This window comes from Bidens hawaiensis, unplaced genomic scaffold, assembly GCF_021521415.1.
Source record: "Bidens hawaiensis isolate Kalapana, Puna unplaced genomic scaffold, B.hawaiensis_p1.1 tig00013123_1, whole genome shotgun sequence".
NCBI classification, from domain to species: Eukaryota; Viridiplantae; Streptophyta; class Magnoliopsida; order Asterales; family Asteraceae; genus Bidens; species Bidens hawaiensis.
The window spans coordinates 496,449-568,537 of record NW_027492110.1 but is presented as its reverse complement, the minus strand read 5'-3'; the positions used below and the strand labels follow the sequence as shown (position 1 = coordinate 568,537).

Here is a 72,089-nt window from a genome sequence, read left to right as displayed (position 1 = left end):
TATAAATGGTGAAATGAGGAAGTATTATACAAATCATTAAATTGCTAAAATAATAGTCATACTAAAAATAAAAAAAAACATAAAATTAGTTATAAATTATTAATTGTGACCAAAATCAGTTTTAAATCATTTAAAAGAAAATAGTTGTTATGATTATAAAAAAAACATTAATTAGTGAGGTTATTATTCTAGAAAATATTAATTAGTGAATTATGTGGTAATTCTATAGATGGAAACCGGATGACTTGGAAGTTCATGTAAACATGCTAGTTGAATGTATGTGGATATCTTGTATTACTTTAATAGTATAGTAAGATTATTTGTGATAAACTAATAATAATAATAATAATAGTATAGTAAGATTATTTGTGATAAACTAATAATAATAATAATAATAATAATAATAATAATAATAATAATAATAATAATAATGTGTTGTTTGTTAACTTATGGAGATATACATAGAATATACGGAAGAGATGTAGTAGAGGTGTGGGTCAAATGATGGTGAGGAAGCAGGAAGATTCATGGCGACTTCTTGTATATTATATACAAGTGGCATTATAATTACCCTTATAATTATTGATGGATATATAGATATAGGATAACACAACATGTGTATATGCACACATGCACATACGTACGCATAGATACGTATGTATGTATAGATATAGATATAGCAAGTGGATGTGTGAGTTCACATGAAAGGGGACCTAGTTTTAAGTGCATCCCCCTAGCTATCCTTTACTGATTGTGCTATACCGGCTAACAATAGCATGATTTCTCTCTCTCTCACACACACTGATTTGTACCGAAAGAATCAAGAAATAATAGAGAAGATTTGATGAAGCATCTATTTAGATAAGATGGCCACACCACCTTTTGTGCTACAAATACAAGTCACCGGCCTAGAGATGTGTATATATACAGGAATATTATACGTAAATTTGTCATCGATCATATATATAATTTTGTTTGGATCAAATACAAATAAAATTAAATTGATAATTGTGATAATCAAGTAAAGTAATTATATATAGTAATTACATAATTGATTTAATTAAGTATATAATTACTCTACCTGTATATATATATTTAATTATTTTACTTGATTTTTATAATTAACACATTAAATTTTTGTACGTTAACTTTTCTCTAAATAGTTTTCTGGTAATGGAACAATTGATATGTTTGTTGTGTAATTAAATAAAGCATGTAGTTATATAGTATTATATATTGTAGGAAGAGATATTTTATGTAATATTTCATGTTTATATTCAAAGTCTAGGGTTTAGTATTTGGTCCCGTGTCTGAGTAGGTGTGATATACATCAAAATTCTACATAGATCACTCTCATCTCTCTATTTATGTATATTAAAGAAACAAACTTAGCAGGGTTTTAGGTATATTTTGTATGTTCACAGCGATTGGAAATAAGATACATGAGGTCTATTAATAAGCCAAATTAAATGCTATATATAACCAAACCAAACCAACCAACCAACTAAGAAAAAGAAAACAACTAATTAGTAAACCACTTGACTAGAGTTGACCGTTTATTCTAGACTTTAAAACCACTTGGTTTTTAAAAGCATACATTTGTTTAAACATCTATTCAAATTAACTATTTCTAACACCGCCAAACTTGAACAATTATATACACACATACTTTCTTGTCCTAGGTTACAACCTCTCCTGTTTATGTTCATACGCACATAGTGATTACTACTATGTATCGTTATCTGACCTAGTGTATGTAATAGGCGCTCAATCTCTTAATTTGGAGGTTGATGGTTTATATTATGCAATACACAGGTTAAAAGTCATTTGAATTTGGAAGTAGTTTAACCGTTCAAAGAAAAATATCGCATACTTCTACTAATTGAAAATAATTACTAAATAGTACGTAATCAAGAGTTGAAAACGCTAAAAATAAATATGAAAATAAATCGAACGAGTAAACCAAGCAAACTGAACTAAACTATATTAATTTTCTCTAATTAACCATAAACGACCAAAATAAACAGTCTTTTGACGTGACGCTCTACCTTTCCTCCCAAATATTAATTAATTCGGTTTATTGTTTGTGTAAATAATTATTTAAGACACGAAGACTTTTCGAAGAAAAGAAACCTCGTGCATGCTCTCATTGATTGACCATATCTTCTTTTCTTGATACTTTTTCTGTGGAAATACTTGAAAGAAGATCAATAGTGGTTTCCTGTGATAACATCATTTGCATTCAACTTGGACCATTTCTTAACCAACTTGGATGGATCTACTTTAATAATGTGGAAATTTGAACCTTCTTAGCCATCTCTTGTTACTATTCTTTTTACCTACTTGCACACACACACTTCACTCCTAATTCTACACTTATAATTATTATACAAGCGCGCAGTTACATTCGTAGTTTGCATTCAAAGACTTGGTTACTTTTAATTATTATATCGTAGTATTCATTGGATTATGACAATGCTCACTAAGCAAGATCTCGAGATGCTCCTTACCCTACTACTTGATATTAATTTGTATATTTTTTTACGAGATCTTTTCCCTTGGAGTTTAAAGAAACAACCTCTCAGTGTTACCCGGTCAAGTACGATGGCTAAGTATCATACCTTAGCGAATGTTGCTACGAGGCTTCATTGCCTCATGTGTGTGCCTCACTACCTTAGTTAACCTACTTAATTTATGGTGTCACAAGTCTACTTCATAAACGTACGAATTACACCTTGAAGTCAATATAAACTCTATTTGAGATATATTTTAACTCAGGCCGATATTCGTCCACAACTACTAGTGATCTTCTAAAGAGGGTTATTTTTTCTCGGTTTCACACACTTTGGTTAATAAAATTTCACAATTTACGCAAGCATAGCTTACTAAGAAACTAGGATATAGCCCGTGCAACACATGGGTGGTTATAAAATATAATAAAAAAGTTAAATTTAACAATATACGTAATAACATACCTTATGGATTAATAAGATATAAATAATGATAAATAAAATTTTATAATTCATAGTTATCTAAAAAAATTAATACAACACTTAAAAGTTATATTTGTAACTTTACTATTAATTATATAAATGGTAATAATATTAGTTGCATCATATTTCGCTACTTTATTTGAATGATATGTGTAAGAATTGTTTTTCTTAGCCACATATGTAGATGTTAAAATACAATTGCCATTGATAATCCTCTTTCATATTTTAATTACATTAAAAATCACTATATCTTCTTTTTTTAATTAAATAATATTTTTTTTTATAATTTTATCATTATTTCTTTTTTCCTGCACTCACACTCACTTTCAAGATATATTAAAAAATTATAGGATATTAAGAGTAACTTTTCAAATATATAGACCACTTCCTATATTTTAAAAACTTTACTTTTATATTTTGATAGATTAAATGTGAATGCTTTAATCTCTATAAATACATATAGAGATATATAGAGATGATATGATTCATTTTTTTAATTCAAAAAGTAAAACTAAGAATAAAAACTAAAAATTCCTAGTTATCATTAATCGTAGCTGTCATTTTACCGCTTTCGTTTACAATAATTTCTGACTTTTTGTTAAGGCTGAGGGGTGTGGAGCGCGAGAAAGGGCGCGTGAGGCCAGCCGCTCGCGCCCCGGGGCGCGAGCACCACACCACCGAGGCGCGAGAGGGGCGCGAGAGGGGCGCGAGCACGAAAAACAACGCAGGCGCAAGAGGGGTAGCGGGAGGGAAGAGGCGTAAAGGGGGCTTGGGAATGCGTGAAGAGCCGTTGGGCTTGAGAATCCAGTTAAAATAATAGTTTAAGGAGGCTTTTTAAGGTGGCCAAGGTCGGATTCCGACGGCCGGAAACCCAAATCGGAAAAACGGGAATGAAGGAGATGGCTAGCATATTATAATTTAAATGTATTTTCACTTTTAGCCCTTGATCTTTGAAGCTTTATTATAATTTAGATGGCTAGCTTTATTTTCACTTTTAGCATATTATAGTTTGGATATTTAATGTTTTTTTTTATTTTGTACTTTAATTTTTTTTTTAGATATTAATGTGTTTTTTTAATTAATGTGTGTTTTTTTAAATAATTTATGAGTTTTTTTAAAAATTCGTTTTTTTAATACATTTATAAAAAAATAAAAAAAAAACCGCTCGCGCCCCCTCTCGCGCCCCTCCACACCAGGGCCAGGGGCGCGAGCACCACAACCAACACCCATCTTATCAAGTTTCTCTCTCTGCCACACGTCACAATATTATTGGCTGGCGCCCCCACTCGCGCCCCCCTCTCGCGCCCCCTCTCAAGTTTCTCTCTCTGCCACACGTCACAAAAAATTATAGGATATTAAGAGTAACTTTTCAAATATATAGACCACTTCCTATATTTTAAAAACTTTACTTTTATATTTTGATAGATTAAATGTGAATGCTTTAATCTCTATAAATACATATAGAGATATATAGAGATGATATGATTCATTTTTTTAATTCAAAAAGTAAAACTAAGAATAAAAACTAAAAATTCCTAGTTATCATTAATCGTAGCTGTCATTTTACCGCTTTCGTTTACAATAATTTCTGACTTTTTGTTAAGTAACCTATAACATTTGTCTTAGATCCTCTTGTCAATATATATGTGTGTCCACCGACTAGCCAGGAGTTCTTTTCAAACACAACTCCTCCTCCTTATTTTCACAATATATTATTATTTTTTTAACAAACAAATAGATGATATAATATTATAGCAATGGAAATTGTTAAAATAAAAATAGAAACATAGCCTAAGTAAAACGAATAATCATTTTCGTATATCCATCTTATGACATTAATATGATATATTCAGGGTTAGAACATTAAGCGAAACTTTTAACTTCTATGTAATGTATGATTACAAGACTCGATTACTGGAGATTTTGAAGCAAAACTTTTATTTATAATAAAATATTTTGATCATGAGAATTTCCATCATTTTTGTTATGATTATTTGTTTTATAAAAATGTATTCTAAAAAGACTCTTTAATTATTATTTTTAACAGTCTTTTTGTTGTATATATGTTGAAATAAATTTAAACATTACATGTGATATTAGAAAAGTCAAAAGCATGACGGTACATCATTGGCCCACTACCTTTCCATCCCTATGTGCTAAAGAAAAATAATCTGATATGAATCGGTAGCCTTAAAGACCCTTGTCCGTACAACAAGAAAAAAATATTAAATATTAAATATTAAAAATTAATGGAAATAAATTCGTTTGGATGCTATTAGTCAAAAACACCATATGATCAACACCAGCTAAGAAATTAAATAAATATTGAACAAAACATATAACTACTTTCCTGCCTTAATTAAAGATATAAATGAACCATAATGATTTAGTTATCATTTAATAATTCTTATAAACCGTTTTATAAATCTTCTAAGCAGGGCCGTCTCGTGGGTAAGCTAAATGAGGCAATGGCTTTAGGCCTCCAGATTTATAGGGACTCCATATTAAATAAGAGCTATGTATTATGAGATTTTGTAAGTAGAGTTCTTTTAGAATTAGTAATTCAATGATGAGCCACAAGCTAAGGATGATTCTTTCAGATCCATTATCATGATATATCATCCAAATTCTATAATTCTTGTGTACTCTCTAGCGCTATACGTGTAAAGAAAATAAAATAAAAAGGCCTCAACATTTTAGGCCTCCAAGGACGTTGAGACGGGCCTGCTTCTAAGCATTCTAAAGTGATAAACGCATGATTCCTCTTTAACAAACGTCTTATGTTTGAATATTGCCTTTGTTACTTTTCAACCTTAACTCATGAAAGCCACATAACTAAAACAAGTTATAATTCTCCTGACCTCCTTAATTAGCAAATTATTGACGTATCTTAGGAGTTTTTAGTAGCGGGTTGTCATAGGGATTATACAAACATTTCACATGTCCCTAACTAGGTGACATGTCAAAATAATTGCCTAAAGAAAATTAAGGGATATAGCTATATGAACTAAAAGGTCATTTTAGAACCACTTAACTTGGATAAACCTCTAAATATACAACAATCATATCACAACACCAAAAAGAATCATAATATGCATTCTGGGTCTATGAATGTGTATCGTTATTTTGTTACTCGTTGTCACAATGCATGAGAAAACTGACACTACTTCGAAACACCGGGGAAACTTAAATGAAGAATGAAAGAACATGTGAATTCATTGGACTTAGGACCACATAAAAATTAGTCCAAACATAATAACTTATTATTTTTGTTAATTGAAGCTTCCTTAATTTCATGTAAACAATCAAGTTGGACTAGTTCATGAGTGATCCAAATTGACTAAACCATTCACACACTGCAAAATTCATATTTGAAAATACTAGTACAGTTCTGGCTGGCTACTTGACTTTTGGTACCAATCTTGTCTGCTTCATCTTTTGGCATTCAAAACAACCATAATGTGTTTGGTATATCTTTTCTTCTAACTAGCCCTTAAGGCCTTAACTTTGCTTTGCTTTCCAGTTTACTTTTAACGGTTTTTATTTTAATCTACTCTTATTAACCACTTGCATACACATTCAGAATTTGAAAGAGAGAAGACAACTTACGATCATGATGTTCTGCTTCATGAGGACAAGATGCCAATTTCCGAAAGATCAAAATCTTGCCTTATAATAGGGCTATTTGTTGTCTTCCAAAATAATATTTGAAAACTTATTACAATTAACAATATACTTTACTTCAAGTTAAAGAATTTAGTAATGTAAAAAATCATTTTAGTTGCGTTTTTTTTCCTTCATTCGAACGTTTTGTATGTTTGAACCCATTTGTATCTGATATTCGTATATTTCACTTGTAGTTGAACCATGTAACTATTGTCGTTAATTAAAACGATGCAAGAGTCAATTGGTCGATCTGTTTGTTGGGTGGTGATCACATATATATATATCCGGCATCATATTTATAAATATCTATTTGCCATCATTAAACTTATGAACGAATATAACCTTTTTATCTTAATTTTACAAACATGTGTTTTTGAGTTGTAAAGCAAAAAAAAAAGGTGATGCAAGACTGTCGATCACCTTTTCTGGATCCCTAAATTCCTAATCCATTGCTAATTAATTGTAATTTTTTAATTAACCGATAAGAAAGTGCAAAATTATAATAATATATTCCACTTTACAACTCCATTCCGGCATTCCCTGGTTGGATATGATGCCACTTCGGGTTATATATATTATATTATTATGCATTTACTATTACATGGTACTGACCATAAAGCTAGCTAGAATCTTGAAGGGAATTGGATGCTTTAATAGAAAAAAGAGTTAATCATACTTATCTAAGATTAGGGTAGATTAGGTTGAGATTGTTCTTGTGGAATGTGGATAATGACGTATTAATTCGAGAAAAGGGTTTGTGATCTTGTCATCTTATATTTTAAAATTGATGTAACACATCATTTGATATTATAATATGATATCAGAACACAAATGTGTGAAAATGTGAAATCACAATAAAACCAACGAACGATTTATGATCTAAATCACAACAGTCATTAAATTAGAGAACATCATTGATCGAGTTGTATTGTTGTATGTAGAATGCTTTCAAAGTTCACGAACACTTTGATTCGCAAGCAAAATTTGCTATCGTGTCATTTCCGTTCAGTCACAACATAGTCATGAAAAATGAAAACATAAATAAAAATCACGAATATAACATCTTTTATTTTTTTTTTTACTATTTACATGCGGTCGTAAATTAAAAGGTTTAAAAAACTAGGGAATAGTAACTTATATTCGAAGTTTAAAAGAATGAAAAGTTATGGTATTGTTACCTATAATGAAATTAAATGGATGATTGTGGTTTTCCCAAGTTCAAGAGGTTACCACCAAGCTCACTGGAATGGCTCGTTATGATAATTTATTTATGTATTTTTATTTTTTTTTGAGCGACAACAATTTAATTTTTCAACAATAAAATTTGACAAGTATAACACCGACACTAAAATAGAAACTAGTATTGTTTTAAAGGTTTTCCTGTACATGTGATATATGACAAATAATAAAAACAGAAAAGTATGTCAGTATTATTATTATTATTATTATTATTATTATTATTATTATTATTATTATTATTATTATATAATGCATTAGACGTGTTGAAACTAACTCGTTTTCATAAAGATGAACATTTAACAGAACGAGTACGTTATGACAAAAAGAAAGTTGTTTTCTTAAAATTTAAAATAAATGAGTCACATTTTAATTACTTTTAAAGCTTATGGTAAGTGTGGCCATTTTGTCATCACAAATAATTTGTTATATGAATATAGGTTACGTGTAAAAGAAGACGCCTCACATTATTAATCAAGCATGTGGACTATTCTCGTACGGACATATTAATATCCACATATTAATTTTACCATAAAAGGGTTCTTGGGATATATTCATTAATGGAAATATAATCTACGTCATCTTGAGATATACACTTTGTAGTAGATCTTGAACTCAAGTATTAGAAACGATGTTATAATTAAGTGTTTATGTGAGTATAGGATCTAGGGTATAAAGTTGGTAACTATCATGATGATGTGTCAAAAGATAGGTATGATGATTACAATCATATTGGTCCGATGTCTATAAAAACGTCGATCATTATCAAAAAACGAACATCATAAATTTATCAATGCAAGAACATTTTAGTTCATTCAAATCTCTCGTCTTCTATATTTTTAATCAAATGTGGTGTGCGAAATCAATTCTGGGCAACACGTGGAACCTCCATAGATCGTACATGGCAATATTAGTGTCTACTTTTGCACTCTGGTTCTAACCATGTTTAGATCAGATGATAGAGAGGCCTTATTCTTCACATTTAAAAACGAATGAAACCAAAATAATTCCCTCTTTAAACGTGTTTCTTGGCAGCATAATTAAGTGTTCACAAAGGTACCAAATGACTCGAACGATTTTCCATAATTTTATTATTGAACAATCATCTTGAATCAAAAATATAATACGAAGTTGTGGTCTTGAAGCTTTAGAACTTACCTTCACCGACACCATTGTGTCTTCTTCTATTTCTCCTTTTCGACCTCCTAACATGTCTTCTCATGTGTAGCTTTCCTTTCCCATATTGTAAGAGAATATCCCCTGAATTCTCCTCACCATTCATGTTATCTCATCAACATCAAATAAATGGTAAATGTAGCACCTTTTATCTAGTCATTTATAAGTTACATATGCGACAGAGTATGTGGCATTCGTCATTTTCGGTTCGCAATTGTATTCGTATTTGTATTGTAAAACAAACCCGTTTTGTATTTTGTCGTATTTCGAACCTTTGGATATTAATAAAATGATGGATTTTATGTTATAATCTTGTTTCATGCTCGTCGTGTTGTTATATTACCCTCATTGGTCCTTAACTCGCTTAGTTTACGCTAAAAATTGGTTTTAAACAAGTCCGCAGGCCTAAATTGTCAAAAAATAAAGTTTTTGGAAAATACCCCTCGCCGTGTCGCGCGACGAGGGCCTTGAGGTTGATTGCATGACGCCGCCAGCTTGACGCAGCAACAAATTCTGTTTTATTGGTCGTTTCGCTCGTTTAAGGTTCCAACTTGTGTTTTAACTATTCAAACCAACCAAGACTCTCACTATAATTATTCCAGAACCCTCAAAAAATGTTTTTATCACTGGTTGTAATTTATTTAATCCAAAACCCATTTAAATAAAAGAATAAATGTGTTCCAGATTATCCACCAGACAAGTTCATGCACTATTGCCTCAAACCCTAATTCTTTCCATAAATGCCCCCTTAATCTCGGTCAATTCACCTTCTCATATTCACATTCTTCTCCCAAATTATTTGAACTTGCAAGGTGTTCTAGTTAATTTTGCTTAAGGTTGACTTTAAAATTCAACGGAATCGAATCATGCATTTAAATCCATTTCGGGTATATGTATCTGATATTTTCAGTTGTTCTAAGTTATTTTATGTTAAGAAAACCATTTTCATCTTAATTTAAAGTTTTTGGGCATTCAAACACATATTTATGCATCTTAGGCCCTTTCGGTCGTTTTTGGGAAATTTACTTGTTTAACCTTTTTATTTGAGTTTGGATATGGAAATTTTACTTTATTTTATTTCTATGCTTTTAGGCATATGGTAATCATCCCCGGTCTCATACCGAGTCAAGGACCGAACCAAAACTGAACACTCGTTAAGCAGTCTAGTTAACTTTTAAGCAACCATGTTGCACGAAACACTTTATATCTGAGTTTTTCTTTGTATTTTAGTCATTATATAATGGACATGGAAATGTTAGAACAAATCTTGGCTTGAAACCAAGTTTTGGGAGTAAAACCGAACGCTCGTCTTAACGAGTTAGTCAACGTTCAAACCACCAAAAGTTAAACCTATCTTTTTAGTTATGTTTTACTTTATATTACTCATATTACTTAGGATTTTGGAAGTGTTGGAAAAATGTTGGCTTAAATCAAGTTTCGGGTAAAAACCGAGTAAAATTCGAACTTTTCGTTTTAACGAGTTAGTCACCGTTCAAACCACTAAAAATCATCCTAACTTTTATGTTTCATTTTATATTACTTATAGTTCTTATGAATATGGTGTGATGAAATCAAACTTGATCTTACACCAAGATCAGGCCGATTACACCAAACACTTGCTTAAACCCTAGTTTGGGACTTTAATGAATAAAAATTTCTCAAACTTGTTTAAGTTAGTGATTTTATTACAGAAATTCATATATATTATATTATGTTAGGAAATGTTGGAGTTTATTTGGTACTTTATCAAGTCTCGAACCGACTAAATGGAACAAACCATTAAAAGTCGGACCTTGATGCTTACATTAGTAGGATTGTACACACTTGCACTAAACCAACTCCCCTATGTAGAACTTAACAAAGATTGAGTAAAACTAAATATCAAAGACCCGGTTTCATGTAAATCTCATTTCTTTTTATCCTTACTTTATATAACAACATTTTATAATATATAACTTAAAATCCCATAAAAAAAACCCAAGCCTTATTTTTTTATGAACTATTATACATGTTGCTACAACAAAGATAAGACCAATGATAGTGAATGGACTGGTTAGGCTAACAAGCTTCAAGGGTTCAGGTTAACCTAACGCAGGTCGTGGTGTCCCACTACGTTTGCAAAATGTAGAAGGAGGTTCACTAGTTAGTTGTTTGTTGTTATAGATCACCGAAGATCAAGAACCGTGCTGTTAGGAGTCGGTTTTAGGATGATGTTCTTGGTGAAGCTATGAAGTTATTGAAGTAAGAAAGAAATAGCTAAGAGCATATTTCTCAAGGAAGAAGAGAAGATTAGGGAGATGGTGTTATCTGCCCAAATCTGTTGTGTTTATGTTTATGGCTAAGTCTCTCTTATATAGAAGAAGAGACTTAAGCCTTTCGTCCAATTGTAACTAATCTAGTTCCCCTTCAGTTTGCATAGAGAGTTGACCTTTATGGGCGGGAAGGCTTGGACCGCTGGTCCATAGTTAAAATAATATTACTTTATCTAAGCATGTCCTTTGCTCAGAGGGGACAAGGATGTGAATAGCGATGTGACATCGTACTGTAGCACGTGGGTACTTGTTTACATAAGTTTGGGCGGGAAACGAAGCTTTTAACCTTTTAACCCTTTTAGCGTTAATGTGTTCCAGCCATTTTATTATTTCCTTGGGCTACCCCGTCATCATCCCCCCAAGTCAGAGGTGTTTGAGGAGTATGCTCAAGGGCTTCTGAATTTTGCACACATTTTGTTTATTGCTTAAAGGCTTCAAGGCTTGTAGGCTTCGAAGCTTTGTTCAGTTTTGGTTGTTTGTTGAATTATTGATGTGACAGTTGATGTGATTGTAACTGTCAGATTACGGTTTCCAATAACTGCTTTTCATTAATAGTTATCAATGGGATAACTATTCACTTTCTTCCAGATTTGTTTAACAATTTCCCCCATAAACACTTTCAAGTTTCATTCAATCCACTACCAGGTTAGTTCCGATCCTTCCTTCTTCTTCAAAATTATGGTTGCCAAAAAGGATCTTTCGATCAGTTTTTCCCGATTAACCCAGGAAGAGGTTGAATCGTTTTATATTGAGTGGGGAATAGGGTTAAAGTATAAACCGATTGCTCCGCCGGTCGATTCTTCCATCGATCGTTGTCCGGCGGATTTTATCGCTCTATATTGCCGTCATTTCAAATTTTCTAACCTCCGACACCCTTTTTCGGTTTTTGTTCTTAATGTTTTGGAGTATTATCGTATATTATTCGGCCAAATCCATCCATTAGGGCTTGCTAGGGTTTTGCATTTTGAAGTTTTGTGTAGAGCCCTAGGTTATGACCCTTAGCTGTTGAATTTTCGCCGTTTCTTTCGCATAGCGAAAAATGGTGATTGGTACACGTTCGAACATACCAAGGTTGATATATGTTTGGTTTCCTCGGCAGTTACAACCCTCGGTTCTTGGAAGGACCGGTTTTTCTTTGTTTCTGATTCTATCCTTCCGTTTAAACTCGTTTGGAGACAACCCGAAGCCGTTCTAAATGAACCAGAACCGGCTGAATCTGAGTTAAACGAAGCCTTTTTGAAATCAATTAGAACATGTCCTTCGCGTCTTCGCCCTCTCCCCGAACATCTTCTTGTTTATTTAGGAATTAGCAAACTTTAGGATAAGCCTAATCGGAATCCCGTGCTTATGAGGGATAGTAAGGGTTTGCATTTGTTTTTTCCGTTTTAGCTTTATTTTGTTGATATGTTTGCTAATGGGTTTCTTTTGGTTTTACTGATGTTGCGGCCGTTGTTGGGGAAGATTCGGTTGTTCGAGGGAAAGAGGGTCGATTTGAGGATGCTGAGTATGCTGGGGTTGCAAATGTTATAGGGTTCACCAAGACCACTGTTCCAAAATCTTTCACTCGTCGTTCCACACGACGTTTGCTAAAGTCCGTTGCTACCTCATCCTTTCATGAGACCGTTGAGGTTAGTGATGACATTCAAGTCTCTGAAGACCAAGGTCCAACTATGGAGGTTGAGAAGGAACAGGGGTTGGTGGTTTCTAAGAAGAAGAAGTCGACTGGCAAGAAGGTTGAGATGCCAGTCGTTCAAGGGTTGGATGGGAATGCAGTTTATGTGCTAGAATGGAGTGTTAGGGTTGGGGATAGTTTCAAGGATCCCGAAGTTTGTGCTGATGCTTTAGCCCATTTTGCTCCTCAGGGGGTTCGTGATACTATATCCAAGATGGAAGGTGATTTCTTGTTGTCCATGTTGATCTTGAACTCGTGCAACATTTCTGCCCTTTTGGCAGAAGGTGTTACTCGGTTTCGAAAATGGATGGAGGAGTATGAGGAGTTCATGAAGACGAAGGAGAAGATGAAGGCCTTTATGGCGGCCATGAAGAAAGAAGTTGAAGGTTATTCAGAGAAGGAGAAAGTGAATATGAAAAAGATTGAAGAGTTGTCTCGTGGCCACGCGATTGAGATGGCAGGGTTGAAGAAAGCTATGGAACCTGACAGAGCTAGGTTGGATGCTAAAAGTGAAGCCTTTGAGGTGCAGAGGAAAGCCTTCGAGATGGAGAAGGAAGGCTTGAAGTCTTCGGTTACCCAAACTTCTGATGACAACAAGTGGTTGATTGAGCATGGGTTTCAGCAGGTTGTATCTTACTTGCTTCATTCTAAAGAGTTTAACTCGGTGATGGGCGATGTTTACACGAAGCTGGTAGGCCATGGGAAGCATTTGGGTTTTATTGCAGGCTTCCATCATCACGAAACTGGTCAGCCTATGGAGCAGTCTCCCCTGTTTAACCCTGAAGCCTATAAGCTTTTCACTGGTTCAGTTCATGCGATGGAAAGGCTCACTTACCCTTATGTGGGTGTCGTTTCGTCATGCTATGGTAAGCCTCTTTCAATTTTGCAGGGCTTGAAACCAGCCGGCCTTGATTAGAAGGTTGCTAAAGAGGTTCTTGAGTCTTGGTCGAAAAAACGTTCCCGTTCCGGTGATAGTGAGGAGACTTTATCTGGGGGAAGCGGCGGATCTCATGTGGCAAGCCTCGAAGGCTCGGCTATTGCTGATGTTGTCCCACAAGTCAAGAAGTCCAATAAAGCTAAGGGTGGTAAGGCTAGTACCTCAAAGCCTGTTTCTGATGTTTAAGTACCTGATTCGTAGCTTTCTTAGCACTTTTAAAACGTTGTTATGTAATCTTAAACAATGTAGGTTTGGCATGGAACTCTTAAAGTTTCTGCCTTGTGGTTGTGTTTGGCCTTTGTAAGTCCCCCCGGGGCGTCGCTGATCGATACGAGATCCGCACGAGGTCTAGGAGTGCGGAATCCTCCTAGACTCGTTTAATGGTGTAGAAGACGAAGAACACGATTACACATAAACAAACACACGAACAAACACACGAATGGAATAAACGAATCTGCAGATCCTTTATATAATAACCATAACACGTTACATACCGAATATAAACAAAGACACGGCCGACCCGAGGTGAGCTCTACCTCGGGCCGTCCCACACGACTCTCCCTCTCTGTTTCTCTCTAGACAATTGAACTGATCACCAAAACACTCTAACTTTCTGGATACTAAACCCTAAACAAGACACATACATATATATAGATAAACCAACTTCGCGGGCTTGGGCTTGGGCCAGTAGGCGAAGTTGTTCTAACTTCTCCTATGGCGTCTCCGCTGGTCAGAATTGCATAGCGACGGTCACAAAATGCACCAACAGACTCCCCTTTGACCGTTGCTCTCAATTCTAACAAACACAAAAGATCATCTGTTACAAAGCATGCACCAACAGACTTCCTCTTAACTGATGATCTTCTGTTTGCTTCTTCTTGTAGGACTCGATTACACTGTGATCTTCAGACTTGAACTTCACATATACATGAAACATCCATCCTGTCTTCAACCAGCCGTGTCTAAAACTGTCTTGTAGCTCCACAAATCTACCAATCACCCGACGTCTTCCATATCAGATCTCCCATTCAATGTAAGCTCCTCCGACTATATCGATCGAGGTCTTTGACATGCATGCATCCCCGTGCCTAATTGGTCATCTCAACCAATCACGTGAAGTTCTTCTAACTTCACCAACACGTGAAGTTCTTCTAACTTCACCAACACGTGAAGTTGGGCTCCCTCCACAACTTCACCAACACGTCGGAATTGTATAGTAAGATAAGGTTCAATCTTCAACTACTCAACATCAAGTGATCAATTTCATCACAAAACCACCTTGACAGAATCTAACACACATGACCATTAATTAATCCGAAGCATCTTCAATCACCATGGATAACGATCAAGAACATAAACAAATTAATTCCCGATTAAATCCAACTTGTTCCAAAATCGTAACAGGGTCCAATTCTCGAACGCCTTGAAAATAACATAAATAATATGCTCTGACCGCAATCCAGTAATGACGAAAACCTTCAGTTCGATTTGACTTTCATCAGTTGGTCAAATCGAACAACAACAATTTCTTTGCCCACAAACACCCAAATATGTGTCAATATCCAGTTTCAATCAATATCCCATTCACAACCTCAACTCCATATCCAGAGTTGACCCGTATTTGTTCACACGTAAGACCAAGAGATACCAAGTTTCACTCGTTGTCGGAACAACACTTTCGGTCTCACAATAATCGTGTACACCTGGCCATACAGACGAAAACTGCAAACAAATTTTTTTTTTTCAACTTCGCCTAAAAGTCAACTTCACCCCTCATTAACTTCGCCTGGCTATAACTTCTCCTGGCTACTAACTTCGCCAAAACCCTAAAATTTAAGCGACAACTTCGCCTGAACCCAATAACTTCGCCTACGGCGGCTGTTCGGCCAAAAACACATCAGAAACGTGCCAGAAACACCAAAACGCAGATCTCGAACCATAGCATAAGAGCCTAAGGCTCTGATACCACTTGTAAGTCCCCCCCGGGGCGTCGCTGATCGATACGAGATCCGCACGAGGTCTAGGAGTGCGGAATCCTCCTAGACTCGTTTAATGGTGTAGAAGACAAAGAACACGATTACACATAAAACAAACACACGAACAAACACACGAATGGAATAAACGAATCTGCAGATCCTTTATATAATAACCATAACACGTTACATACCGAACATAAACAAAGACACGGCCGACCCGAGGTGAGCTCTACCTCGGGCCGTCCCACACGACTCTCCCTCTCTGTTTCTCTCTAGACAATTGAACTGATCACCAAAACACTCTAACTTTCTGGATGCTAAACCCTAAACAAGACACACATATATATAGATAAACCAACTTCGCGGGCTTGGGCTTGGGCCAGTAGGCGAAGTTGTTCTAACTTCGCCTATGGCGTCTCCGCTGGTCAGAATTGCATAGCGACGGTCACAAAATGCATCAACAGCCTTTACGGCCCTTAGAACATTTTCTTGGGAATCCTTGTGATTTCCTCGTTTTAGCCTTAATTGGCTTATTATGTATAAATGCTATTTAGCTATGCCTTGGAATGGCCTTGTTTATGAACTATGATGTTCTATGTATTTGTGAGTTGGTTGCTTGTCTTGTTAGTTTGATGTGATTTTAGCTAACTTTCCTTAAGAAGTTTTAGTGCTGCAGTCACTTTTAGCTTCAAGGCTTCATTAGGTAAAAAGCACATGTTGGCTATCCTTTATATCACTACTTAGTGTATGTTTTTTGTTTTCGTAAACTTTGTAAGCTTAAGGAACGAATTGGTGTAGGCTGTTCAGACCTGTCTATGAGACAAGTTTTAGTTGAAAAAATTTCCTAAGTCTCATGGAGTAGGATTGTCACACCCTCAAAATCCACTAACGGAGTTTTACCGTCAGAGGGTGTGAACTAACAGGATCGGAATCACTAGTTATAATCAAACCATAAAAACGTTTAAATGAAAATAAGTGCAGAAGCGTAAAAACCAAAAGACAAAAGTTGCGTCACGCAGGACGACTTAAAACCCAAGTAATAATAGTTAAAAACATGTTTGCATATCAGAATGTTCAAAACCATGCATCATCCTATACCGCGCGCCCGCCTCGGCTACCTGAGAATAACATACTAAAAGTGTCAACACAAGGTTGGTGAGTTCACAAGTTTATATAAAATAAAATGTTTAGCGTTTTGCGTTCAGCGTGTTGCGTTCAGCGTTTTGCGTTACCAGATAGTGTTAAATCAATTATATATCGATAGGTAGCTAGCCTATACAACAAGTATTAGTAAGTGTTCGACACCGAAGCTGACTGTTTATCAACTGCCTTGTCACCAGGTCATCCAGACCATGATACGTGTTAGCCAAAATTACACCCGCTCGACCTCCAGTCGAGTTTAGCGTTGGGTGGGGTTTGTCAAACCCAGTAGTACTACTCAACAGTGACTCGCTATTATCCAAATATTAACCGGTTCGATGTGTAGGACTTCAATTGTTTCATTTGCCACTTAGCCTTTACAAGTGATATATAATTTACTAACAAAATCTTAAATGCGTTTTCGGAGTATGTTATCTCCCCCAAGTGAAAAGCGTTTAATACAGTTTAAAGGGGTAAGTGAAACTCACTATTTGCGAAGAATTCCCAAAATAAATCACCAAGTGATGCGCGTCACAGAAAACTCTCTCTAGCGTTCTAAAACAACAAGGAGATTTTCTAAGTATCGAAACTAATATCGAGTCTCTAGACCCGGCACATAATTCCTAATCACAAGATATGTTTCGTGTTTGTTTGTGAATCGTGTGTGACTTAACGAGTACATTTGTGATATGATACGTGTGTGAGCAATTATTTACGTGTCATGTATTAATAATGTACATCACTAGCAATTACTCCCCGTAAGGGCAATTTGGTCACACATAACAATTAACTAGCAATTATTCCCCGCAAAGGCAATTTGGTCAAAACACGACAACTATTTAGCAAGTATTCCCCGCAGGGGCAAATTGGTCAAAACATAACAATTAACTAGCAATTATCATGTTTCATGCATTTTCACAAAATTCAGCAGCTAGTTTCACCGAGACAGAAATTCTACTTGAAAGATTGTACTATTCCACCAATCATAGCATCTCAATTAATTTACCAAAAATCATCACTAAAGCATGCATGTGTTAGGTTTCCAGAAAATATTTTATTTTATTTTTATTCCACATAGATTTCTCATAATGATCAAAACACTACAGCAAGCTCATAACAGTCAAATTCATGCGCAACAGAATGTTATTTGAAATTCCTGTTAAATGAAAAATCCAACAAATGCAAGACCACTTGGGTTAGGTTCCTAACTCAACAAGTCAACTTCCAGAAGTGGAACCAACCCAATTGATCTCGTAGTTCATGAGATATAACATTTACAAACAACCTAACAGCAGGTCTAACAACTCAGCTTTGCACAATGTTTTTGTAAAATCATAAAGGTTAACTTTTACACGTCCAAAAATTGAAAATTTATATTCTTTAGAAACTAGACTCAACCTAGTTTACTGTAGTATCAATAATCTCAACAAATTTTTACATTTACACCCAGATAAAGTCAATTGAACATCAACAACACAATCTGTCCAGAAACTGTTTGCAACAAAACTCAACATATTAACCATCTATAGACCATAATCCGTTCATATAACACTCTAAACACCATAATCACTATCCATGCATATCAATTACACATTACATCCATGATTAGGGTTTTACTTGAACTCAAAATCAAGAAACAAACGATTAACATGCAATAACACCAATACTAGCTATCAATTCAACCATCAATACATCTTTCAATCAAAACAAGACACATGAACATAAATACATATAAAAATCGGACCTAGGGTTTATAATTAACCCATTAAAATCGAAATTAAGCATAGAGGATGCATAGGATAGTTGTTTATACCTTCCTAGCACCTTAATCTTCAATCAAACTTGAACAATCTTGATTGTATGTGTGTGTATGAGGGCCGATCGCAAGGGAGAAGTGGGAGAGGGGCTGCCGTCGGTTTGGGAGAGAAAGGAAGAGGAGAGTTAGGGTTTTAGGTTTATATTAATAATAATAATATAATACACTTTGGTCCCTTAACTTTCAAATGTTACTTTACTAGCTTAATTAACTAATTCTTGCACCTTGAATTAACGTTTATAACAATGTTATCACATAACACATAAGTCTAACACATAATTATCCCATAATTATTGTTTTGACGTTTTTCGTTTATTCACCAATTGTTTGCATCAACTCGTTTGCGTTTCGGTGCAATTCCCGAAAGACTACACATGTAGTAAGTGTCAAGCGTCATTTAAACCCTAGTTTAAATGTAATGAGGTGTGCGTTATAGGTTCAGTGATCTAAAGTTTGAATTGACGGAGTTGAGTTAACGGAGTTAACCTGAAATTGACGATTGTCACATCATTCCCATGTTAGAGAATTTTCGTCCCGAAAATTTGAGTCAAGTCGTGATGAGTGTCTGAAAAAGTAAGAAAAATTTTCAGATTGACATAGGAACTCACCCCTTATATAGGTCCATGCAACCCTTGAACCTATTGAGCGATGTGGCCTAGGAGTTCATCTCCTTATATGGCCCTTGCCATGGAGTTTCTTGCTAGGTTCTCAACCTGATTATAGGATAGTAAAGACAAGTTATGACAAAAAGTTTATCATTCATTCAAGAGGTTGTTGTTTCACAAAAAGGAGAATTGTACATCTCTTGAAATACATTTTTACATTTTGACTAGGCATGGAACCTTTTAAGGGTTTTGCCGTTCCAGTATCTTGTAAGCTTTTTGCCTTCTGCGTCGGCCAGTTTGTAGGATCCACCCTTGTGGGCTTCGAGGATTGTGTATGGTCCTTCCCACTTTGGGCCAAGCTTTCCTTGATTTTCTTTCTTGCTGGCCTCGTTGTTTCGGAGTACAAAGTCTCCAGGCTTGAAGCGTTAATGCTTCACTCTTGCATTGTAATAAGCTTCCATTTTTTGCTTGTATTTAGCCTCTTGAATTGCGGCTTGATCACGAATTTCTTCAAGGAGTTGCAAATTCAACATGGTCTCTTTGTTGTTTGATTCGAGGTCCATGTTGAGTGTTCTTTGAGTCACAACTCCGACTTCGGCTGGGATTAAAACTTCCGATCCGAACACTAGGCTGTAAGACATTCGTTTGTGGCTTGTCTTCTCGGTTGTTCTTATTGCCCATAGAACGTTTGGGAGTTATTCAAGCCAATTGTTGTTGTGCCTTCCCAACCTTGTTTTGATTCCTTCAACAATGGTTCTGTTTGTTCTTTCAACTTGGCCGTTGGATTGTGGGTATGCGACTAAGCTGAACTCTTGAGTGATCCTGAATTCTTTGCACCATGTGCTAAAAGGCTTCTCAGCAAATTGTTTCTCATTATCCGTTACCAACACTCCTGGCAGCCCATAACGGCAAATGATGGTTTCCCATACGAAGTCGATGACTTGTTTGCCCGTTATTTTTGCATGTGGTTTGACTTCAGGCCACTTGGTAAAGTAGTCAACAGCTACTAGCAAGAATTTTACCCCACCCTTGGCTGATGGGAATGGACCAACAATATCCATCCCCCACTTGTGGAAGGGCCAAGCCGAGGAGATGGGGACTAGATCGTGTTTAGGGCTTTTGGGAACCGGTGCATGAATTTGACAAACTTTAATTTTACAACCACCGTTCTCGGCCAAAAATGAGCTCCACATATCCCCTCATGAACCTCTTTGATCAGATATTGACTTTGTTCGGGGCCCACACATCTTAGTAGTGGTGCAAGGTAGGCCTTTTTATAAAGGATCTCTCATTGCAACACATACTGTCTGGATTTGATTCGAACCCTTTCAGCCTCTGTCTGGTCCAAAGGTAACTCACCATTTTTGAGGAACTTTTCTATGGGAGTCATCCAATTGGGACCTTCTTCGGTGATTACGTCTTGAACCTCCAGTTCTTAAATTGAAGGAGTTTTCAACACTTCCACCAATACTTTCTTGGTGAGGTGTGCAAATGTGAGAGATGCTAGTTTGCTTAGGGCATCGGCTCTTTTGTTTTGTGATCTTGGGACTTGTTTGATGGTACATTCTTGAAATGTGATCATCAACCCTTTTGCCTTTTCACGGTATTTCTTCATGTTGGGCTCTTTGGCTACATAGCTGTCATTGACCTGACTTGAAACAAGCAACGAGTCTGTGAAGACTTGTAGCTTGTGGATCTTCATCTCTTTGGCAATCTTCAGACCAACGATCAATGCTTCGTATTCAGCCTCGTTGTTGGTGGTCTGAAATTCAAGTCGAAGAGAATATGTAAATTCTAACCCTTCGGGGTTGATTAAGACGAGCCCAGCTCCTGACCCTTCGATGCTGGAAGCTCCGTCGGTAAAAAGCTTCCAGGCTTCGGGGTCAGAAGGTTCAGTGGCAGTTGTATGTATTTCAGGAATGACTTGATTTGGAATTTCTACAATAAAGTTCGCCAAGACTTGGGCTTTGATAGCTTTTCTTGAGACATAGGTGATGTTATGCTCACCTAGTTCCACAGCCCATTTGGCCAATCGGCCTGAGTTCTCTGGTTTTTCAAGCACACTTTTGATGGGTTGGTTAGTGACCACTTGTATAGGGTGTGCTTGAAAGTACCTTCGAAGCCTTCTGGCCGTTTGAATTAAGGCCAGGGCAAGTTTTTTCAAAAGAGGATATTTGGCCTCTGCCAGTTTTAGTGTTTTGCTAAAGAAATAAACGGGTACCTGAACTTTGTCTCGTTCGATGGTTAGAACCGCGCTTAATGCTTCTTCAGCAACTGAGAGATAGACAGAGATCAATTCTCCCGTTTCAGGGGCTGCAATAGCTGGAAGTGAAGCCAAGTGTTGCTTCATTTGGTTGAAGGCTTCTTCCGATTCTTCCGTCCATCTGAAATCTTTCTTGTTGGTGCAACTCTTTAGTGTTTTGAAAAAGGGTAGGGACTTCTCAGCAAGCTTGGAGGTAAAACGCTTCAAGGCTGCAAGCCTTCCATTCAGGCTCTCCACTTCTTTTTTGCTTTGTGGGGATTTGGTTTCGAGAACAGCCCTGACTTTGTTGGGATTACCTTTTATGCTTTGTTTTCCCACAATGTGCCCCAAAAACTTGTCTTCTTCGAACCCGAATGAGCATTTTCCCGGGTTAAGCTTCATGTTGATCTTTCTCAAGCTTTGGAAGGTTTCTTGTATGTCTTCAAGCATTTGATGCTCGGTTTTGCTCTTGATTACTAGATCATCGAGATAAGCTTCCAAGTTTCTGCTAATTTGGCTAGAAAATGCTTTGTCGATCAAACGTTGGTAGGTTGCACCGGCGTTTCGTAGGCCAAAGGGCATCTTTTGGTAACAGAAAATACCCTTGTCCGTGTGGAAAGCGGTTTTTTCTTCATCTTCCACTTTCATGAAAATCTGATGGTAACCCTTGTAAGCGTCGAGAAAACACTTAAAGGGATGGCCGGTTAGAGAGTCACCTTGAGGTCCATCTCGGGTAAGGGATAGCAATCCTTTGGACATGCTTTGTTTAAGTCTTTGAAGTCGATGCACATCCTCCAAGACTTGTCAGGCTTTCGAACCATGACTGGATTAGCCACCCAAGATTGATACTTGACCTCACGTAGGATCCCAGCTTGTACAAGCTTTTCGACCTCTTGGCATGCTGCCAAGCTTCTTTCAGAAGCTAGGCTTCGTTTCTTTTGGACGACAGGCTTGACATCGGGAGGTATCTTGAGTTCATGCTCTGCAATGCTTCGAGGGATGCCTGTCATGTCTTCTGGGCACCAAGCAAAAACATCACTGCAGTTCATCAACAGCTTTTCAAGGTGTGAAAGTGTTTCTTTGGAGAGGCTTGTGTTTACCCGTACCTTTTGTTCAGGGCACTTGGGGTTTATGATTAAGCCTTGCTCTTCGCCTTTGCTTTTTGAGCTTTCCCCTTCAACCGTGTAAACCTCTTGGGTAGGTTGAAGGGTTGCAATTCCCATGTCGGTGGGAAACTTCACAGCACCTTGACCAACCGAGACAGCCATGTTGAATACACATTGTCCAGGCCTTCCTATGATTACATCATAGCTGGAAGGTGTGTTGATAACCACGAAAGTGAGTGGTTTGGTTTTCTTCATCTTGCCTTCACTAAAACAGACATCAAGGGTTAGTTGGCCTAAAGGCTTCAAGGGTACGTCGGCGATACCTTTTATAGATGACTCGGAGGGTTGAAGCCTTGAACGCTCTTCCTTGCTCAGCCGGTTGAAGAATCTTTCATACATGATCTTTGTGGCCGCCCCTGTGTCAATGTAGGCTTTGCTTGTTTGGAGCGTTCCCACGTTCGCTTCCACTGCTAGAGGGTTTGAGAGTAAGTTACCTTGAGGCGGTGGGAAGCAGATGCATTGAAGCTCCCAAGCCTCCAAGCGTTGTCATTTGTGGGGAACACCTTGGTCTATATTCACCATATTCACTTCTTTGCTTTTTCTTTCAGCCATCTTGTCTTTGACCCCTTTCACCAAATGAGCCAATTCTCCAGACTTGACGGCTTCCTCAATTCTTCTTTTGAGTTGAAAGCAATCGTTTGTGTGGTGACCTTTTACCTCGTGGAACTCACAGAACTAACTTTCGTTTTTCTTGCTCTTGGGCAAGGGTCGAGGAGGTCGGAAGTTGTGCTTCACTTCTTCTGTGGCAAGGATTTCCTGAGGGGTTTTGGTTAAGGCTGTGAAGTTTACAGTCTTCTCCCTGCTTGGAGGGTTCCGGCCTTCAGGCCTTCGTTGATCTGAACTCCGGGGATACTTGTCATAAGGAGTGTAGTTCCCTCTCTTTCGGTTGGGGTTATTGCCTCGCCAACTGGGAGCTCTTTTTCGCTGCTCATTGAAATCAACGGCCTCCTCGCCTCGAATATGTGCCTCAGCTCGTTCAAGAGCTTCTTCAAGGGTTTTAGGCAGGCACTTGCTAAAGTCCCTTGTGAGGTACTTGGAGGTGATGGCGTTCATGAAGCCTACCACCCTCATTTTTTTGTCAGCCCCCGCATATTTTAACCCTTCTTTCTTGTACCTTTCAATGAAGTCTCGAAGGCTCTCATCATCTTTTTGTTTTATTTGAAAAATGAAAGTGGCGTCCTTGACGTACCTTATTTGTTGTGAGAAGTGGGCCAAGAAGCCTTTGCTCAGATTATCGAAGCTTCGAACGCTTTGAGAAGGAAGGTTGTTGAACCATATTCTTGCCGATCCGACTAACGTTTGCATGAACATCAAGCAACATTCAGCATGGGACCATTTTTCAATTCTGGCTGCCCCAGTGAAAACTTGGAGGTGGTCTTCGGGATCTTCAGTCCCATCATACGTTCTTATATGGGGTGGCATCTTGATTATTGTTTGAAAGTCATAATCGGCGATTTGTTGAGAGAAACATGATAAGTTACCGGGCTTGTAAGGCTTTGCCAGATCTTCATCTAGCCTCACATCAGGATTATGACTTGTTCCTTGGTGAGTACCCAGCGCTTGGTTGATGAGCTGGGTCCAAGGGAAATGTGCCATCATTTGAGCCATCATCTGAGGCATGAGGTTAAAGCCTTGAAGGCTTTCAGGTGTTGCTACTGCTTGGTTTGCTCCCATGGAAGTGCTCATCGCTGCACTTCGAGCCAAGGGCAAGACCGACATGGCCTGCTCCCACGTAGTAGCTTTAGGAGGAGCACTTGAAGCTGGTGACTGCCATATTTGGTCGAGAGTGGTCTCGGGTCCAAGGGGTTGTGAAGTGAACAAAGGGAAAGCCATTGGGCTTGATCTCCAATAGGTGTAGGGAGATGGGTTAAAGGGTTGACAGGTTACACTTGGACCAGCTTCAAAAAGAGAAGTAGCCGGTCGTGAGCTGGTTGGAGGGGAAGGTGGATGTCCGAGCGACAATGAGGGCTCCGATATGTCATAATCTAGCCTTATTCTTATCCCCTTTTTCCTTTCTAGGCTCACGTGTTGGTTAAGAAGATGCCTTAGTTGCAAGAAATGTCGTGATACCTCTTCTAACGTCAAGTCGATGCGTTCCGGGGTGTTCGTGACTCCTGCATGGGGAGAAGGAACTCCGGATCGTGAAGGGGTTGGAGTCCGAAAAGGTGAAAACTCGAGGAACAAGGGTCCCGTCGAAGTTCCTCCCGGAGTGGAAAAAATCGAGGTCGTCGCCGGAGTTTCTAGGCCGGAACTTGATGTTGGTATTCTTGACACTTGGTTGACTTCTCCGGGAGATCCATCTTCTGACATGGTGATGAAGCTACACTACTGGTCTTTATGATAAAGTAAGCGGCGTAGCCCCACGGTGGGCGCCAACTTGTTGCTACAACAAAGATAAGACCAATGATAGTGAATGGACTGGTTATGCTAACATGCTTCAAGGGTCCAGGTTAACCTAACGCAGGTCGTGGTGTCCCTCTACGTTTGCAAAATGTAGAAGGAGGTTCACTAGTTAGTTGTTTGTTGTTATAGATCACCGAAGATCAAGAACCGTGCAGTTTGGAGTCGGTTTTAGGATGATGTTCTTGGTGAAGCTATAAAGTTATTGAAGTAAGAAAGAAATAAGCTAAGAGCATATTTCTTAAGGAAGAAGAGAAGATTAAGAAGATGGTGTTATCTGCCCAAATCTGTTGTGTTTATGTTTATGGCTAAGTCTCTCTTATATAGGAGAAGAGACTTAAGCATTTCGTCCAATTGTAACTAATCTAGTTCCCCTCCAGTTTGCATAGAGAGTTGACATTTATGGGCGGGAAGGTTTGGACCGCTGGTCCATAATTAAAATAATATTACTTTATCTGAGCATGTCCTTTGCTCAGAGGGGACAAAGATGTGAACAGTGATGTGACATCGTACTGTAGCACGTGGGTACTTGTTTACATAAGTTTGGGCGGGAAACGAAGCTTTTAACCTTTTAACCCTTTTAGTGTTAATGTGTTGCAGCCATTTTATTATTTCCTTGGGCTACCCCCGTCATCAATACCATTTATATTTCATCCTCAAAGACTCAATATTAACTCAAGGTCTTTCAATCTATGTCACGCATGTTAAACCGAACCGTCAGGCTCGCTTATTTGAGGATTTATTTTTAAGTTTTTCTTCTTCAACGTCACATTGTCTAAGTGTTTAATCACTCTCCTTTTTTTACATTTTATACTTTTCGGGGTAGCATACGTACCATATTCAAACTTACATGTTTTAAGACCTTTATACTAAACCACAATTCCTCGATATATGTTCATATGAATTTTACACTGTTATTGTTTATGTCTTAATGTGATTACATGCTTAAGTGTTTATTTTAATTTTAATGTTATTGTTGTTCTTCATTCTCAATAAGTATGATCATACACCCTCTAACTATTGCACCTTTATGCCAAATAGAATATGGTCTCATTTACATCCTCCTTGTAATATAGTTATTACTTATTAGAAAAGGAGCCTTGGTTATTTACATTACATATACAATGGTTGCTATTAAGGCTTACCGTGTAATATTTGGGTTCACAGACTAATATATATATGTATGTATTTCAAGAATATAGTAACTACAACTTCAGTTCCGATTAATATGAAGAAAGAACATGAAGAAAGAACACCAAGATTCAACCGAGCCTAATTGAAGAGTAAACCGAACTAATCAGCCCCATATTGTGAACGAGATTGATAAATAACAATACATGTGGAAGCAAAACAAGTCAATCAAAATGAAACCAAGTACTAGTTACCTAGTAATTAGCCACTTGGTATAATAAAACAAACAATAATACACCTTTTATAGGTAGTGTATACATATAGGCTATTGTACCAACACGGTTTACTTTTGCGGATGGATTGAAAAAAGATTAGAAAAATGAAGACCACAAAACAATTATCTAAAATCTCCACGCTCATTGTTAGTCTTGTGTCCCACATAAACCTTCTCATTGGTTGAGAAGGTGTATTATAAGCTTGTATATATAAAGGCTGCAACTCAATAGGACCATTGATTATTATTTGGCTTGTCTTTAGCACAACTGCACAAGTTGGTCATATTAGACTAAATGTTGGAACCACCACTTAATTTATATCAATCTTAAATATGTTTTAAGCTTTATGTTTTGTATATCCAAATTCAAAATGCAAATTTTTATGTGTAGTATGCAGCTTCTTAATTCTTTCACGAATAACAGTTATCTCATGATCTCTCTCTGAGTTTCATCTATAAAATCTAACGAGGTCAGAGGAAAAGTAAAAATGATAAATCTTTATAATCACACAAGAATCTTTCTTTGGTTGAAGAGTATTAAGTCTAATATCTTCTTATTTATATCTTACGATGTCTTTGTTAGTTATAAAATGACGAGAGAAAAAATCACCTTCTAGAATTTTTTCAGCATGGCTTAATCTTGATTAACTCAACATTGGTGACTTTTCAACTTTATTATCCAAGTGACGTGGTTATGCTAAATATCTTTTTATAAAATTCAAAACCCATGTAGAGATTTTTTATTTTTTTATAAAGCCTCCTCCTCATTCTTCACAACCCAAGTATACATGTCATTTAGATAACTGAAATGTCATTAGCTCACATGATCATATTTGTTTCACTCTTAAAAGAAAACCAATCGAGCGTGGGAAAGTCTCTTGAAACCCTACAATTTTTTTTGTCACAAGTGCCCCCAAAATACCTATAGTTTCTTCTTCTCGATAAAAGAAAATAAAATACTTATATTATATATCCAAGAACTTTAAGGTATGTATCTACTAAATTCTTAGGAACAAGCGTAAGAAGTTTAGTTTCAAATTGTTGTTACTGTATAAAACTAACTAGCATTTAGTCAAAAATGTCTACTGCAAGCGGAAAGATATCAAAAATTCTTTAATTTTAAAGCATATCTATGCACATAGAAAACATCCAAAATAGTGCGTACATTCATGTTTGTTTGTTTAATAAATGTACGAACATTAACAAGGAATTTTGTTAGATTAACTAAATGAACTTTTCCATTCCCTTGATTGGCTCGAAAGAAATACACCCCATGTGCAACAACAAACCAACGTTTATTGGTTTCACTGAATTGTATCAATGTTGTTGATCTATAAATGGCTTGTTGCATGCCTCTTGGCATATGAAGAAAGAGTGTTGTGGACTAGCGGTTACCTTAATTAATCACTAGGCAAACCAAGGGCCAATATTGGTGGTGTGGACTGCCGTAATGCGTTGTCAACAGTGAAATCAGTAGAACCGCGGTTCTTGAGAAGACAAGCAAACTCACATAAAGATAACTGAAAATAAGTGTCAAGAGAAGATACGATGGTTACCTTAGTCGGCAAACGAAGATAGTGCATTATAGAATTATATATAACCAAACTCAATTAAAGTTTGGTTTTAAGTATTTCAATACATAGATACAAACATGCAATTATGTGTGCTTAATTTGGTGTGTAATATGCAAAGTTACAGTTTTGTTATGTTAACAATAAAGGTACACATTTAGAAGTGTTATGAGAGTTTGGATCATATTTTGTATATGTTTAATGATGTTAGATTTAGGTTATATAGAGAGGGCCAAACTCATCCTAGTAAAGCTTAGGTTTTAGTATACCTTTAAATAAAAGTGTACTGGTAATTTTATCAATCTCAACTATTATTTTTTAGTCGTTGCCGGTCTTAATTAATGTATTGACTGATAACAATCCCACATGTTATCATATTTGTTCCCAACAGCCCAAGATTAACAGAATTCTAACGTCATTAGTTGCCGGTCGTCAGGAAAATGTTTTTGACCAGAAAGCAAACATTTTATTTTTTCAAACAAACTCAACATTTTCGTTCCAGACATCTTTATAACCTTGGATCGGACCTTTAGAAACCTTTTTTTAGTAAAACATCCAATTATTGAGGTCGTTGGAACACTAGAACTATCATCAGAATCAGGTGGTGATGCCGAAATGGTGGTGGTGAGCCAGTTGGTGGTGGTGGCAATGTTCAGGTTGAGTTTTCAAACGAAAAACATGACTTTTTCGGCCAAAAGCGTTTTTCGGCAACGTTACAGTAGTGGTGCTAGAATCTGTTATTCGCGGACCATTGGGAATCGCTAAAAAATGAGACTGACAACGACCAAAAAATGATAGTTGAAATAAATAAAAACTAATACGCCTTAAAGAAATACATACATTTATGTTTTATGTGTGTACATATGTGAGGATGATAGATGGGGCTAAGGGGCTCACATGACGCGTTTACATTATTGCTATATTCAATATGTTTGAACTTTTTATGCAAGTTGAGAACTTATAAAAATTGATGAAGACCTGTTTACAAATCCCATTTCTACAAAAGAAAATTATGAAAAAACACTTGAAATCTCACTTATTAGATTTCATTGGTATAGAGGGGGGTAAGCATTTATTCTGTAAAATAGATAAGGTTAATAAAAGAATACGATGGAAAACCATTAACTAGAAAAAGAGCTTGCCCCACCAACGAATAAATATTTCATAATAGCCTTATTAGATAACAAATAAAAAATGATTTATTTAATCACATAGTTTGACTCTAAAAATATGGCTAATTGGATTTGTTGGAGAGATACACCTCAATATATTATCCAATATTGAAATATTCATATATGTCTAGTAACATTCTGAACTGTTAACGGACGCAATGACACTTCCATAATTACTCTAACTTGAGTAATTACTATAAAAAAATTATAGTAGTCTGTTACGTTACTCGTAGTAGAGTCTTAATTATTACGTTACTCATAAAGGGTAACGTAATTATTATTAAAAGTTCACTTGTATTATGTTGTATCGAAATTATTTTTTTTATACTTTGTATTTTTGTGTTTTTTCAACTTCACTGATTCTTTTGTAGAAATACAATATTATAATTGTTCTTTTTTATTGGAGCTAGAGTAATTACTAAAGTGTCACCACACATTTTTTTTATCCACGTGACGGTGTAGGTTAGTCCGAATATAGTCACCCAAACATAATTGATGGGCCATGCATGTACGGACATGATATTATCCGCATGGACATTTTCTTTTTCTATTATAAAGTATAAACTTTGAATGTAAGTTTCTTTCACATTTATAATGGATTCCCCTTTTAAATTTTAAAATACTTTATGTTATCTTTTCAGTTATAAAATTCAAGATATAATTATGATTTAAGAAGTGATTGTGTAATGGCATACACATGCAAATAAAGTGGATTATAGTAGAGGTGTGTATGATTTGATTTGGGTAGTTTTGGGTTAAAAGTTGAAACAAATAAAAATTTTAAAGAGAGTTTTTGAGATTTTTAAAATCATTTGGGTTTTTTTTTTCTTGGTTTTATTATTTAAGCTTGAAATTTTAAGCTGAAAGTAATTAGCCAAACATACTTAATTTGGGCGTAATTATGTTTTGTTGGTTAATAACTAACTGATCATTATTCATTTGAGCTAAAAGATTTGGATTACATTATTAATTTTTTATAAATTGCATAAAAATAAGAAATAAAAATATATAAACTATGTTTGATTTTTCAATTTTTATTAAAGGAAAATCCAAAACTGAACCGAAAGTCCAGTCTTTACGAAAACGTAAAACCAAACCATTGACTTACGTTTTGGTTCGAGCTTTTAATGTTGGTTTTTCGGTTTTAAGTCACTTAATGGTCTTTTATATGTTAATGCGTTTCCAAAATACTTTTTGACTATTTAATCAAGCTATGTAAAGATATTCTTTTATAGAAAAAAGATAAAATATAAAAAGTGAGGTTTTTAAATATAGGAGGGTTATGTATTTTGTGGGACATGTCTTAGCTGACATAATAGAAGTTAGGTTAATAAATGAAAAATAAATAGTTTGTATGGTTTGTCAAAATCAATACCTTTTCTGTCTAGCAATTTGAGATACAGTATTACAACCAAAAATCTCAAAACTCAAATATCAACATTTTAGCCCATCCCACCAACCCAACCCAACCCATAGATGCATTGATCCATTGGATCACTATCAAAAGTTGTCTTTGATCTACTGGACTACGTCCGGGACTGGGCTTACTTGAATCGTAGTAGAGATGGACTGAAATCCAATAGACGGTGATGACACTCAGAGAGGAGAATTTAGAGGGAGAGTTTTAAAAGTTAAAGACAAAGCTTTAGAGAAATTTTCTTTGATTAATTCTAAAATGAAAACAAACTTGAATTTAAACATGCAGGAAATGTAGGTTATCACCCATATTCCTTATTTAATGTCACTATCTTCTATCTTGCAAAACTACCAAAGACTTTTTCAAAAATAATAAGTCCATAATGGGAACATGTTGACTCGGAGCTCAATCCATGAACCTCATGGGCTTCTTGACTTCTCTTTTGGACCTTATGTTGATCAAAGGGGCTTGATGTTCTGGACTATGTGAATGGGCTGGCTGGGCTGTATCATCCCGTTCTCCATCAGAACTTACATTATCCTCAATGTAATCAATATCTGGAAATTGTAGCTTCATAGAGTTCAAATTTTACTTCTTCAATGTTTTGCTTTTTCCATTTGACCAAAACCTCTGGTTCACCATTTGAGTTGATACGTGAATTTATGATGGCTTCCGGTAAATATGCTGGGTTTTCTTTTGGATCAAATTCATCCAAGTTTCCTTTAGGCCCGGTAACAGATCCGTAGCATGGCTTTAGTAGTGAAACGTAAAATACCGGATGAATTTTCGACCCGGATGGTAACTCCAGTCTGTAAGCAACTTCCCCTATACGCTCGAGACCCTTGTAAGGTCCATAAAAGCGTCGTGAAAGCTTTTGACTGATGCGGGTATGGACTGAATGTTGCATGTACTTGTGCAGGCGGAGATAGACAAAATCACCAATTGAAAAGTGCTTATCGAGTCTTTTTTTGTTGGCCTGTTTCACCATTTTCTGTTTTGCAATCTCAATGGAATGCTTTAAGGAGCTCAGAATTCCTTGGTGCTCTATTAAAGAATTCTCAATGGACCCTATTGTTGTTGACCCGGGTATATAATCGTGGATAGAAGTGGCATCACGACCATATAAGGCTTTGAAGGGAGACATGTTAATGGACGAGTATTGATTGGTGTTGTAGCAGAATTCGGCCAAGTATAACAGCCGCCCCCATGATCTCGGCTCATCGTAAACAAATGCACGTAGGTACATTTCAAGGCATCCGTTTACGACTTGGGTTTGACTGACTGTTTATGGATGGTATGCACTAGAGTGTAGCAATTTTGTTCCCATGAGTTTAAATAATTCCTTCCAAAATCGGCTTAGAAATAACGGGTCTCGATCCGAGACAATAGTTTTTGGAAGGCCATGTAAACGATAAATCTCATGCATAAAGGTTGACGCCAAAGTAATAGCGGTGTAATTAGGAGATAAGGGAATAAAGTGCGCATACTTTGAAAGTCGATCAACGATAACCCAAATGAAATTCTTGCCTTTCGACGATGGTAGATTGGTGATAAAATCCATGGAAATATCATTCCAAGGTTGTGAAGGCGTTGGGAGTGGTTGAAGGAGGCCATATGGTTTATGGTTGGGGTTATTGATTGTTTGGCATACCTCACAGCTATTGACAAATTGTGCAACGTCTTTCTTCAAGCCAAGCCATGTGAAGGTACTTGAGAGTCGCTTGACTGTTGCATTGATCCTTGCATGACCGCCAATAAATGAGGAGTGAAATTCTTTAAGCAGTTGATCTCGGAGGTCGGATATTGGCGGTATGAATAGTTCCCAGCAATAAAAACCAAACCATCTCTAAACACATGATTGGGAAAAATAGTTGGGTCTGCCGTGATATTTTTTGCAAATTCTTTTCCGGTTGGGTCGGTACTATAGTATGCCCGAAGATCAGCGAGCCAAGTGGCTGTTGGGTAAGATATGGCTAACATTGATGGGATATCTACCCTACTGAGTGCATCTGCCATTTTCTCTTCCTGGTTTGTATAAAACTTCAAATTCATACCCCATAAGTTTCGTGACCCATTTTTGTTGCTCTGGCGTTTGGATCGTTTGTGTGAGGATGTGTTTCAGTCTATGATGGTCCGTATAAATACGAAACCGGCGACCCAAGAGATATTGACGCCATTTCTTAACTGCTTCGGTGATAGCATATACCTCTTTCGTATAGGTGGATTGACCTTGCATAGTGGGACATAATTTCTTGCTAAAGAAAGCAACCGGTTTGTTTTCTTGTGATAGAATCGCCCCGATAGCCATACCGGAAGCATCCGTTGTAACATCCAATGGTTTCGTGAAGTTAGGAAGAGCTAGTGTGACAAGCTGTTGCATGTGAGATTTTAACTTCTTGAAGGCATCATCAGCTTCTGCTTCCCATTTAAATTCCTTCATCTTCAGAATATCAGTTAAAGGGGCTGCTATTTGAGCATAATTTTGAACGAACCACCGGTAGTACCCGGTTAGTCCCAAGAATGCGCGGATTGTTGTGAAAGATGTCGGTTGAGGCCACTGTTGGATGTCCGCGATCTTCTCCGTTTCCGGTGCAACTCCTTGACCCGAAATTTTATGACCCAAAAACGAGATATCCGTGACTCCAAACACGCATTTGGAAGCTTTTGCATGAAAGTGATTTTGTTGCAGTTTATCGAATACATAGCGGAGGTGCGAGTAATGCTCCTCTCGTGTGCCACTGTAGATGAGTATATCATCGAAAAAGACAAGCACAAAGTGACGAAGCACGGGGCGAAAAAGATCATTCATGGCCGACTGATAGGTGGATGGTGCATTAGTGAGGCCTAAAGGCATCACTAGAAATTCATAGTGGCCATCGGATGTTCGAAACACGGTCTTGCGAATATCCTCATGAGCTACTCTGATTTGATGATACCCGGAACGTAAGTCAAATTTGGAGAACACTGTGGCACCGTGTAGTTCATCAATGAGTTCGTCAATTGTTGGAATTGGAAACCGATCTTTAACTTTTACCATGTTGAGGGCACGATAATCGATGCAAAAACTCCACGAACCATCTTTTTTTTTTACTAACAACACCGGGGAGGAAAATGGACTTTGGCTTGGTCGGATTATACCATCATGTAGCATTTCGGTAATGAGATGGGTCATAATTTTCTTTTGGAAGTGAGGATAGCGATATGGCTTAACATTAATTGATTGGTCGTTGTTGAGTAAGGGAATATGGTGGTCGTGGTACCTGTTTGGTGGGAGTGTGTGTGGGGTTTCAAAAATGGGTTGGAAAAGATATAGGAGTGTAGTAATGTGAGGGTCGATGATGGTTGGTCTTAGGTTTTGTTTGGTTCCATGGTGAGGGTATGAATGGATGCAACGAAATCATTTTTTAGCATGGTGGATAATGAGCTCGAAGAGATGTGGTGGGTTCGTGGTTCACCTTGTAAGGTACATTGGTTCCCATCTTTAACAAATGAGATTTTCGGCACCGAGAAATCAGCCATAATGGTTCCAAGTGCACCTAACCAAGAGATTCCTAAAACGACATCGGCACCCTCTACTGGTAACACAAAATATGGAAGTTGGAACTGAGTTTTCTGCAGTTGTAGAGTGACATCTGGGCAATAACTGGAGTAGTGGATGAATTGGCCATTTCCAACCATAACCTTGAATGGTTCGAGAGGGTTGGACTGAAGATTCAGTTGTGTCACGATCCGTGGTTGAACAATGTTATGTGTACTACCACAGTCGATCAATACAGTAACTGGGCATGTGTTGATGAAACCTGTGATACGTAGAGTTTGTGCTAATGACATACCAAAGTACGCAGCAGCAGATAAGGACCAAAATTCTAGTTTGGTTGGATCCTCCGGAGGTGCGGTTTCTGTTGAATCCGGCATTGAATCGTGTTCTTTGATATCCACAATCAACAAGAATTGTGGGGGTGAACTGTCACACCCCGACCAAAGGCGGCGGAACATGCCGGGGTGCAAAGTGATTGGACAAATACACAAGACACTATTTTAAGTGACAATATTTAATCAACTCGTTTATTTCATAAATCAATAATCAACACATCTCGTTCACACCAACAAATTGAATACAAGTAACATTTATATTGTCCGTTTTACTAATATCCTAATGGTCTTGGTAACGTTTTTCGTCAAGTCCTCAAGTCAACAAAAGTCGAACCTGTAACATTTCATAAAATAAAGTTTGTCAACATAAAGGTTGGTGAGCAATTCATAAGTTTGAGCATATAAGTATATAGTAATAAAAAGCCACAAAACTTGTATACAAAACAATAAATAATAGCAACAATTTAGATATGCAAAAGATAAATAGTTCGGACCCTTTCTAAATGGTAACAACCAAGTATACTCGGATCATAGTATCCATAAGGCTACCCGCCTCATGCTAAATAGTTATCGTTAATAAGAGTACATTAACGACACCTTCCATAAGAGAATACCAAATGGATTCGGGATTTCGATTCGGATCACGATACCGTCTATAAGGGGATACCAAATAGATCGGATTTTTTGAGGCCAACCTGCCTTAGCATTCAAAGTTTAGCATTCAAGTGTGGCTAACCGCCAGAGCAATAAACATTTAAGCATGTAAGCATATAACACCAAATCGAGCATTTATTTAAGTAAAGTATACAATCACGTTTGTGGGTTTAAAGATTCAAGTAAATAAAGCATTTAGTTTGATAAGTATGAAATGTCACCCCAAAACGGAAGATGGAAAAAGGGGTATGAAAGTACTCACCTCGATTAACGAATCGGGAAATAATAAATGATCGACAAATAGAAAGCTTGTAAACGAAACGAAAGAATCCGACTTGAAAGCTAATTGAAAACGAATAAATAAAATGTATTAATGAACTTGAACTTTAGTTGAAACTACATTTGAAACATTGAATGAGACAGTTCGGTTGTTAATCGGGTTACCGGTTAGTTTGTTAACGATCAGGGACTCGTACTTAATTGATAATTAAAATAAAAATAATATTATTTTATTGGGGCGTTTAAATAACTAAACCAATATTAAATAAAAACAAGACGGGTTTTAAATCAAGAGTTCGGTTTTCATAAAATAAATTGATAATAAAGTTTATAATAATATTATTAATGATAAATGATAGTAATGATAATAATAATTCTAAAAAGATATGTAATATATATATAGATATAAGATAAAGATGATAATAACAATAATTATAAATAATAATACTAATATAGTATAATACTAATAATAATAGTTAAAGAATAAAGTTCTTAGTATTAATTAAAATGTTGTTGATAAAAATGATAATAATAATTATTTTAATATTTATAAATATAATAGTAAGTTATACGTAATAATACTAATAATAATCTTTATATATTGATATTAATACTAATAGTAACAATAAATTTGTTAAGTATAAAAATTATATCAAAACCGGTCTAGGATGAGACGCGAACCCGAGACCTCTAGTTTATTAACTAACGTACAAACCAACCGAACCAAAATATCAATTGTTAATTTAAACCCATAAGAAAATAACATATCCATTTCTCGTGTGTTCATATTTTCCCCAAATCAAAAATAACTCTATACCCAAACCAACTCGTTTCAAAGTATATAACCAAATATATATAACCGGTTATTAACGACTTTAGATCTTAAATTCGATATATGAAAAATTAATAACACCGACACCCAAATTATTTTACCTATTATATGAGTGTATGCTTGTGACTTTACACCTTGAAGAACCCGAGCCAAAACTGTCGGAGACGAAGAAACAGAAGTGCCGAGGCCGATTCCGGCCGCCGGAGGCACGTTGGAAACGGAACAGGGAGAGAGAGAGGGAGACGGGGAGAGAAAGATACGGGGGGGGGGAGAGAGTTGCGACGGAGAGGGGGAGGAGGAACGGCAAGAGAGGTGACGGAGAACCGGGGGCCACGACGGCGGTGTGCTCGCCAGAAAAACGTGGCTGCCGGAAAACGGCTAAGAAGGTGGGTGGCGACGGAGATCGAGAACGGGGAGAGGGATGTGGTGGTGGTGCATCAGAGGTGAGGTGTTCGGATATGGTGAAGGAGCTCGCAGCTCGCCGGACCACACCTCCGGCCGCGGAAGCGGCTGCCGGAAAAACGAGAGAGGGGAGAGAACGAGGGGGGGTTCGGTGGCGTTACCGGGCCAGGGGGGAAGAGGTGGGGTTAGTGGTGGTGCGTCGGAGGTGTTCGCCGGAAGTCGCCGGAAATCCGGGCTCGCTGGAAAACGGCAGTGGGGGTGGCGGCTGATATGATATGGTTTAGGTTTAGGGTTTTATGTATATATATATATATATATATATATATATTAGTTATTTGCAGACAGTTCCTCCAAGTCCTAAATATTATACTAAAGGTTACTAAACTTAACAAATTGTTAACATAGATTGAGAATGGCAAGAAGTACCCCTTACAATTTATAAACAAATTTTATGTTAAATGAACAACGATTAGTACGCGCCTACATGACGGGCTTGATGAACTAAGTACGTGAAAACTTTAAGGATCGACTTAAATGATTAATAAAATTATCGGGTCGGGTTTACAATACAATACGGGTTTGAACTATAATTTATTAAAATAAATCGCGAAGGAAAAATCGAAACCCGAAATTTGACGGATGTCACGTGAACACTTATGGCCGGTACAAGCTTTTCTAGGCAACGAAAACAAAGACCTTCTTTCCGGCGTTGTTGGATAGCTTCGGGTGAAATTTTTGTAAACGGTAAAGGTTTAGGCGTGGGTTGAATGGTGGTGGTCGGTGGGTGTTGGTATGGTTTTTCGGTGGGGGTAGAAGGAAGGGCAAGTGTACTGGTGGATGTAGTTGACGTGGGTACGATGTTACTTTGTTTAGCAGTGTACGGGAATTTGGGTTTAGAAGAAAAGGCTAGTTTGTCTTCCACTAGTGGGGCCAAAGCACATGCATCATGAAGAGTGGTGGGTTTAAGTATTGCCAATTCCGATTGGATTTCTGGCTTAAGACCCGAAATAAAGCAATTCTTTATGGTTCGTGGAGATAAACCTGTAACACGGTTACTGATTCTCTCGAATTCGGTTCGGTACGCTCTAACTGTTATGGTTTGGCGTAGCTTCAAGAGAATTGCCTCGTGATTTTCAAATGTCGATGGACCGAAACGCAGTTCGACTTCTCGTTTAACCTCCTCCCAAGTCCCCAGGAGGCCGTTGCTATCTAAGTGTTGGTACCAAGCGAGAGCATCTCCAATGAAGTGGAATGATGTTAACGACACGCGTTCCTCTTGTGGAATCTTATAATACGAAAAGAAGTTTTCTAGCTTGGAATATCCAACCGAGGGGGGTTGTACCGTCAAATAATGGAAGTAAGATTTTGGGTGTTTTGGGAATATTTTGGTAGTTTGATGAAGAGGATGAAGGGGTTTCATTGTGTTTTGAAATATTTATATGTGGAGATTTAAATGTGTCAGTTGACATATGGTCTGAAAGGTTGGTGATATGGGTGACCAAATTGGCGGTGGTGGCGGTTTGTGAGTCAATCTTGGTGTTGAGGGATTTTGTGGCTTCAATTAAGGCGGTTAACTGGGCGGTGTTTTTGTCGGCGGCGTTGGTGGCTGAAATGAGTTGTGTTATGAGGTCGGTATGGGGTGGTGGGGTATCGTCGCTACCGGTGTCCCGGCGAGGCGGCATGGCGGCAGGTGAGTTGAGAATGAAAGCACCAAATGATGGCACTTAGAGAGGAGAATTTAGAGGGAGAGTTTTAAAAGTTAAGAGACAAAGTTTTGGAGCAATTTTCTTTGATTAATTCTAAAATGAAAACAAACTTGAATTTAAATATGCAGGGAATGTAGGTTATCACCCATATTCCTTATTTAATGCCACTATCTTCTATCATGCAAAACTACCCTATCATAGAGATGTTCAAAACGGTTTGGGACTATGAACCGGAACCGGTTCCTATATTCAAAACCCCATTTTAAACCGATTCCAGGCTCGAACCGGTTAGGGAACCGAACCGGTTCTCCCACCCTCGGACCCCTAACCTATGGAACCGGTTCTTACCGGTTCCTAAACCGGTTCCTACACTGTAACCGGTTCCAACCGGTTACAGTGTAAAAATTTTTTTTTTTTCGTTTTTCGTTTGCGATTTGGATTCTAAACTACGATTCGTATTTGTATAGCATGAAAAATAAACAAAACAATTAACATAAAATTCATTTTATTTACTTTAAGAAATTCAAAAAAAAAAGGTTACATGTTTTAAAATCTTCAAAAACAAACTAACAAAACATTAAACTTATAAATATAAAGTTGTGACATATTATTTCTAGAAAAGCCTTCTTGTTCGTCGTAATTATTGAGCGGCGACTTCTTCCTCGGAATTACTTGTAGAAATGTCTTCTTGTTCGTCGTGCACTCGAACATCAAGTGGTGTTTCATCTTCGAGAGTGGTTACGTGTTGAATACGATCGATTGAGTCCAAGTGATCCTTTAAGCAAATGCACATCTCCACCGACTCCGAATTTAGTCTTGTTATTCTCACCGATATTACCCTGCCACTAAGAGAAAAGGCGGATTCCGAAGCTACCGTAGAAGCTTGGACGGTTAGTAAATCACGGGCCATGGTGGCAAGAATCGGAAACTCGGTTTCTTTTACCTTCCACGAAGCCAAAACATCAAAAGTGCCATATTCCTCTTCGGATAAACCGGTATAGTAATCATTTGCACTATACCTTCCTAGTTCGCTTGAAGGGGTGTTACCCCTTTGTTTTTTAGCCGTTACGTTGCGAACGGTATTCATAAGGCTAATCATGGGATCTCGTACTCTCACTTGAACTTGATGAAGACCCCCCCGGCATAGACATGCGTATGTTTGACCCATATTTATTTAAATAAAAGTCATACATAAATTTAAAATTCAAGTTAAAATCATTTTTTGCCTCTGTTGAAAAGTTTGGGTCAACTTCATGCATATCTAAGGCTGAAAAAATTTCGTCTATCACACATTCAACCCCCGTAACATTTAACATTGGGTTTAAAGCGGCGGCGCAAGTAAAAACCGGTGGCAATTCAAGAAAGTATTTTTTTAATTTAAACTTCTTTGGTAATATGATGTTTAAAAACATTGGACTTTTATTTTCAAATTCTTTAAGATTGTTAACGATTAAAAATAACTCCGAAAGAACCAAGGGACTTGTCGGATAATACGTTCCCGATAGTTTCGTAGTTGATGTTTTAAAAACTTCAAGAAAAGTCGATAAGTCATTGATAATTTTCCATTTCTCATTTGAAAAGGGGATTGCCAAATCATTCTCGGCAAGAGTATAATGAAACATTTGTAAAGTTTCTCTTTGTTTCAAAGCACTTTGAAACATTATGCAAGTGGAATTCCATCGATGAGGTACATCCCAATTAGGTCCCAAAGCTTTTCTTCCCGTATCTTTACAAAATTTTCTATAATCCATTTGTTTTTTTTTACTTTTCTTAAAAACTTCATGTAGCATTAGTCTAAAATCGTTTATAACCGATGTAACCTCATCCGAAGCAAGTCCGTCTTGCACGATTAAATTAATGATATGTGCAACACACCTTGAGTGAAAAAATACACCATTGCAAATCGGCGTATATTTTAATTTTAATTTATCAACCGCCGATGTATTATTCGACGCGTTATCAAATGCCATTGAAAATATTTTATTTTCTAGTTTATAAGTTTTTATAACATAATCTAAAATTTCAAACAAATTATCTCCCGTATGTGGATACTCAAAGAGTTCGAAAGCAATGGTGCGTTTCATCATTTCCCACGATGACGGGTCTACCCAATGAGCGGTGACACAAAGATAAGATTCGGGTAGACCATGTGGAGCCGACCAAACATCACTAGTTAAGTTTATTCCCGTATTTATATTTTCAAAATATGCAATTAGTACCTCTTTGGCCTTCTTCCACAATTTTAAACAATAACGTTTAAGAGTATGACGACTTACGTGAGTGTATTGTGGTTGAAGCGTATCTCGAATCATGGCGGTTAAGCGAGGGTTGTCGAAGTGGCTAAACGGCAAAGCTTCTTGAATCACAAACTTCGCCATACGATCTTGAACTCGATCAATTTCGTATGTAAATATTCCGCCTTCACTATCCATTTGCGTTTGTTGCGAATCGACGTTCTTTTTCAACGCCTTGCAATACGGTTTTTCGATGTGTTTCTTCAAATTTGAATTCGAAAGTGGGTTTAAATAAATCCCACAAAACTTGCACCGAGCCTTCAATGAATGGTCACTCAATTCAACCAAATCCCAATTGCACCAAATCTCTTGATTACAATTATGAGGTACAATACGAACGAAACTTGGTGCGGCGTTGGAACCTTGACCAACCGATGATTGTGAGGCAGCCATAACAACAAATATGAATATAGAAGAAGAGAAAACAAGAGATTAGAGAACTCAAAACGTTGTAATAGCGTTTTTTTGTATTTTTTTGCGTTCGGGTTTGCGTTTTGAGTGTTGTGATGAACCCATGACACCAAATACCTATTTATACTAGTAGTGGGGTGCTTGGGGAGCCAAAAAACGGCTATTTTTGACCCCAACGGTCAAAAAACGGCCAAAAAAAACGGCTAGATCGATCCAACGGCTAGAACCGGTTCCTAACCGGTTTCGGTTGAACCGGTTCCAGAACCGGTTCCGGTTCGGTTCATGTTCCTACCCGCCCCCACTCAGAAATGCAAGAACCGGTCACGGATCATCTGGTTGAATCAGATAGGGTCCGGTTCCTACCAAAAACGGGTAGGAACCGGTTCGGTTCCACCGGTTCGGTTCCAGGAACCGGTTTTGTTGATCATGCCTACCCTATCATGCAAAGACTTTTTCAAAAATAACAAGGAAACAATTATGCAGTAACTCCATCATGGGAACATGTTGACTTGGAGCTCAATTCATGAACCTCATGGGCTTCTTGACTTCTCTTTTGGACCTTATGTTGATCAAAGGGGCTTGATGTTCTGGACTATGTGAATGGGCCGGTTGGACTGTATCAGAAGGTTATGCCGGAAATAACAAATGCAAATGAAATCGGTATGGGTGATGCGGTCATCGGTACGAACGGGAACACTGTCTCACCACCCCTCGGTACTGACTTTTTGTATCCTGTCAATCCTTGGTCTCCAACGATAAGATAATATTACCGTTTAATATCCAAAGTATTTAAAAAATAAGTTTATTAGATTTTAATAATCCCTATCGAACAGTATTGACCGATAATAATTCTTATTCATTTTATCGTCACTGACGGTTCCAAATTTTAAAAAGTTGGCCCCTAGTGGCCCCCCGTTAAAAAGGACTTAATGACGTTATACTTTTTTCCAAATTAAAAACTAATGTTTTAGGGCTTTTGATCGGAAAGGGAATACATAATCGATTGATGTAAAAGTTAGCTCGAAACGGTGATCCATACGGCTTGATTTTTATTTATTGTGAGTTCGAACACTCGAATTGAAACATTATTTCGTCGTTTCCGAGCACCGTGCCGAACATTTATGTATTATATTAATTATGTAATTTCTGTAATTTTAATGTAAATTGTAATTGTATTAACAATATATGATCATTTTGTTAACTGTATTTTACTTAATGTTTAAAGTTTAAAATTTGTTATTAATTACCCGTACTTTTGTAGTACACGAGCCTCAAACTAACAGCTAGATATAAACCATAATAACTAAATCCAGTAATAATAATAATAGAAATAGGATCAAATACATTTTATTCTTAACATGAAAACGGTGAGAACTAATTTGTTGTTATGATTATGTTTATTTTTATAGGTGTTTGCTGCTATTTTTTTGTTCGTATTTGCTAATTTTCGATTATGAGACGTTATAAGTATTTGCTTATTTATATTTTGATGTTATTATTAGATGTTTTCTTTTGCTGTTATAAGTATTTGCTGGTATATGCAGTTATTATTTTGTTCTTGATTTTGATTCTTTTGTTGTAGTTTTTAGGTTCTTTTCTTTGTTATTATAAGTCATTGTTTATGTAGATTGGTATTGTAGTTGGTATTGTTTCTTACGTTCGCATTTTTAAATAAATTGACATTATTTCCTACGTCCTCATGTTAAGATCAAAATGTCATGAACCTTCCCCAACAATAATAATATAAAAATCTAAATATGATTTGTGGTGGTTATCACTCAATCCACTCTACTCAAATTCTCCACCAATAATACCAGAAAATCCCCCCAAAACTATAACCATAATTCACTCCCTTCATCACATCACATATGCTCCAAGAAACCCAAATACAAACTCTCTCAACTTGAATCAAATGTAAACATGGCCACAGCTTCATCATCATCAGCATCATCTGGACTCCGATTCGGGTTCGGAACCAATTCAATCTCACCATCTCCATTTTTCGGCAAAAGGGTATCCATAAAACCACCAATTCGTCCAAAAGTCACAATCTTTAAACCAAATTCACACTCACATAGCGTAGTTGCTGCAATTGAATTAGTTGATCATGTTCATAACGTGTTTCTGGGTGTTGGGGTTGGGCTTCCGTGTACTGTCATGGAGTGTGGGGATATTATTTACCGAAGCACGTTACCACGGTCGAATTCGTTGACGCTTACGATCCCGGGTGCGGTTTTGGCTTTGGGGACTCTGTCTTACCTTTGGGCTACACCTGGTGTGGCTCCTGGGTTTTGGGATATGTTTGTGCTTGCTTTTGTTGAGAGGTTGTTTAGGCAAACTTATAAAAAGGTTGGTTTTTTGTTAATTGGTTTGGTTATTTTGGTGTTGTTGTGGTTATGAATTTTGATATGGTTTGTTTTTGTGATGGGTGTAGGATGATTTTGTGTTGGGGAAGAAGTTGGGTGAGGGGGCTTTTGGTGTTGTTTATAAGGTTTCGTTGGCGAAGAAGGCGTCTTCGAAGGTGCGCGCCGAGTGTTTGTTGAAATGTTTAAGAGAGATTTGTGTTTTTTGTTTAGGGAATGTTACGTGAATAACTATGGGTATGTTTAGCAGGAAGCTTTTTGGAGCTTCTAGTTTCAAGCTTTTAAGAAAAAACTCCTACTCAATTAAAAGGCTTGTTTGGTTCAAGGAGCTTGAACCTTTTAGATCAGGAGAAAAAGCTTGAAGCTTCTACTAGTAGCGTTTAGAAAGAGCTAGTATTTTAATTTACTTAAATAACCTTCCAAAATAAATACATTTACTATTATTCTTTTTAGTTATGCTCATTTTAGTAATTTTATACATTTATTAAAAGCTCCAGCTACTCTGCCAAACATATAAAATATAAATATATCTAAAAAGCTACAACTACCAGAGTACCAGCTACCAGCTTCAAGCCATTAGCTTCCAGCTACAGCTAGCAGCTAGTTTTGCCAAACATACCCTATATGATTATTACTTGTATGCGTATATGTCAATCAACTGTGTTACTTTTTAGGCGTGTAAATGAACCGAAAGAAGGCGAATAAGGCTTTTTGATGTTCGTTCGTTAGACGTTAACAGAACAAACGAATGGATTTTCATGTTCATGTACATTCATGAAGAAAACGAACATGTTCGTGTTAAACATGTTTGTCCGTTTATATTCTAAAAGGACATAAACGGACGCAATGAAAGTAAATAAACAAAGAAAATGAATGTGTTCTTGTTCGTTCGTCTAAATTGTTTGCCGATCACCCAAGGCTTGGTTCCAAATTTTGATTGAGTGATGAGTTAATACATGACGGGTGAATTCGTATAGTTAATGAATATAAATAATTTTAAGTAAATATGTAAACGAACCACGTAAACGAACAAATATAATGAGGATAAACGAACGTAACTAAACAAACGTATACAAATGCAAATGAACTAACATGTGTTCATGACTTCATTTTCATGCATTTAACTAAATAACCATTTTTTTCTGTTCATATACGTTCGTTTATAAATGAACTCTCGGTTCATTTCCAGGCCTAGTACTTTATTTAGAGAAATTATAATATTAGTAGCCGGTGCCTCTAAATTCCAAAACAACCATAATTTAGTAACTATTATTGTTCTGGTGGTTGATAAAAGGAAGGCGATTTAGTACTCAAAAAAGCTACAGAATACGGAGCGGTTGAGATATGGATGAACGAGCGTGTGAGAAGGGCTTGCGCAAACAGTTGTGCTGATTTCGTGTATGGCTTTCTCGAGGTATCATATAATAAATCGAGTCTATACATAATAAACTTGGAATTTATATTTTTTATATTTATCGGGTGTATTTTGTAGAGCTCTTCAAAGAAAGGAGCAGAATATTGGCTTATTTGGAGGTTTGAAGGGGAATCAACACTTGCAGATTTGATTCAGAGTAAAGAGTTTCCTTATAATGTTGGTAACTCATCTCAATATTGGTTTTTGGATTTATTTGGATTGACTTTCAAGTTTCAACCCGCTTGCTCTATGACCTATTAGACCCGTTGCCTTTTTAGCCATGTTTTTCATTTGACCCGTTTGGGATAAAGCACACCCCATGTCGACCCGTTAAAAACCAACTGGTCAAAATTAATACTTATACTTATTAGGGGTATGCATGGGTAGGTTTTGGGCTGAAACTGAAAATTTGGTTTTTGTTTCTCAAAACTGTTTGCTTTCGGTTTTGGTTTTTCCGGGCTTGTCGTTTGGGCTTAAAATTTTTGGTGTGAAAGACAATGACCAACTTTGGTCTTAAATATATTTGTTAATTGATGATGAAATATTTGGGCCTAAAATTTTTGGGCTGCCACATTTATTAATTTTTTATTATATATTATTTAATACTTAAAATAAAATATTATCATCCATAAATTCACCAACAAAAGTCAGTTTTTACAGGTTCATATATTTTATAAAAGTTGGTTCTGTTTGGGTGGTTTTCGGTTTTCAGTACGTGCAAAACCTAAACCTAACCGGAAATTCGGTTTTTAAAAAAACATAGAACCAAACCATCAGTTTTGGGTTGGGTTCAGTTATTTCAGTTCGGTTATGTTATTTATTTTGGTTACTTATTTCAGTTTCGCGCACACTCCACTTATAATGGTTACATCATGCTTTAAAGCTAAATCTATCCAATGTGCAAGTTTTAACCTTTTCATCATAATATCTTTTAAATGTGTTTAGGTTGAATCAATGATTCTCGGGGAGGTGCAAGACTTACCGAAGGGATTAGAACGAGAGAATAAAATCATTCAAACGATTCTCGGTCAACTTTTGTTTGCGTTAGACGGTCTTCACTCAACAGGGATTGTTCACAGAGATATCAAACCACAAAATATTATTTTCTCTGAAGGTATATATATATGTCACATTTTTTTCTATAAAATGGTTATTTATGGATTATTATTTTTTTCTAAAACCAGGGTCCCGAACATTCAAGATCATCGATCTGGGAGCTGCTACAGATTTAAGAGTTGGCATCAATTATATCCCAAAAGAGTTTCTTTTAGACCCAAGGTGTTAAAGATTACGACTTTAAATGTTATAATTTGTGTGTTCTGTTTATGTGAAATAAAGATTATTCTTGGAGCCTAAAGATTCAAACTTTTTACAGATATGCAGCACCCGAGCAATATATTATGAGCACACAAACTCCATCTGCACCATCGGCTCCTGTTGCAGCTGCACTTTCTCCGGTTTTATGGCAGGTACTGTTTTAAGGTGTAACATGTTTAAAATGGGCTCATGTTAGAATGGATATAATTTTGGTACGGGCCAAAATGAGTTGGCTGATCTGAAACATAAATACTTTTTTACACATTGGGCGACTTTTGACCAGTTTGACTCGTTTTTTTTTTAGCTAATCTTTTTGGTTATATCCGTTTGACTCGCCAGATCTAATCTTTCAAATGAAAGTACATGGGATATTTTTATGCGCTGATTTATACCTCGAGTGACCTTCAATCCGTTTGACTTGTTTCCTTTTTAGCTAATCTTTTTGATTATTTCCGTTTGACCCGTTAGATCTAATTTTCAAATAAAAATATTTTAGATGTTTTATACTTTGATATAGACTTTTCTGAGCGACTTTGATCCGTTTGACTCGTTTCGTCTTAGCTAATCTTTTTTATTATACCCATTTGACCCCTCAGTCTAATTTTAAAGAGACAGATGCCACGTAAGCTGCCACATAAGCATATTTTTGACAACTAGGCGTGCCACGTAAGCATCAGACTAACGGAGTTAACATTCCGTTAGTCGCGGACCAGTGTGACCAATCAGGTTAAAAGTGGGGACCGTCATTAGCCAACTCGTTAGTTGGAACTGTTATTTGCCAACATTCAATAGTTGGGATTATTTAAATCCAATTTTCCTTTATGCATTGAAATACACTTTGGGTGACTTTTGACCCATTTGACTTATTTAGCTAATCCTTTTTCACTATACTTGTTTTCTTTTTAGATATAAACACAACCCGATCGATCCATTAACTATTAACTTTATCATGAAAATCCTTGAACAGTTGAACCTCCCGGACCGTTTCGACATCTACAGCACCGGTCTCATACTACTCCAAATGGTAAGCACCCGAGCCGAACCATTTCATTTAAAATTTTTTTAACAATAATGATAATAATTATTTAAAATTTACGTTATCCGTTTATATAGGCATTCCCTCCATTTCGCTCAGACAGTGGTCTCATCCAATTCAACCGCCAACTAAAACGCTGTGATTACGACCTCAATGCATGGAGAAAAAGTGTCGAACCACGTGCAAGCGCAGACCTACGAAGAGGGTTCGAGTTGTTTGATTTAGATGGTGGAATCGGATGGGAACTTTTGACTTCTATGGTCCGGTACAAGGCCCGACAAAGAACCAGTGCTAAAGCAGCTTTAGCCCACCCGTATTTTGACAGAGAAGGTCTTCTAGCTTTATCAGTCATGCAGAATCTTAGGCTGCAGTTCTTTCGTGCCACACAACAGGATTATAGTGAAGCAGTCGTGTGGATTATTCAGCTTATGGCCCGATCGGGAACTAAGAAAGATGGCGGGTTCACTGAAGCTCAACTGCAGGAGCTCAGAGTAAGTTCATGCATCTTATGATATACAAAAACTGTTAAACGGGTCGTAAATGGGTTGTAAAGGGTTGCAATCATGTTTTGAACGGGTTAAACGGGTCATAAACGGGTTGGCGGGTTGACTATGTGAAAGATAGTTTTGATTTTTTTGTTCTTAATTTAAAAGGGTTGACGAGTTGAAATGTTTAATTGAACGGGCTACACAAGTGAACCTGAACATGGCCCGTTTAAGTTAGACATGAGAGCCCAAGACGGCAAACATGATTATTTCATGTCATGTTTGGGTCGTGTCTAAATTTACCAATGTTTTCATAACTGGACCAGACACCAAACCGGACGGCCTACCAGTTCACCGGTTCAACCGGTTGAACCGGTCGGACCGGCCGAGCAACTTTGGTAAAAAAAATGACGGTTAGGGTTGGAAAAGTAATTTTTCAAAAAAAAATAATTTTTTTTTCATAGAAAACCGGTTCAGCCGGTCGACCGGCCGGTTCCCTGGAAGCCGAGCGAACTGTATAGATTTGGACCGGTTGGTGGACCGAATCCCGGTCGGACCGGTTCGCCGGCCGGTCCGGTCTCAACAACGCTGGAATTTACCATTCATAGATTTTCGTAAGTTAAAGAATTCATCTAAACGAGTCAAACATGGTGTAAATGCGTTGTAATCAAGTTGTGAATAGAATTAAACGGGTAGGCATTTACCCATTTTATTTTTTTAATTCTAATGATTAAACGCATTGACATGTTCAAATGTTTAACTAAACGGGTCAAACATGTCAACTTGACAAGTTAACCCAAAAACATGTTCATTTTCATGTCGTGCTCATATCATATTCCAGTTGGTGTCAGGAATTGCTACCCTTAGATTTTAGCAAGTTAAAGAATATAATCATGCTATAAAAGAATTTTTCGTTAACAAGTAAATAATATTTAGGGACTTATATATGCATGTAGTTAACAACTCGTGGGTTTGTTTACGGGTTCTTTTCTTTTATTATTTGTACGTAGGAAATACGTCCACAGAAGAAGTCAAGTGCACAAAGAAATGCTCTTGCCTCAGTCCTTCGCTTCCAGAGGAAGATCTTGAAGACACTAAACGAGAGCATGGACGAGCTTAACCAACGGAGGAAGAGCATGTGGTGGAGTAGATGGATTCCAAGGGAGGAATGAACAAGATCTGTTAGTGTATATAACATACTTTTGTGTAATACCATATTTGTAAATTTGAAGATGAAAAATGTTATGAACTAAAAGGAGTTAAGTTGTATTTTCATAGTTATCATAAAACCTACTAGGTTGTGTTTGTGGGTTGATAGTGGGTCCAACTCGACTCAAACCTGAAAATCGTCTCAAACATATGAACTCAAACACGACACAAATAACCTAATTCTTGTTATATTTTATTCTCTTGAAAATTTTAGCATAAGATACCTAATCATGACATAAAACATAATTTGAAAGTAGATAAATAAATAAGCTAGTCAACCTTCGAACATATTAGGTTGACCTCAACCGGCCCTAAACCAATACCCATGAATTCTATGTCAGGTTTCTGTCATGTTAGAAATTTAGATCCATAAAAACTAAAACCGACCATTACTGGATCTTTGTTTGTGATGTAAGTTATAACTAGTACATCACATTTCGCTAGCTGGCTTTGAGAGTGTATTTTGATAAAATAGCATTTGCTTAATTAAGTCATAAAAAAATTGATATGGGGATTAGTGGAACATTAATGAGTAATTATAGCCCTGCTTGCGGTGCGCACATATGATGTATATATGTGTGAACCCTCGGGTGGGCAAAAGTGAAATTGCACTAATTTTGACGTTATTTTACTAATCTCGTGAAAATAACATTAAAAGTGACGGACGGTTAATCAGGCATCATGTAGTGGCGTTGATAGCTGAAAGATAAGGGTACATGCACCGATCAGCCGGTGTCCCGATGATTGAGTGCTATGTGCCTTATGTCTAAGGCTTGATGCAAAATTACTATCGAGCCGGGGGTCTCACCGGAAGCAGCCTCTCTATCCCTATGGGGTAGAGTTAAGGCTGCCTACATCTTACCCTCCTCAGACCCTACCATAGCTTTGCTATTGGTGAGATATACTGAGTACGATGATATAATTAGTTAATTATGCTCATTAAGTGATACACCTGTAATTAGCTCATAGTCATTTAAGCAACATTCGTGTGGTACTTCCTCAAAGTCAAATGAGTCTTTATATTATAAGTGCTAGAACTCTTTGACTTAAAAGACAACTAATAAGCCTATAAACAATTACTTCTGGAAATTCTTTACACAACCATTCATATCTTAAAAATATGTTTCCACATGCTTGGATCATCGTTTGAACTGTGAAATGATTTTACAAAATTTTTTATTATTAATTAAGCCAGAGGGAGCGGTTATTTCTGTCTTTTAACTCTTTCTCATTATATTATCGACTTATCGTCACGTCAACTTTTCCTCATTCCACATCTAATCATCTTCCAAGTGTTCATTTGCATCTTTCACCCATTATTTAATTAGTTTATTCATATAAATAAAAACTAAATTTTTTTTTTGAGTATTTTGCATGCCCGGAAACTAGGGTTTATTGGTGTTTTTGATTTTTTAACTCATGTTGTTTTAATTCATTCAGTACAATCATGTGTTTTAGTGCATTTTCAATACATTGTGTTATAGTTTATGCGATATCAAAAACCTTGGATTCGTATTTGGACATTGAAATGCGTATCCGAATTTTAAAAATTATTTTTATTCAATATATTTCAAGAAAATATTTATAATTTAAAAAGAAAATTTCTAGCTAATATTTGTTATTTAGTAATTTTTTAAAAAAATATTTCGGATTATTCAGATATCTGAAGTATCAAAATATTTTTTAAAAAGTTTATCCTGAAATATGAATAACCAAATTTAGATATTTCGGGTTCGAAATTTCAGTTTATTTGAGACTGATTTTGAATGTAGATCTTTTTTTTTTTATACACTACCTCGTCTCTTTTCTCTTACAAAACTTGTTCGAAACCGTATAACATAGTAACATTTCGGATGAAATGACATTTTTCATCTAGACGTCCTCTCTCCTCCACCTAGATGTCAACTAAAAAATGAATTGTAAAAGCATATATATCAATTGAAGATGCTCTAAGTATATTCAAAGTGGACCTCCAAATTTTACATGGGAGTGTTCGTTATATACTTGTATTCACTTACTATAAGTATGTTAATAATATTTAAGAATAATGAGACACATGTAAAAGAACAAGTGAAAGAGATGTTATGTAACCATTTCCAAGATTGCGAGCATTAAAAGTTACAATGCAAGATAAATAAATATCGAGGAACACGAGAAACACCCAAGTGGTGGTGGCCTAATTCTAGGCAATACTGATTAATTTTAAGCTAAACTATTTAATATAATAATAAATAAATATAAGGGGTTAACATGTGGTTTACATTTATTTTTTTGTGTGGTTACTTCATATTTGTTGGTTAATACTAGCCATTAGCCAAGATTATACTTTTGGCAATTATAGAATCATATATAGTCGCAAAAAGTTAGTGTTAAGTAATACTAAAATCTTGCGAATTGTGGAAGTGTGTGGAGCGTACGAATTGATCACGGGTTGTTGATGGCACATCATCTACAGATGAAGGATGAAAATAACGTTGTTACGGTTTTTAACATACCATGTAAACAAAATAGCCTAATGCAGATGACTCAATGGCATTACATTTGGTATCTTAATATCTTATTGAGTTAATAATGCGATATTTCATAAATTATACCGTGTACATGATTGTATTTTTGTAAATATTCTTAAATTTTCATGCACATACAACAATCAAAAATGATGTATGTATACAATACCACAACAAAAAACATGATAAAAAAATATAATACAACATCAAAACATTTACTTGAGATAAAATCATGACAAAACACTAATCATCTAAGCCTTGACAAACGCTATTAATATCATAATAATATCGTAAGATTCAACATCGAACATAAATAAAGTAGAAACATCAAGAACCGTGCTTTTAGGCAATTGTGGTATCAACTTAGTGATTTTATTGCAATCGCTCAAACCCTCTTTAAGATCATTGACGGTCGGGTTCACTCTGTTTAATAGGGTTATGAAAACCTTTTAAAAACATGGAAAACCTAAACATCCATAGCGATGGTCCGTTTCAACCTGTTTTGACATCATTTATGAACCAAGCCAACTATGATAACTAGATAAACTTAACACCAGAAAGCGGTTTCGTTTTGACAGTTTGAGTCGGATTATTGTGTCCTTACCACATGTGTTATTCCCTTTACATGTTTCCGAAAGGGTAAACGCTAAATAAAGTCACTAAGTAAATAATTTAATGAGTTAAATTGCTGGCCTTTAGAGAGTTTGTAGAGTTTACTTAAATAACAAGTGTTGGGTCATATAAGTATAACCTTGAAATAATAATCCCATAATATGATGGGCGCTTGTATTCATGGGAATTTGGCACGGTATTTGGGACTAACAACATATGATTCAAGTATTTGTTCACAATGGTCCGCGACTAACAGCATCCTAACGCCGTTATTTGCAGATTATCGGAAAACTCACATTTTTTTCGGACACTGAAAAGTTATGTCGAAATTTTTTTTTGTAAGTTTGTATTGGACCTTTAGGAACCTTTTTTCTAGTAAAAGACCCAATTATTGAGGTCGTCGGCACCCTAGAACCATCGTCGGAAACGGTTGGTGGTGGTGGTGAGTCAATTGGTGGTAGTGGCGGTGTTCGAGTGGTGTTTTCTGGGAAAAATGTGATTTTTCCGACCAAAAATGTTTTTTCCGGTGACCTGCAACTTACGGTGTTATGATTCCGTTAGTCGCGGAACGTTAGGAACAAATAGGTTAAAAGTTGAGACCAACAACAGCAAATTCGTTAGTTAGGACCGATAACGACCAAAAGAAGATAGTTGAGACTAATAAAAACCAATATACCTTGAAAATATAGACTTCTATTTCACATCTTAAACACCTTTCAAAATGGGAATTAATAAATGACAATATATTAAACATACTAAATGTGGATATTCTTACATCAAAGAAAAATGTGGACTTTTAGCATAATACAGTAGCTAAAACAAAATTAATTAATATGGAAGATTTAAAGAAATCTTTTTTTTAATGAATTTAAACATGTATAAAGATGTTACAAGATACAAGGGTTTTCTTTTGACTTCACAATCTTTTTTTATATGTGTAAAGATGAACAGGAAGCAATAAAAAAAAATCTTTTTCTAAGTGTCTTCAAAGATGAAGAGGAAACAATTAAACAATAATTAATTTGGTCATAAGAAGCAAGATGAAATAAATCATAAATTATGGACTGATGCTACCTTATTAATATCATGCCTGACCCACAATGTCCGTAGGTGATGCCTACACCCACCCTCTTAGAAGATGATTTGTACACCCAATTTAAATATACATGTATAATATATGTTTAAACTATTAAGTTACCCTTTCATGCACCCCCACCTAGAGATGGTCAAAAAAACCGGTCCGGGAACCGGTTTGCCGGTTTAAACCGGAAACCGGTTTTTACGAAAACCGGTTTTTTAAAAACCGGTTTGACCGGTTTACAAACCGCCGGTTCGTATTTCGGTTACAAGTTTTAGAGCCAAAACCGGTTAACAAACCGGTTAATGGAAAAACCGGTTTTTTTTAAAACCGGTTATTATGAAAAAAACCGGTTATTAACCGGTTATTTAAAAAAAAAACCGGTTAACCGGTTATTAACCGGTTCTAACCGGTTTCTAAACCGGTCCTAACCGGTTAGACCGGTTAGGGTTTTGACATACAAAAACCGGTTATTAACCGGTCCGGTTATCAACCGAACCGGTTTTTTTTCGGGCCAAAAAAAACCGGTCCGGTTAATAACCGAACCGGTTTTTTTAAAAAAACCGATTTGTGCACCTCTACCCCCACCCCACCCCACCCCACCCCCCATCCATACCCACAGGCCTCCTATATAAACAAACCACATCCATCATGTTCTACCATAATATTCCAGCACATCTTTCACAGAAACAACAAGAGAACACCCTTGATCCATTTCTCTAAGGTTATTTTCCGCATTGTAAGGTGCGAGTTTCATCGGCTTTAAAAAGTTATTATTCGGTTTCGAAAAGAGATTAAAAGATATGAAGATGATGATGATGGGAAGCTCCAAGAGAAGCAAAGGACTTGGAGGAGTTCTTAAAGAACATAAAGCAAGGCTTTACATTATCAAGAGATGTGTGGTCATGCTCCTTTGTTACCATGATTGATATATGCAATCTCTTTGATGAGACTTGCTAATTGATCAAGTGGTTTGTATATAGAAATTATGTGGCTTGAGAGAGCTCATGAACAATTTTGTAACCCTTTTCATTGGCCCTTAATGTAACTTCTAAGTACTCTACTTTTATTTATGAAAAAAAAAATCTTTATGTTTGTTTCTAAACATTTTTGTGATCTAATTTTCATGTTGTTGGTTGATATGATCTCTTCAAATTCATGTGAGCACGTTTTTGTTTGGTTTTCGATTATTCAATTGCATCACTAATTCGCCGTAGTTGTTTGATTTAAAAATCAAAACATTAGTGTATCTGAATATCCTGTCAATTCAATACACTTGTTAAAGTATTTATAGGGACGATACAGGCTCCACATTGTGAAACTAAGAGCATCTCCAATGGTGTCCACATTGTTTGGATTTAAAAAACAGAAGCTACAAACCGCATCTCTCATTGGAGTGGTACTATCTTGACACCATTGTTTTGTGGGCAAGGTCCGAAAGCAAACAATTGAGAGCAGGTATTATAAAGGTTTTTGTAATTAAGTTGGTTTGAAGTTCGATGTGGCGTTTTGAGTTGACAATTTAAAACAAGGACGAGTGTGTTACACTGATGATGCTCTAAGCCGAACGTTTGATATGTTTTCTTGAAATTAATATTGAGGATAAACCAATGATAGAGTATTGCAAAATGGTGTGGAATTATATTAACAAAGTTTTCATTTGTTCGTTAAGTAGGAAATTCCCTTTCCTATGAACAAAATGAAGCCATGGTACTTTATATCATATAGTTTAACTTCATCTTGGTAGTCTTGGTTGATTAATTTGACAATAAATAGTTATCGTTTGAGAAATTGTATAGAAAATGTGTGTTGTGAATATAAAAATTAGGTCAACTTGCCAAGTGGTTGTGTGCTTAATGAAAGTGTACAATATGTATGTTTAAATTTCTAAATCATGGGAACTCCACATAAGTTTTTACTAACCCACAAATTTCTATTTGGTAAAGATCGCGACTGCACCTTCTCAATAACATTTTAGTGGCGGATTCAAATTTTTGTCGGTGGAGCAAAAAACTAGCAAGCAATTGAAAAGTTTGAGCTGGAATCCAATCCACAATCTTATCATTAGACCTGCAAACATAATTGTTACAAACTTACTATTTGTCGGTTACGGGCAGTACGCCAACAAACGACTAAAAATTCTGGGTGAAACTTCAAAATCTTGTCCTCATACCAACAGATAGTCATTGATTCGACCATAGGATAATATGTTGTCGTAAATTGGGAGGTGAACACCGATGGATTGTTAAATATATACTTTAAATTACATTTCTTTTGTAATATACTTCCCTTCCGTCACAGATCCTTCGGTAATTACCAACGGATAACATTCCTCGGTAATTATCATGAAAATAGGAGTATAAACAACCTCTCTTCTTTTGTAGTAAAAATTAAGTGTTACTTTTTAAGACACATTTTCTGAAAATTTGTTTATAAAATTTAAATGAGTAGTGTATGAATTTGTTAAGTATGTGTAAATAATACTAAACTATTAGAGATAAAGATTAGGAAGATTTTATGGGTATAATTAAGCTAGAAAGATAACATGTGATATTAAGAGAATAAGAGTGGTCTATGATCCATCTTATGATTCTTTGATTATTGATATAAAGTGGTCTAGTTGGTGCCACCTTTACACACACTTTTGGTCAAACCAATTAACTTTTCACTCTTTTCTTGCTTTCCATTATGTTGAAACCGACTAATATTATTATTTTGAATTTTCAGAAACTAGTGTTTGTAGACGTAAAATTATACAACTATATATTTGGAAAAACTATACGATAGATGTATAGTGTAATGGTTATATATATATATTCAAGTTTCAGTTGGTTTTTTGTCCAATGATATAGGGAATGATAGCTAAGGTGAGTTGTTAAGGTTTTTTAAGTTTAAAACCTGACTCAAGGGGGTTTTTCTCATTGATTGCGTTCTTGGGTGAGTCAAACTTAGAACTTCAAAATCAGTATGGACGGGTTACATCCTGTATCAGGAAGACTCGCTGGGGTATTGTGGGTGTTCAAACAGGTGTTGCAAAAATCCCGATTAGGCACCGATTAATCGCTAGTCCCCACTTCACTGATTAATTTTGGGCTAGTCGGCCATTTAATCGGTCAATGGTCAAATCCGGCCAAAATGACGGTTTCCGGTTGTGACATCTGCCCCGATCCGACCCGACCCAGGTACCCGTTTCTCTGACCCGATCTCCTTTTATGATTTAATATTTATTTATACTTATATTTTACTTTTAATAATAATAATATATTTTCCTTCCCGCCTCTTTCTCTCTCTTTCTTTCCGCCGTCCCATCCCTCTTCTTCTCTCTTTCCGCCTTCTTTTCCCTCTTGTCGCCGTCCCGCCTTTTTCTCTCTCTTGCCGTCGTTCCGCCCTTAAGCCTTGTTTCCCTCTTCCAACTCTTTCCTTGTCCTTTGTTTCTTCCCGCCTGAGGTTGTCTGCGCAGCTCCACGCGCCAGACTCCTTTCAAGGAAGCCTGCGTGAAGACCATCTGTTCCAGCAATACGCGAGACGAACTCTTCTCGCAGCGCGCTAAGAATTGTAATTCTTCTCGCAGCGCGCGAAGAACGGTAGTTCTTCCCGCGACGCGCTAAGGATTTGTAGTTCTTCTCGCAGCGCGCTAAGAATCGTAGTTCATCCCTCGACGCGCGAAGAATTATAGTTCTTCCCGCGGCGCGCTAGGAATTATAGTTCCTCCCGCGGCGCGCTAAGAAATGTGATTCTTCCCGCGGCGCGCCTTAGCCTTCTCGCGCTAAACCCTTTGAGTTTTCTTCTGTTTAATCTAGCCGTTTGCTGTTGTGATGTCTTATCTTCTGTGCTGTTGACCTGACCTATTTTATGTCTGAAAAGCCACTTTTGGCGCAGCATGCGCACCAACCCCATTGGTTGACAGAAAAAGTGACTGACATAATCTTTTGAGATCTGCTTTTTCCATGCTTGACCAGTACCTTTATCTGACCCGCCCATGCCTGTTTACTGTTACCTGTCAGCTTTTCCTTTGCCCCCTGCAGCTGCCATATCTTTTGATATCTTTTGCTTTTGGAATCTTTTACTTTTTGGAGATTTTTTCCCCTTTTCTAGGGATTGTGTTCCCTAGGGTTTCTCTATAAATAACAATAATCTTATTTTTCCTAACACATCACACACAAACACTTAATTTAACCTCTCTCTGCCGCCTCCCTCTCTGCCTCCTCCCTCTCTGCCTCCGTCTTCCTCCCTGTTCTGCCCTGCTTTTCCGGTAATATATATTATATATAATAATTTACTTATTAAATATGCTAACTTATAATCAAGACTTAAAACAAATCATTAAAACAATAATCTTTAATTATAGGTTAACTTGTGCTTGTTTAAAGTTGGTTCTTGCGTTATCTTACACCGCATCGTTTATCATGTGAGTAATCTCGTACCTAATCCCTTTTTATTTTTAATGTTTTGGGATGTTCATGTGTTCATACAAACTTAGAGTCTTAAACTTGTTTATGAACTTTAGTCGCGCAGTATCCCATGTGTTGAGGACGTTTACTTGGCTGTTTATTTGTATGTGTGTATCATTAACCGCTTTGTTCGGCCTATTCCGAAGTTTTCATGGATCCATTAGATGAACACGGGAGACCTATCGTTTACGGTTTTCTTTGTTTACACTTGCACAGATGTTTTCTTGTTTTTGTGCTCAATTGGGAGCACGGATTGAACTATGAACTATGAGCTATGATCTATTTAGGCTTGATCACAATCTGATTGCACCCTTGTTAAACACCAGACATACACGTGTTGCGCGCAGATTTATTGTTATCTATGTATTGTATTAAACTTGATTTCTCACCAACACGCAAGTGTTTGACGTTTATTTTAACACATGTTCAGGTTTGCTGTAGCTACATTTGGAGCTTGTGGACACGTAGGACGTTTTTACTTTTGGACCTAGATTAAAATGTATCAAGACAAGTTATTGTTGTTCGAATATTTTGCCTTATAATATATTGAATTATGTTGCTTTATGTTATCTTGTGTTTACTTTGCGCGTGCGCGAATGAATATATTTATTAAATATTGACACCCAAATAGTGTCACGAGTAATGAAACAATATGTGGCGCCCCGATGTATAATCCGCCTTTGGTCGGGGTGTTACACCGGTGAGATTCCGACTAAAATTAGCAGTTTTCGATGAGATTCCGACCAAAATCAGCGGCTTTCGGTGAGATTCCAGCAAAACCAGCGGTTTTCAGCGAGATTCTAGCTAAACCAGCGGTCTCCAACGAGATTCCTGCTAAAATATGTTTGTGTGTGTATAAAATTGAATATTACATATAAAAATGTGTGTGTGTGTGTGTATAAAACTAGAAATTATACATTAAAGTCCGATTCAATTAATCTCGACTAATTCCGATTAATTGCTAGTCTCTACCCCACAACCTGACTAGTGACTAGCAATTTCTACAACACTGTTTCAAATGCAAAATTAATCATATTTTGGAGATGTTTTGACACAAAATGTCACATACAATGGTTTAAGAAGTAATGATTTTCTGTCTTCAACCAAACAGCCAATAAATCTTGAGTTGTTTCCAAACGAAGTTAATTATATCACCCACTACAATGCATCCAAACAAGACCTTAATTAAACGAAAAATGATATTCGGTGCAGTCAGCACCAAAATAACAAGTAGTTGTGTGGTCACTGCCTCCAACAAGCATCCCACGTGTAATGGGTTATGGTCCAATATAAAGACATATATAGGACACACTTTATTTAATCTTTTATTCACCAAATTATATACCTTTAGAAGTTTAATGTACTCTTCAGTCGGTATAAAAACACCCCTTTTCTTTTTCTATTTTAAAAAAGGCTAGTAGCGCAATTTGTCATCAATTTACTCTTTATTTCGTTGTAAACACTACATTTTAATGATAGAAAATTTTATAACCACATTAAGATATAGTCAACTGTTAATAAGGGTGTCTTAAAAATTCTGCCATCAAGATCACAAGTTAGTGTTAAGATACCATACCGAGATATGATGATGATAAACAAAGTTGTATGTCAATGAAACATAGTCAACTTTTGTCTTTTAAGGTTGAAATATGAAACATCTCAACTTAATTTGTGTAGTCGACGCATCTTGTATTTTGTATCGTCGAAGTGTGTGCTTTCCTTTTTTTAAAAAATTAGATCAAACACAACAAAATTCTTCAAAATATTTAACTTTTACCTTTTGTTGATTCGGACAAGCTAAAGAACAAGAAAAAAAAACACTAGTGTTAGCTATTTAGTCAATCAATAAATAACTACACGTTTGTTTGATTAGGATATTCAACAAATCACTTTTTCCTGTCAAAACAATAAATTAATTGAACCTATTCAACATTGTTGTTATGATAAGAATATCTTAATAAACTTAATTAGTATTTGATAGTAGTTTTAAGGATAATAACACCACAATCTCATAATTGACATTGTGATCAAGTGTTTATATAACAATGTAATGACTATTTAGTCAACTAAGCAATAAAGTAGTGATTGAATTGATTGATTATACAAAGCATGGATGACTTTAGTTTAGTCAAGCTATAAATAAATGAAGTTATCCAACATCGTTGTCATGATAGAGATATCTCAACAACATCAATAATTTAGGTATCCATATTAGTTCACGAGTGATGTATAATATCACCAACAAATATCAACTCATGAGTAACCTCAAAGGACTCAAATTTGTCCTCTTCTTTTAGTCAACACCTTAATGAGTAACATTGACTCACATAGTCACATTTCTAATGCATACTCACAATATCAATTTATTTATATATCTTAAGTATAAAACAAATGCATCCTATAGTTGATAGGTTATAATGTATTAATGTTGTACAACTCTCCATGTATTATAGCAACAAAATTAGAAGAATAGCCGATGTATTTAATCGTTCGTTAGCAAGCTTCGTTTATCAGTCTTGGGGAAGTCTAGGGAGATCGATCTTAAGGAGCACTACAAGAAAAATAATTTTACCTTTGTTTATTCAACTTTCATCTCATTCTTATTGAACAATGATCGAACCATATCAACAACGTGACGTTAGTATACGTTGCAACCTTTTGTTAAATGAGTTTTAGGCCACATGATGTTGCTTCCATTGAAGGGAGGATGTAATGAAAGTATATAATAAACGGTGATTTCATAGGTGATTCACCTGAATAACAAAAATATAAAATATAAAAAATAAAAATTTGCCCGATTAACAATTATAATTTATAACCAACGCAACTTTAAATTGCACTTTGAATTAAACATTTTCTATAGAATAGGTGATTTCATCTTATTAACCAACAAAACACATTTTTTTTCTCTCTCAAAATAGTTCATTCAAATTTCGTATATAATTTCTGCATACAAAACACTACCTTAAGTCTATAGACGGTACAAAGGTAACTGAAATAATGCAAGGGCTTTGGACCAACAATATGTGAAATGTTTATGTGGAATGGAGTTGTTAGTTAATTTATTAATTAATACTGAAAAAAAAGGCTCATCATGCTTTAACGCGCCATAGCCATGGCAACAATCCCTATGTTGCCCTTTACCGAGAGGGTGTAAGCCGACCTTTCTCGCGCTCTTCTCATGCCACCATAAAGCTTACTCTTAGAGGGAATACCTTTAGAATAAAAATACTAAACCTTTTGTATATTACCTAGGTTAAAACCAAAATAGCATTCATGAAATTAAATTTCACTAAAATTTAGTGTTTATATCGATATACCTTTAGTAAAAACACTAAACTATTTATATATTACCTAGGTCAAAACTCAAAAGATCAATCATGAAATTAATTTCAATAAAAAATAGTGTTTGCAACTACACTGCTTTACATTGATATAGAAAGCAACTAAACTACAAGCTGCGTTGTTAGCTTTTTCTTGAATAGCAAAGATAAGTGGTTTAAATTAACATTCATAGATCGTGGGATTGTAAATTATAGCCCTTTGGACACAACAAAGTAGCTTTGCACTACGAAACCAAAAGTATCAAAAGTGAAGAGTGCAAACACGTGTTAGTTGCATGACAAGACATGTTTTCTCGCATTTGGTCACCTTTCATGAATCAACTTTTAATGCATGAAGACCCACCGTGAAAACACTGCTACCCAAGCCCACGAGAGGGGAAACCCCTAACAGATATACACATGTGTGTTTCCCTGCTATCCATCCAAAGACTAAAATGTCAATTGGTTTAAGACTTGACATTCCATCTAATGGGTCGGTCAAGAAAATAACATGTGCTTATTTCTTAACAAAAATCACGGTGTGCATGAATATGTCAAAGAACACATCCCTAATTAAATCGTGTCGGTACTTAAACTCCATGAACTCTCTAAAATGTATTGCGTGATCTCCATAGAAGTCCAAATATGCCTTACAAAAGCAGGGCATATCTATATAAAAACCGAGGAAAAGAAAGAAAAATGTTGTATTCTTCAAGACCTAACCCAACGTGTGGTTAGCTTAAGATTAATACTTGTCGGCCAAACCTAAATAGTTAATGACTTAATGGATCACTTAATGTGTAAAAGCTAGCAACTTTCAACGTGTGATCAGCCCCACCAGTCACCACGACCCAACCCAACGTGTGGTCAGCTCCACAGTGACCCAACCCAACATTTGGTTCAATATCTAACTATTTAAACACACCACTTCCAAATGATTGAGTTGAAGTTCGAACGTGGTCTCTATAATTTTAGTTTCAAGAGTTGGTCAATATTGAAATTTCATGAATAACTTTTTGGTAACCTTATTTACTTTTAACCCTCAATCACTTGAGAATGGATATATAAAATGCAATCATAATTTAGTTAAAACTTAAAACAAATGACTATTAGTTTTTAAAATAGTTTACCCAAAAAGAAATGTCTCATCAGGACTTGTAGGTCCGTTACGCCACGCGACCCTTCCATTTTCTCCCATTCTCCTATTAATTCCCCTTTTTTCTCGCTGGGGGGGGGGAGCGTTTCCGTTTTTCCTAGATACAAATTCATGCAACTTTTCCCCGATTGCTTCACATTCTTCTTCAGTTTCCTTCCGAATCCACTAAACTGGCTGCGCATTTGAATTTCGAATTTGATAACTTGGATCGAATTTCATGAACCTATTTCGAATTTGAATCCAAGATAAGAATTTAAAGTTCGAATAACTCGATTAGAGTAATTCAAATATTCGAATCAAACACCGGTATTTAAGATATATAATACATATAATTTATGAAAGTACTCTTAGGTATACAAAAATTACAATGTGCTTTTATGTTCTTTTTTTTTTATGTTTTTTTACTTATAATTGGTGGAACATTACTTGTTACGTATCAAAGTAGAGTGATCGAAGATTAAAAGAAGAAGAGCTAGAAGAGAAGAAGAATACTTAAATCATCGATAGTTCGTTATGACTAATCTGATTGTTTAAGTACAATAACCCAATGTCACAGAATATACCTTCAACTATACAAGTATTACAATCCCAGTCCCTCTACTATTTAGCATGTAACATTATTAAAACTAGGGTTGTTCACGAGCCGAGCCGAACATAGTGAAAGCTTGCTCGTTGCTTGGCTCGTTTACAACCGAACAAAACCGAACGGCTGAAATTCGAACCGAGCAAAAATCGAAACGAGCCAAAATTGAACCGAGCATTTTTTGATCAAACATTATTTATTTCTTTTTCACTTTAAAGTTTTTAATAAGAAACAAATTTAAAGGTTGTAAATAATATATTTTATAAAATAAAATAGTAGTTTTTAGACAAACGTGTAATAGATTGTAAATTTTTATAAAAAATAAGTTTGAAGTGAGATATAATGATCATGTAAACAAACTTATAGTATTTTAAAAATTTGAAGCGAACAAATAAAACTATAAAATTGATGGAATATGAAAATTTTAGTGGGGTAAAAATAATTGTAAGCTTATATTTATGTGTTTTGTCTATATATTTATATATTTGTTCATATATAATTATATATAAAATAAATTAAAAATATTCGAGCCAAACTGAATCGAGCAGACCTTTGCTCATTGCTTGGCTCGCTTGCAAACCGAACCGAGCCGAGAAGCTCGTTTTCAATCGAGCGAAAAAAACGGGCGAGCATTTTTTGAGCGAGCGTCGAGCGAGTTCGAGCGACGAGCGGTTTAGACAGCTCTACAAGAGAACAGGAAAGTTCAAGTTTCGTCTTGGGCTTGACCAGATTGGGCTCTCTCTTTTTGGTTAGGCTTCTTGATACCAAGTTATATCAAGGCATATTGGGCTACTTCAATAATCCTTTTGGGCTCTAGTCCACTAATATCACCAATCACCAATCAGGACCGTGATTATATTAGGAGTAGATTATAAGCCGTTCTTAATATGAGATTGAGAACTATACAAAATATTCTGATGCTAGCATGGTAGATGTGATAATTTGAGAACTACGCCAAATTGCCAATGGTAGTTATTATCACAACCACCTTTAATTCCCTAAAGTCAGTAAGATCTTAGAGCAAGCTGTCACAACGATTAATTGGCAGAGCGTGATCGGTTTTAACTCATGTCTCGGCCCATTTTTAGACAAAATATGATCCGGGCTGGTTTGTGGGTCACAATATCGCCCATAACCATCTCGGAATGTTCTTGTACGTAATGGTTCTTCTGTCTTGACACTCCATTCCGTTGTGGTGTGTTAGAAAACGTCAATGGCCTAATGGATATATAGTTGTCTTTTAGCCATAGGATCTTTATACACCATCATGCATCTGTTAAACCTTAGACAAGTAAATCAAGAACACCAAACACGATATTGCATAAAACGTTTATGTGACTCTTTTCATTAATAAGAAACAAAAACAAAATACTCTCTACTTTCTCTACTCTTCTCTGCTACCAACAAAAGAAACTAATGATAGGTTTATATAGCACCCACAATTTTAATCCTACTCAAACTAGAAAACCTAATCATACTCGACTTCTATTTTATTTATTAATAAATAAAATATAACTATGACACCAAGTTATTCAACTTGGTCCCTAAACTTTGGATCTCCACCAAACCGCCCCTTGAGATCTTCCGTACCACCCTTATACTTTTCGTATTAACCATTCGGGTCCTTTAAGTTGGGATTGCTCCAAGTTTTACAGCATCTTCACACACCACTTTTCGCATATACGTACGGCTCGTATAGGGCTATAAGAGCCATATAGGATGAAAAAGCTGTTTTTTAATGTCTCACTATAGACTTGTCAATCATACGTGATCTATACGGTCTGTATAACCTTATACGAGCCATATAGACTTGTACAGTCATCATACGAGTGATGTATCACATCCTTCTTTTATAGTTTTAAATTCTTTCATTGCAGCCCCTGGTAGTGGGGTGGTTATACGCATGGCTACTTTGGTTCCCCACTATTTTATTTGTTTTGATATGTTATTAATTTATCATTCAAGCAAATGATGAGAACCACACTACCACTCGTGAAATGAATAGGTTTATATTTATAATGACATCACCCATACGTAATCATGACGTGTGTATATATATATATATATGAAAAAGTTAACGTATAAATAAAATTAATGTACTAAACGTGAGAATCAAGTAGAGTAATTATATATATAAGTAGAAAAATTATATTATATCACATACAACATACAACATATAACATATAGATTCATAAATTAGGGAAACAGACAAAGACTTCAACATGTAAGATGCATGCAAACACAACCGATATTCTTTAAGGTTTATGTTCATAAGTTAGTGACAATAGCTACATTTGTTTGTTCTTTGCCTCTTAATGCTCACAAAAGAAGAATCATCCCCATAGTCTGTTTTCTCCATTAGCGCCTTAAGTGTTTCTTCAATGACGTTTAGCGAATGGTTCGCCATTTGTTTATCATCACGTGTACTCAAATCACGATCTTCATTTGTTACAAACAAAACATTCTTGACTCGTCTTCCAAGTGTTGTGATCTCGGCTTTTAGGGTTCTTAGTCGGAGCATTTTCAATGTTTTTACCAAGTCTTTCATGAGGTCTGACCTATCCTCGCAGCATAACGATGCTTTGATCACGATCCTACCCTCTTCATCAAATGTATTGTCTATGATCAACTCGTCTGTCTCACTGGGTACCGAACTTTGTTTGTCCATCATGGAGGTTTGGTGCTTTAGCTTCTTTATGTGTTGGATCACTTCAGCAAGTAATGTTGCTTTGTCTGTCTAAAGCAATTCGTTATTTTATTGAACGTACTTTTGGTTACTAAAAAAAGGCAAATTGGATTTTAATAATCTAAACTATTTTTATTAACCGATAATAATTCATACTGACAATTTAACACTAAAAATGAGGCATTTTTCTACGACGGATTTCATACTGACGAAAAAAAAAATGTATTGTTACTATTTTGTTCAATATTGTAGCAAAATTAAAGCTAGTTTTTTTATTGGAAATTCGTCTTAAATCTGTTGGAATTACTTTTCGTAGAAAATTTGTGGGAAATTTTTGTAAGAACATATAACTTGTTTTCTACTAGTAACAACCTATGTCACTCTTTACTCTTACTTTCGTAGCCAAGATCAATCCCACTCTCATAATAATCATAGATTAATTTACACTCAATTACACTTGCAAGGATGTTGTATGTTTCTCGGTTTCACTCATAATCATTCCAGTAAGAAAAATAAAGCGAAAATCTTTAAATTAACACTTTCTATACGAGTGAGCTTGTCTTGGCAAAGAAAGTGAAACTGAGTAATTAGTGAAACTGTCAATATGAACTATTATCGACCAGTAACTTATAGTTTAGATTATTATAATCCAATCTGTAAAATAAAAACCTAATAAAGACTTACTTTGGTGGTGTTAGGAAGTAAGCTACGAAGCTTTGTAAGATGGTTATTGATCCGTTCTCGACGTCTTATTTCTGCTTCGCTGTGGCTTTTCGAGGCAGCTATGGCCTTAGCATCCACCATCTCTTGAACAGTCGTCTTACTCGTTTTAGCTTCAATGTCTGGTCCATGGTTAGCCACCTCTAACCTTATCGGGTTGTTATAATCTCCGGTGGTGTGGTGGTGGATGCTTTGAGGGATTTGTGATGATAATGATGGTTGGAACATAGACGAATAATCATAAAGATTCATGGTTTAGTGAATGTGTATTGCATGTGTTGATGAAGAAACTAGAAAGTGTAAAAATGGAATGAATGAGTAACTTTTATATCGAGAGGAGTAGTGCCTTTTTATACTTGAAAAATAATCAATAAATTGGCTTAAATATATGGAGAATTTCAGAATAAACAATTTATATAATAATATAAGAAATTAAAAACTTCAAAAATCTTATATTTACTTAAACCATGTTAAAACGTTGCAATTTTTCGTAAAAGAGTAGAACTATTGACGGTTAATTATTAGTCTTGACAGTTAGACAATTATATCAGTTGGAAAACTGTAAGTATGAACTATTTCCATCAATAACATAGTTACTGTTAATAAAGTTTGCATATGCTAGATCTTAGTTACCATTAAATCACTAATGCAAGTTAGTAGTCTTCAATATTAACTTATGACTAATTGGTATCAACTTACAAGTGATGGCCAATTAAGTTAGCACTGATAAGCTAACATTGATCATAGTTGTCATTAATGGACCAATACAGTTATTGCTTGCTAATTCTTGTTGAAGATTAGTAGCAGCTTATTCTGCTCTTGATACCCACAAACAACCACCCATGGGGAGCTGACTTTGAACTTCTGAGTTCGTTGGTTCCTAGAATTACGATAATCATGAACAAGCATGCACTCCACATCCGCTAACTTGTATCAATGTAAATTATATTTTCACATTGGTCTTAAATATATAAAATTATACTAAAATGATTTCGATGTCAGTAAAACAATCGAACCTCGCCTTTGGGATTCTTCATTCGTCCTCTTCTTTAGTTCAATTCATCGTAGCGATACGTTGGGTTGGGTTAGTTCGGCCATTTTTTATTCTTTCAGTTTGATCGCCGCATCAAAATTAGATAGTATTGAATCACCATCATACATATGAGTAATTTTGATATTGATGTGCATTGTATAATTTTCTTAGGTTAAAGTAAATGGTCCATTTAATTTTTCATTTTTTAAACTTTGAGAAGCATTTAAGCAGACTCAGTGAAATGAAAATATTAAATTATCAAAATGAATAACGGTATGTGTGATACACAACTTTCTGAATGTTTTGATGGAATTCGGAACTTTCAAATTTTAGTGGCAAGAGAATGACCAATGATTTGTCTTATATAGATTAACAATATTCATTGTTGTTTTATATTCTAGTTTTTTATTGATTTGTCTTATATAGATTAACAATATTCATTGTTGTTTTATATTCTAGTTTTTTATTCTCTGTAATAATGATCAGTTCTGAAATTGTCAGCACATAACCCGTAGTTAAAAACTGTAAAATATATATTTTTTGAACTATAAAAACTGTAAAATATTGCTGTTGAATAAAAAAGGATGGAAATTGGGTAAAATGCGTAGTTGGAAATAACAGAAAATTAAAAACACTGCTAGAAATTATTATTATCACATATAAATCACAGAAAAAAAAACTGTTAAAAACAGTGTCAATCAAAGTAAAACATTGTTGAAAATCCTAGTAATTTCTGGAGTAATTTTTTTTTAAAAAAAGCAACAAAAATAATCTGATATTAAATTTGTGTGATAGTTAGGGTATTTTAAATGGGCTCAAGATTCTTGAATGGGCTCAAAAAGTGTGTGGATTGGTTATGTAGATCCATTATTCGTAATTACATTAAAATCGGTAATGAATGGAAGAGGTAAAAGAGATAAATGACACTTTCTATTCACTTTTTTTTTCGGATAAAGATTTGAGCTAGGTCTTGAAAGGTTGTCAGTTTAAATCCTGAGTCCACCTATCAAAGAATAACATACATCATGCCTCAATCTCCTCTTGGTCAAAGAATTATAATCCCAAACTTGAAGTCTTATGTTACTCCCCTACATATATTCCTTATATTAACTAGTCAAGATATTGTAATTATTTCCTTTATCAGTTACGTAACTAGTGTTTATCTATTGTATATATAGCTTTGTATTTTCAATATAAATAAATAACATTTCACAATATTTCATATCCTTTATATGGTATCAAAGCTTTGGTTACATACACCCTAAATTTTTTTTCCATCTTGCTTCCGCCTCTTATTCTCAAATATGCCTAACAACCACCAAACTCACAACAACTCGGCTGGAATCTTACCCAGCCCATATCCAACTACAAGTAATTGACCCTTCTTAGGGAAATGCCAATGGTGCCATGAAAGGGGTCACACCCTTTCCAATTGTCCCTCCTTCAAAAAGTTATACCCAACGGCTTCCGCACCACGTTTCTATTGTGTTTCACAGGTTAAAGAAGCTCAAGTAAACACAATACATACTTCAAACGTTCCCACCACAAATTGGCTCCTTGATAGTGGGGCATCCCACCACATTACGAATGACTTAACCAACCTTTCTCTACATGCTCCATATGACGGAACCGAGGAACTCGTAATAGGTGATGGTTCATGTTTACCAATTACTCATATTGGATTTCTTTTCATTAAAACTTCTAATACCCCACTCGTTCTCAAAAACGTGTTATGTGTTCCATCCTTATCACGTAATATTATCTCTATATCTCGTCTATGTCAAGATAACAATTTTCAAATCAAATTTTATTCTTTTGTCTTTGTTATCAAGGACTGAACAACGAAAACTCCTCTACTCTAAGGCAACGCAACTCAAGGAATGTATGAAATACGTTCCTCTCTAGTACCTTCGACACACAAACCTTCGATTTACATGTCGCAACCAACTTCATCCGTCACTTGGCATCGTCGACTTGGACACCCAAACGATAAAGTTTTCAAGTCACTCTATCTTCCCTTATTTCTTTTAATTCAAGTTCTCATGCAAATTGTAATTCATGTCTTATTAACAAAAGCCATCGATTACCTTTTTCCGCATCCTCTCTCTCATCTAATGCTCCATTAGATCTAATTTTCTCTGATGTTTGGTGCTCACCCGTTACATCCTTTGATAATTATAAATATTATATAATCTTCCTTTGATAATTATAAATATTATATAATCTTCGTTGATCATTATACTAAGTATATATGGCTCTACCCACTACAACAAAAATCCAACTCACTCACTACTTTCATACATTTTCAAAAGTTGGTTGAGAATTATTTTCAAAAATAAATCAAGCAATTGTTCTCCGATAACGGAGGCGAATACATTAAGCTCCGTTCACATCTATCATCATGTGGCATCTCTCATCTAACCTCACCACCACACACTCCCGAACACAATGGATATGCCGAACGACGTCACCGACATATCGTTGAAACCGGTTTGGCTCTCCTTTCTCATGCTAAACTTCCCACCTCTTTTTGGTCTTTTGCTTTCACCACCGCCGCCTATCTCATAAATAGATTACCGCCTATCTCATAAATAGATTACCCACCTAGGCTCTTCAAAATATTTCCCCTTTTCACCATTTATTTAACAAGATACCAAACTATAATAAGTTAAAATGTTTTGGTTGTTTATGCTACCCATGGCTTCGCCCTTATTCTCCGCATAAATTGCACCCAAGATCAACACTTTGTATTTTTGTTGGATATTCATCCACTCAAAGTGCATACTATGCACTTGATCCTCTCACTTTCAAAATCTATTCTTCGAGACATGTCATTTTCTTAGAAAATGAATTTCCATATGAAAGCCTATCCAAAACCACCACCAAAGAAATTGACTATTCGGTTTGGACAAATCTCCCCATTCCTATTTCCTACTACAATCATCAATCCACTACAAATCAACCTAATAATAATAACGAAGCCCAACTACACCCCTTTCCCACATCTCCTGCCACCACTTCCAGCCCAACATCTAACCCAAATGAATCTGTCACACCCCCTTCCTTCCATTGAACCCACTATATCCACTTTCCATAATGAACTTATTGTCTCACCACCCTAAACAACCACAACCATATCTACTGATTCCACTAACTCATCCACTTCTCCATGCCCAATCCTATCTGAAACAACCAACTCTCAAACAAATAAACCAAATACTCGAAAGAACCCAAAACCAAATCCTCTTTACCACAATTCTCATTATCACCTATACACCACACTCATCAGCGAACCACCCACTATTACCCATGCTCTAAAACACCCCTCTTGGCGTAAAGCTATGCAAGAGGAATTTGATGCTCTTCAGCGAAATCACACCTAGAATCTTGTTCCATCCAATGAAGCACCTAATCTTGTAGGTTGCAAATGGGTCTATCGCACCAAGTATAAATCTGATGGGTCGGTCGACCGTCTAAAAGCACGCTTAGTTGCCAAAGGATTTCACCAACGACCCGGTATTGACTATGTTGAAACCTTCAGTCCTGTCATTAAACCGACCACCCTCCGACTCATCTTATCTATTGCTGTTTCTCAACATTGGACTATTCGCCAACTAGACATCAACAATGCCTATTTACAAGGCACCCTCCATGAAAACGTCTATATGGCTCAACCTCCGGGCTTCGTTAATCCCTCATTTCCCAATCATATTTGCAAGCTTAACAAAGCTATATATGGTTTACGCCAAGCATCAAGTGCTTGGTACAATGAGTTAACATCCTATCTCCTTTTGCATCCGTCTCTCTTTACACTTCATATCGGTACTTCACACATTCTCGTCCTTGTATACGTTGATGATATCATCATCACCGGTCCCTCACCCACTGACATAAGCAAATTCATTCATCTCCTTGCAAACAAATTTTCTCTCAAAGATCTCGGCCCTCTCTCCTACTTCTTGGTGTCGAGGTCATACCTCACTCACATGGCATTCTTCTTTCTCAAAGAAAATATATAAATGACATTTTACATAAAGCCAATATGCATGAGTGCAAACCCAGTTCCACACCAATTACTTGTTCCGAGTATTTAACGTCGTATGGAGGCACACCCCATCCCTCACCCACACAATACCGCACCCTTGTTGGTGCACTTCAATACCTATCTCTTACCCGACCGGACATTTCATTCACGGTCAACCGTTTATCTCAATTTATGCATTCCCCGTCATCACTTCATTGGGCAGCCCTAAAAAGACTTCTACGACACCTCCATGGCACAATACATCATGGAATATTAATTCGTCATAACTCCCCTCTCAATCTCCATGCATTTACAGACGCGGATTGGGCGGGAGATAAGGATAATTACCGTAGCACGACTGGTTATGTTGTTTATCTAGGGTCCAATCCTATCTCTTGGACTTCAAAAAGGCAAAGCACCTTGGCACGAAGCTCCACAGAGGCTGAGTTTAGAGATGTTGCATCCACCACAACCGAGGTACAATGGTTACAATCACTACTAACTGAACTTGGACTTAACTCCTTAACCATTCCCACAATCTACTGTGACAATATGAGTGCTACCACATACTCGGCTAATCCGGTTTTCCACTCACGCATGAAACATTTGGCACTTGACTTCCATTTCGTTAGAGAAAAGGTACAAGCTGGTTCCTTACGGGTTACCCACATTTCAGGTGATGATCAACTTGCCGATGTCCTAACCAAACCGCTACTCAAACCGAGGTTCAACTTACTTT

General features: G+C 36.3%; 3 protein-coding genes and 1 pseudogene across 3 annotated transcripts; 2 read left to right on the top strand and 2 right to left on the bottom strand.

Moving 5' to 3' along the window:
* Positions 1 to 31,452: 31,452 nt before the first annotated feature.
* On the bottom strand, positions 31,453 to 32,046 carry LOC143543466 (uncharacterized). The gene has a single exon (XM_077035781.1). It carries the CDS (start codon positions 32,044 to 32,046, stop codon positions 31,453 to 31,455), a length of 594 nt encoding a protein of 197 aa, XP_076891896.1.
* Positions 32,047 to 43,153: 11,107 nt separating this feature from the next.
* LOC143543511 (serine/threonine-protein kinase STN7, chloroplastic-like) lies at positions 43,154 to 49,261 on the top strand. Its single transcript, XM_077035821.1, has 10 exons — positions 43,154 to 43,702; positions 43,788 to 43,874; positions 45,011 to 45,130; positions 45,209 to 45,307; positions 46,076 to 46,244; positions 46,315 to 46,408; positions 46,506 to 46,599; positions 47,415 to 47,471; positions 47,561 to 47,974; positions 48,979 to 49,261. The coding sequence occupies exons 1-10, from the start codon at positions 43,274 to 43,276 to the stop codon at positions 49,138 to 49,140; spliced, it is 1,725 nt and encodes a 574-aa protein (XP_076891936.1). The 5' UTR covers positions 43,154 to 43,273; the 3' UTR covers positions 49,141 to 49,261.
* A 4,816-nt stretch (positions 49,262 to 54,077) lies between these two features.
* LOC143543494 (small polypeptide DEVIL 4 pseudogene) lies at positions 54,078 to 54,424 on the top strand (annotated as a pseudogene).
* Positions 54,425 to 65,092: 10,668 nt separating this feature from the next.
* Positions 65,093 to 66,604, bottom strand: LOC143543493 (transcription factor bHLH30-like). Its single transcript, XM_077035805.1, has 2 exons — positions 66,258 to 66,604; positions 65,093 to 65,624 (listed from the first exon to the last, which is right to left on the bottom strand). Exons 1-2 carry the CDS (start codon positions 66,543 to 66,545, stop codon positions 65,163 to 65,165), a joined length of 750 nt encoding a protein of 249 aa, XP_076891920.1. The 5' UTR covers positions 66,546 to 66,604; the 3' UTR covers positions 65,093 to 65,162.
* Positions 66,605 to 72,089: the final 5,485 nt, after the last annotated feature.

Coding starts and splice junctions, on each gene's coding strand:
- LOC143543466 (XM_077035781.1), bottom strand. CDS start 32,046: ATGTCTCCCTTCAAAGCCTTATATGGTCGTGATGCCACTTCTATCCAC.
- LOC143543511 (XM_077035821.1), top strand. CDS start 43,274: ATGGCCACAGCTTCATCATCATCAGCATCATCTGGACTCCGATTCGGG. Junction 43,875..45,010: donor CGAAGAAGGCGTCTTCGAAG/GTGCGCGCCGAG, acceptor GGTTGATAAAAG/GAAGGCGATTTAGTACTCAA. Junction 46,409..46,505: donor GAGTTTCTTTTAGACCCAAG/GTGTTAAAGATT, acceptor AACTTTTTACAG/ATATGCAGCACCCGAGCAAT.
- LOC143543493 (XM_077035805.1), bottom strand. CDS start 66,545: ATGAATCTTTATGATTATTCGTCTATGTTCCAACCATCATTATCATCA. Junction 65,625..66,257: donor TACTTCCTAACACCACCAAA/GTAAGTCTTTAT, acceptor GAATTGCTTTAG/ACAGACAAAGCAACATTACT.